The sequence below is a fragment of the Podarcis bocagei genome (assembly GCF_964188305.1).
Source record: "Podarcis bocagei genome assembly, chromosome: 2".
Classification (NCBI taxonomy): domain Eukaryota; kingdom Metazoa; phylum Chordata; class Lepidosauria; order Squamata; family Lacertidae; genus Podarcis; species Podarcis bocagei.
The window spans coordinates 20,681,049-20,753,137 of NC_138126.1; the positions used below are offsets into that span (position 1 = coordinate 20,681,049).

The following is a 72,089-nucleotide window of genomic DNA, read 5'->3' on the forward strand; positions in this document are numbered from 1 at the left end:
CGGTCCTATCATCTCTGATCCCCCGGGATGATGGGAATTGTAGTCCCAAACATCTGGAGGTCCGGAATTTGCCTATGGCTGTCCTAACTCGTGCATCCCAGGGGATCTTAGGTTAAGATTGCGTCTTATGACACACAAAGAGAAAAATCCGAGAACAAAGATTAATATTACTACTACTACTACTACTACTACTACTACTACTACTACTGTTTGTTTGTTTGTTTGTTTCCTACATTTCATCAGAACAATAACTAGTTGTAGGGAGTTCAGATTTCATTCTGCCTTGGTCATACCACCTCTGGAATACTGTGTCCAGTTCTGAGCACCACAATTTAAGAAGGATATTGAAAAGCTGTAACATGTGCAGAGGCGGGCAACTAGGATGATCAAGGGTGTGGAAGCTAAGCCGTATGAGGAACAGTTGAAGGAGCTGGGTATGTTTAGCCTGGAAAAGAGGAGGCTGAGAGGAGATAGGATAGCCACCTTCAAATATCTCAAGGGCTGTCCCATGAAAGAGGCAGCAAGCTTGTTTTCTCCTGCTCTGGAGGGTAAGACTCGAACCAATGGCTTCAAGTTACAAGAAAATAGATTCCAACTAAACATCAGGAAGAACTTTCTGACAGCGCTGTTAGGCTGCGGAACAGACTCCCACGAAAGGTGGTGGCCTCTCCTTCCTTGGAGGTTTTTAAGCAGGGGTTGGGTGGCCACCTGCCATGGATGCTTTAGCTGAGATTCCTGAATTGCAGGGGGTTGGACTAGATGACCCTCAGGGTCCCTTCCAACTTTACAATTCTGTGATTGTAGTGTGCCTTGCATCAGTCTTTCAGCCTCTTTGTTTCCATCATCCTTCCCACTGACCAATGAGCAGTTCCGATGTCACAATCTCTTCATTTGCATATGGGAGGGAGGGGCAGCTGGCAGATGAAGTGCTGCATATTATGACTCTTCAGGGGTAGCATTGCTACATCACAAGAGGGGGGATATTTCCCTCACCTACCCAGCCAATCAAATAGCTGGCCCTTCACTTGAATACAAGCCACCCAAGGTGAGGACAGTACAGAGGCCTTTCTCCCTAAGAACTGAGCGTGAGAACAGGAGAGTTGGAGGCAAATGGCTGCTGTCCAGGGCGAGAAGAAGGCGGCCCAGCCTCAGAAGAAGCAGAAGTTGGCGTCTAAGAAGATCCATCCCAAACAGAAGAAGCTGCAGCTCAAGCAAGAGAAGCAGAAGCAGAAGAAAGCGGGAGTGAGGCTGGCGCACAAAGGGAAGGGCCCAGGGCCTTCCTCTAAGATGGCCCGGCAGCTTCAGCAAAAAAAGGCACCTTTGGCAACGAAGGGCAATGGAAAAGCAGCCCCCTCCGACAGGAACGCTAGCAGCCATGTGCTCAACCAAGACAAGGGTGTCAAGCTGGGGAGAAACATCTGCGCCTTCAGCTGCAAGGACCTTCTGTACGAAGTGAACGAGCTCATGCGCAAGGAGCTGACGAGGCGCATGTTTGCCAACAAGCGCCGTGTCTCTCATTAACAAAACAGTGGCTCCCTTACTCCCCTGGCTGGCCCAAGACATCTCTGTAGGGGAGGAGGAGGAGGAAGAGAAGAGGCCAGCTTAAAAAGCAAAAGCAAAAAAAAGCAAAACAAAAACAAAAACAGCAGCTTTCATATGAAAAAAGGCCTGGCTTTCTCAACTAAGGTGGCACCAAAGAGCCCTAATTCTCTCTAAAGTAATGACTTTATGTTGCAGCTGTATTCCACATCGCCACGGTGACCTTCCCTACTGTATGAGAAGAACAAAATATTTGCTGAGAGTGAGTCTTGAGGAGGAAACACGGCTAACACAAAAGGCCTCTCCTTTCATTAAAAAGAAAGAGATCCCCTTGCTTCGAAGACCGTTGGATTTCCCACATTGCACGTGCAAGATTTTTTTTTCTTTCAGGGAAAGAAAAAGCAGCTAGCTAATAGCATAATAATAAAACGGGATTTTAAAATTATTTTTCTGTGCATCTATTATTTGCCCTGGGAGGAAAGCGGCTACACTGGGGGTGGGAAGCAACTGCTTCCCATCCCCAGTTTGGGGCAGGATTGTGTTCATGAGGACCACAACAAGAGGGCCAGTGCTGTGGTCCTCATCTGGACTGGGAAGCCCCTCTGGCTGTTGTTTAAAACATATACTAAGGGAAAATTTAATCAAGATGTTTTATAGATGGTACTTAACACCTGCCAAAATAGCTAAAATGTATAAAACAAAAGCAAACCTATGTTGGAGGTGCGGTAAAGCGGCAGGGACACTTATACATATCTGGTGGACCTGGAAGTTTGGAATAGAGTAGTTGCTTTGGAAGACGATAATCAGTCATCCGCACAACATGACCAGTCCAACCAAGTGGATGTTGAAGAATCATTGCTTTGACACTGGTGATCTTTGCTTCATCCAGTACACTGATATTAGTTTGCCTGTCTTCGCAAGTGATGTGTAAAAATTTTCAGAGACACCACTGAGGGAATCTTTCTAGGAGCTGGAGATGGCGTTTATAAGTGGTCCATGTTTCACAAGCATATAGTAAGGTTGGTAGTACAATAGCTTTGTAAACAAGCATTTTGGTTTCCCTGCGAATGTCCCAATCCTCAAACACTCTGCACTTCAATCAGGAGAAAGCCGCACTTGCAGAGCTCAGGTGATGCTGGATTTTGGCATCAATGTTGGCCTTTATGGAATAACTGCCTAGGTAGGAGAAGTGGTCAACATTTTCCAACGTTACACCATAGAGTTGGATTTGTGGTGCTGCAGAGGGGTTATTTTGTACTTGTTGATGCAGCACTTTGATTTTTTGGATGTTGAGTGATAGGCCAAGCTTTTCGTAAGCTGCTGCAAAGATATTTAGGATGGTTTGGAGGTCATCCTCTGAGCGTGCACACACTACGTTGTCATCAGCATTCTGAAGCTCTATGATGGAAATTACGGTAACCTTACTCTTTGCTTTCAGTCTGCTCAGATTAAAGAGCTTTCCATCTGTTCAATATATGATTTCTACTCTGGTCCCATTAAGTTACACATTAAGTTAAGTTACTCCGGTTACATTAAGATATTTGCACAGTAATAATTTTATTAGAGGTCTTAGTTACCTGCACAAACACAAATTCCACATCAGAGGTGTCACCAGAGGGGATGTAATTTCCTATTGCAAGCTGAATAGTGAGATTTATCATATGTGAAGATCATCATGCTCATCAGTCATGCCTGGGCCAAGGCACAGAACAGGAGTGAGAAACCTCTGACTCTCCAAGACCCCCAACTCCCATTGGCCCCAGCCAGCACAACCAATGGTCAGGCACCCACGGGCTCAAAAGCCCGTCATTGAAAAAGTCCACCAATTGGATTCCACCCTGTTTTTAAGTTTATCTCTACACCATTTATAGACTGCCCTATAATAAAAAAAAGGTCCCAAGAGCTTTCTATGGACTACAGGCAGAATTTCCCTACCTCCAAGTACTATCAAAACAAGGGAGAGGGGGCTGGAACACTGGACTCCTGAAATTAGTGGGATGAAGAGAGAAGCAGAGATGAAGGTTTAAGGGATAAAGACCAAGAGGGAAATGCCAACAGAGAGAGAGAGAGAGAGAGAGAGAGAGAGAGAGAGAGAGAGAGAGAGAGAGAGAGAGAAGGGGTTAATTTAGGACATGGGCTAGGCATTCCAAAACATTGGGGCAGATGAGCTGGTTGGTTTGGAATACTTGGGTTTGTACCTTAATAATTTCAGAATATGAAATTATATGTTGCCCAAAAGGGAGCCCTGCTGCTGAAAGATTATTAACTGTCTGATTGTGGAATTGTTCCAGACAAGGACACTCACGCTTAAGGTATTTTCTGTTAATGATTCATGGTCTAAGTTGTGTTTTATCAACCCAAAAATACTAGGAAAGGCTTTAGAACGTGGCTGGGTCATTTTTGTTGCACCTCCTTTGGCTCAACACAAGCCCACTGAATGCTTGATATTTCCTATGGAAGTGCAGGTAAACTGTAATTAGAATGTGGAGGTTTAATGTGAGTAATAATCTGCAAACAGACAAGATTGTCCTTCCCTTTTCTGTCAGTCAGGTAAGAAGGTTTGTGTGGACGGGAGGGGTTTCACAGTCTCAGTGTGGTTACAAGAGCTCAACTGAGGTCAGAGCTGCTGCAATAGGTGGAAGTAACTCACTTGGGGATGCTATGCGCAAAATTCCAAAGCAGTGTTATCTTAAAAAAAAAAAATGCACTGCTCCTGACACAGAAATATAGCAGGCGAAATTCTTTATTTATTTCATAAAATTTCTACATCGCTTGTTTGTAAAAATACAAAACAAAACAAAACCTCAAAGTGGCTTACAGAAAGATAACACAAGAAAACCAACCAACAAACGCAAAGTTAAAATACTAAAATGGGTTAAAATTCACATCAATCATCCCAGCAAACTTTACCTTTTTTTTTTAAAGACAGCAAGTCTATTTCGAACGAGGCTGAAGAATAAGTTCCTTTGATTTACTTGGAAGGAATATTTAAGTGATAAGGCGGACAGTGGTGGGAAGTAGGGGCAGGAGAGGTGGGGAAATATTGTTTAAAAGGTGTAGTCATAGGTATATCAGTATTCAAATCTGAATTGTCAAATTGTGTTATTAGTGTTATTATAGTTTTTGTTGTATGTGTCTTTTGCGGTTGTTGTTTGTATTGAAAAAATGATTAAATATATATTTTTTTAAAAAGTTCCTTTGGTTTATAATCCAAGACATTCGGCTAGAATCCTGCTCATAACTAGTAGATCCTATTGAGATACATTAACCAACTATTTTGGGCTAGAACTAGAAATCTCTGTAACAGAACGTTGTGGTCAGTCAGCAGCCCCCAAACTAGGCCTATCAAAACTCACTTGAGTCCCTGCAAAATTTCTCAAAATGGTTCACCTCAGGTGGAATTTCCATAATTGCTCAAAGGTTGTCTGAGGCAATAACATACCCCCCTAAGTGTCCCAATTTTCCAGGGACAGTCCCAGAATTACGAAATCCATCCAACCTTCTGATTTGATCCCTGAATGTCCTGATTTTCCCTGCCAGTGCCAAGGGAGGGAAGGATAATAATAATAATAATAATAATAATAATAATAATAATAATAATAATAATAATAATAATTTATTATTTGTACCCCGCCCATCTGGCTGGGTTTCCCCAGCCACTCTAGGTGGCTTCCAACAGAGATTAAAAATACATTAAAATACCAGTCATTAAAAACTTCCCTAAACAGGGCTGCCTTCAGATGTCTTCTAAATGTCAGGTAGATGTTTATCTCTTTGACATCTGATACGAGGGCGTTCCACAGGGCGGGCGCCACTACCGAGAAGGCCCTCTGCCTGGTTCCCTGTAACTTCGCTTCTCTCAGTGAGGGAACCGCTAGAAGGCCCTCGGCGTTGGACCTCAGTGTCCGGGTTAAATGATGGGGGTGGAGATGCTCCTTCGGGTATACTGGGCCGAGGCCATTTAGGGCTTTAATGGTCAGCACCAATACTTTGAATTGTGCTCGGAAATGGTGCTTGTCCCAAATGATGGCGGTGGCAGCAGTGCTGGCTCCAAGGGAACATCCCATTGCCTCTCCGTGGCCTCTCCATGTCTTCCACTGATGGTCTCCTCCCTTAGGCAGCTCATAGTGGCTGCTGGAGAGCAGGTGAGGAGGAGAAGAGCCTGAGACAGCTGACGTGCCAGCTCTGAGGGGCAGGCAGAGGGCAGGGCCATCCTGGGCAGAAGGAAAGGGAGAGCAGAGCAGCAGAGTCTTCTTTCTTTCTTTCTTTCTTTCTTTCTTTCTTTCTTTCTTTCTTTAAAAAAAAAACCACTTTGTGTGTCCACATCAAATCTTGCAGACTTCCTAAAATTTATTTATTGGTGTGTGTGTGTTTTCTTTTTGTAAAGCTATTGAAGAATAAAATAAAATCAGGATTAAGGAGGTAAGGAGGTTTTCTCGGGATGGTGAAGTGCGTGTCTCACTGGTGTAGTGCTGATGACAGTCACCCTTCTTCTTGGGGGGCACAAAAATGGAGGATCAAGGAGGCTCAGTTAGGGGGAAGTGAGAAATGTCTCCATTTTCACCTGGGGATATGTTGGAGGGTGAATCATCATCATCATCATCATCATCATAGCAACTCTAGTTGCAAGCTTTCAACAACAATAAAATAGCGAAAGGCTCAATCCAGTCAAGCATTGGTATAGTACCCACCCATGAAGATTTCCACAGAGATGAAGAAAAGCCTGTTTTTCTCTCCCCATATCACACAAATGCAGAGGCGGTCCTTCAGGAGAGGTCCTTGCAGGGAATGCAAAACCCATGCTCGCCTCCCATATCTCCAACCTGCCCTCCATCTCTGCGTCATGCCAGGTGGGGCACCTTCCATGCCAAGATGTGCCTACATTGGACTGGGTTTATAGTTTGCATTGATTTCTTAAAAAGCTGTACACTCAGTTGAGGCCTCGCTGGAGATGGAGTTCCCTGCCCAGGTTGTTCTCGTCATTCTCAGAGGAACAGGTAACAAGGTAGTGGCAAGTTATTATAAAGACAGTGACTATATACAGAAAAATAATAACAGGACACCTCAGGAACATGATTTGTCATCCACAGAAACACCCATGGCTGAGTTCAGCTGGGGCTCCCTTCCAGCACACCAATTAATCACATGGATACAAACATTAATTTTTTTGTCTTGGTATAATTAAAGGCATGGGGTTTATGCTGTTCAGAGATTGCATGATCCTAGGCAACATTTTTTTTTAATCTGTCCCATCCCCACTTCTCCACTGCCTTGAAGAAATTCTTATCTGACACAAACAAATAACTGGGTTTATGATCACGCTTCACACACCCTTTTATGTTTTTTTGTATTTTTAAAAATTTGTTACATTTGGTGACACAAAAGATACACACGCACATCTTATCTTCCTGAATGCAAAATATGACAACTGTCATGTTTTGGAACATTTCTGCCTATGTAGAGGTGTTGCCGAATTAGGGGAGAGCTCTCGCTGTTGCGATAGCATATATAAAGGAGTTAGCAAGAGTTATGGGAGAGAAGCCAGGAATACACTACAGCATCTAAGATTTAATTGTGCACACTGTTGTGCTCCCATGGAAGAGAAAAGGATGAATCCCAAGGACGTGAAGAGGATTCTCTTTACATCTGTGGTCCTGCTTCTGTGTACAGCAGCAGGTGAGCTTCTTCACGTGCCATTTGGTGCGGCCATTTTGAAATGGGATCTTGTCGGTATTTGAGGGACCATCTTGTTGTTTCATTCTGATTTAGTTTGACAAAGCAGGGTTCCATGGTTGTTGTTTTTTTAAAAAAAGGTCCACGAAGGGACTACACGTTCTGAAGGAAACTTGGGAGCTACGTTGATTGTCTGTTATTGCTAAATTGGCGGTGGGTAAGGGAGGCAGTGGCATTTGCAGGAGAGAAGCAAAGAAGAAACTCAAAGGGCTTGAAATGAGGTTTATTCCAGATTCTGAGACAAATCTTATTTCAAGCACCTTTGTTGCCTACAGAACAGTTCCCAAAACAACAGACAGTGGCCTTTTCAATAGATTACGTCTCCCAGCTCTCTCTGTGGCTCAGGGTTGCTGTGAGGAGACGAAGCTGCCATCTCTTGCCTCTTTGCACAACAGTAGATTTTACTTGGGTGTGGGCAAGTTAACCACCAATTTATGTCTACTCTGAATGAAGCATGTTAATAATTTGCCGTCACCACTTAAATTTCAAAATTCTAAATGAAAAATTGTGGGGACAACAACAAAAGATAGGAGTTTTGTCAAGTTTAAATGTGGCCATGTTTCCTCATCAGCATTGTTAGTGTAATGTTATTTATTGGACTGGGGAGATGCAAGATCAAATCACCCCTCATTCCAACCTATGTGATAGATTAAGCAAAGACAAGAGGTTGTATTCAGTGAAACGCTATGGAGAAAGTCTGTCAAGCACCACAGACGGTTCTCCCCTTCTCACCCCTGCCCACCCCTAAATCTGTTGCAGAGGTTTTGTCCAACACTCGAGCAGATTTACGGATTGATTGATTGATTGATTGATTGTGTGACTGCAGTACATTGTTCATTGTTTTCATTTTATGGATCAATGGTCTCGTTAGATAGTAAAAGGGAAGTTTTAACATTTAACGCTGTATTGTTTTTAATACTTTATTGGGAGCCACCCAGAGTGGCTCAGCCAGATGGGTGGGGTATAAATAATAAATTATTATTATTATTATTATTATTCATGTTAAATTGCCGTTTTAGGGGTTGTTTTTAAAAGTCTGGAATGGATTAATCCATTTTGCATTCCTTTCAATGGGAAAGCGCATCTTGGTTTTGGAACGCTTTGGTTTTGGAACAGACTTCCGGAACGGATTACGTTTGAGAACCAAGGTACCACTGTATCTGCAAACTAAAGTAAAAACATAAGCCCTCCCCAATGCAAATGCTTGACTTTTCTATCTCCTCTGCCTGCTGTCATTTGCTTCCAGATTCTCAAAACCATCACACAACCACACATTCCAACAACAGCACTTCTCCTGAAATTGTTGAGCTTCCAACATCCACAGCCGCTCCTGCAGCTTCCACGACTCTTCGGCCCATCCATAAAACTACACCCTACGCAACGAATGGCTTCCCCATCACCTCAGCAGATGTGCCGAATGTCACAGAAAGTGTCTCCAATACTACTCATGCACTCCTTACCTACCCCTCAGCCAATACCACCGGTAAGTCGCCAGACTGGAGAGAGTCAGAAACATTCTAAAATCACGCAGGGCTTTGACACGAGTGGTGCAAAGAACTCCCTCATTGCCCTTAAAGGGATTCTTTTTCTTTCAAATGGTTAATATGGTAGTCGTACCATGAAACTGAAATGTAGCTATCTAATTTGAATGGTCCGATGGATTTATCCTGCCCGCTCACCCCTGCCTGCACTCACTCGCTGGATCATCACCTTGTCATGGTGAGTGGGCTTGAACGTTCCTATGATCCTTGTGAGCAGAGCCGTCAGGGAGTCTCTGCCGCCGCCTCCATGATAATAGGCACAATTTCAAGGATGGAATCAGAGTGGAAATGACCTTCTAAAATTCTTCATGTGATTTGCAGGCAGAGAAATGGAGAGGGAGCACAATGTGTAATCTTGGTGTGGGTGGGGAGCCAAGGTCACTCATCTATTTTTGTCCATGAGGATGCTCTCAATATGGTCAAATTATTATGTTTCTGCTTACACACCTGCTGACCCTTTCTTTTGTCACAAGAGAAGCATCTGATTTCTGTGAAAGTTCTTTTAAACTGTTTTTAATATTTTGTTTTATCTGACGTAACCCGCCCTGGGATTTTAGGAAGGGATAGTAGTAGTAATAATAATAATAATAATAATAATAATAATGTCACACTCACACTTTAAGAGTACTGAGTGGTTCTGTGGAAGCGTAAGATAAACATAGTTCCCCCAATAAAATAAAATAAAATAAAATAAAATGAATCAATATTAATAAATAACTGCAGTTATACTTTTGCACTTGGCCATCCTGGTTTCCCATGGAAAGCAAGGATAGGATACAGATTTTAGAAACAAACGCACGAGCAAATGATTAAATCTGAGGTGGGGACACTTTCAGTGTCACTGAACATTGGTCTAGCCAGCTGGGGCTGATGGGAGATGGAGTCCGGCAACATAAAGGTAAAGGGAAAAGGGACCCCTGACTGTTAGGTCCAGTCGTGGATGAGTCTGGGGTGCTCATCTTGCTTTATTGGCCGAGGGAGCCGGCGTACAGCTTCCAGGTCATGTGGCCAGCATGACTAAGCCGCTTCTGGCGAACCAGAGCAGTGCACGGAAACGCTGTTTACCTTCCCGCGGGAGCGGTACCTATTTATCTACTTGCACTTTGACATGCTTTCGAACTGCTAGGTTGGCAGGAGCAGGGACCAAGCAATGGGAGCTCACCCCGTCACGGGGATTCGAACCGCCGACCTTCTGATCGGCAAGTCCTAGGCTCTGTGGTTTAACCCACAGTGCCACCCGCGTCCGGCAACATGGAGAAGGCCAAAGATTTCCCCATCCTTGGAATAAACGTCATGTTTCATTGCATCCCTTATTCTATTGGAGAGCCAGTGTGGTGTAGTGGTTAAGAGCGGTGGACTCGTAATCTGGTGAACCGGGTTCGCGTCTCCGCTCCTCCACATGCAGCTGCTGAGTGACCTTGGGCCAGTCACACTTCTTTGAAGTCTCTCAGCCCCACTCACCTCACAGAGTGTTTGTTGTGGGGGAGGAAGGGAAAGGAGAATGTGAGCAGCTTTGAGACTCCTTAAAGGGAGTGAAAGGCGGGATATCAAATCCAAACTCCTCCTCCTCCTCCTCCTCCTCCTCCTCTTCTTCTTCTCCACAGATACCACACCATCAGAGCCTGCATGTTTGCAGGGCTGGGCCATCTTCCTCATCTGTTTAGGCACCATAGTGACCGTGTTCCTGATGACTGGTATCCCACTGATGGTAAGTGATACTATGCACACACTACCAATCTCCCCCCCCCCCTTTTCTTTTTGTATAATAATTTTTATAAATTTTTAATTACAATAATCCATAAGAGCCACATTACCACAATACCAAATTACAATACAATTTTCAAAAGCCAATTATTCAAATACCAAATTAAACAATTTTGGGTGACTTCCCGTGTGCTGGACTCCAGGGTACAAAGTCCTTATTTCTTTCTGCTTCCATAATCTTGATTATTCCAGTTACAACAGTTCTGATCTTGATCCTTTATTTAACAGCCACTGGTTTCATGACTTTCATTCATAACTGCATATTTAATAAATTTTATTTCTGCAAGAGGAGTTTATGTCCTGTAAATTTCTGTGTGAGGTGTTTATTTCCCCTTTGTTTCTTCATTCTTCCTGTTATAATCCAACATATACAGCTCTCTGCTTCTACTTTTCACTGTCTCTCTTCTCTGCTCTCAAGGGCTCTGTTTTTCACCGTGTCACCTGCCATCTTGTTTGTCAGAGTCAAATGAAAGGTCTGGTGTCCCGCCATAGCCCCGGGCAGATCTCCAGCTTATCTTTCCTGTCCAACACTCATTGAAACACACTACCAATCCTGACTCACTGTTGCAGGTCAAGAGGAAGTGCTGCTAACACTGGGATAGGGAATCTGTGGCTTTCCAATGTTGTTGGGGTTCCAGCCCCCATCATCCCTAGCAAACATGGCCTCTGGCCAGGGATGATGGGAGTTGTGGTCCACAAACATTAAGAGGGGCACAGCCTCTCCACCCATGTGCTACCGTATCGGTGCTAATAGCTTCTCCCCATGATTTTGCTTTCCAGCTCTACTGCTTCTTTCAGGGCCGGCGCATGCAGCAGCCCCAGCAGTGTTCCCGATATAACCGCAAAATCTATGTGGTTCCTGAGGAACAAACGCACCAGGTAGAATGAGAAGAAACAAACAAAGACAATCGGAAACCCAGGACCAAGATTCGTGGATTCTGTCCCCAGTGCTGCCACTGATATCTCTGCATTCCCAGGAGGACATTGTTTCGAATGTGTTATTTGCAATATGGCTACAACAGAGATTGAGGCTCGCTGTTATTTTAGTACGAAACTCAGTGTACTTAAAATGAGAAAGAGAACAAGCAGATTTGGTGTGCTTGTGAGAAACTGGTGTAGCACATTTTGGAGCTGCTAGGCACCTTAAGTTTAAGTTGGGACCCACCTGTTCCTAGCGGACATTGATACCCTGCTATAGTCCAGGGGATTCTGTTCTTCTGATAACTTACAACTCTTCTACTCTCCTGCCAGCAAAAACGAGCATTCAGATTACTCTAAAGGACAACCCTTCTGCATTTCCTCTGGGATCTGATGGTAGATGCAGGTGTTACAACACTAGGAACAGGGAAGGGATTATTCATGTGCCCTCCCTGAAACCTTGCTATCCTTTGAAATGCACACTTCTCTGAATTTTGTAACACAGTTCTCCAACACACACACACACACACACACACACACACACACACACACACACAATGGTAAAATGCATATATCAGTGTGAATGCAGATGCATATGTTACTGAAAATAACTGGGGGAAATGCAACGTTTCAGGAGAAATTGCTTGCAAAAATGTGCAGAATCCGGCAGAACAAAAATGTTGCGTATTAAAAAGAATGTGCCCTACAATGTTGATTTATTTTTGTGAGGACTTTTAAAAATTCAAGCAATGCAGAAATGTAGTGAACTGAAGCTGGGGGTGGGGGTGGGGCTTAGGGAAACCAGATTGACCAATTGGTCTCACCTTAACAAAACTCATTGGTGGGGGGAAGGAAATGCAGGAATCAAGGGAACTGTAGTAGGGGCTCTAATTTATTTCTGTAAATACCCTTTGCCAGATTACGTCCACACCTCTGCCACATGTGAAATGTTGTACTTAAACTGTTGCATCCTCTCCAGCACAATGGTGGGGTTGTTTTTATTAATAAAGCTGTACGGTATCTAATGCTATTGGTGTAATAATTTAAATTCATTTTCTTGCATACAAGTTCTTACTGGATTTAGTGGGCTCTTTCAGCCTACAAATTATTCCAATCCACCTCTGCAATCTCTATCGCTAGATCAGATTCCCATTGTTGTTTCACAGAATTGCATCCTCCAGTTGTTACTTGTTAACTTCTTTGATGAAGAAAAAAAGAGGAACATTCGTTTGTATGTAAAATCACATTTTCAAAGAATGTTAAAGGTCTTGTGGCACATGCTTTAACTTCAGAATTTGATATTAAACACCATTTGATGAACATAAAACCATTTTACTGGGCCCTGAAAAGCAACTGATGCAATAAAAATTCTGTTGCCTTCAGCCATGAGCTTAGCAGATAGCCTTGGACTATCTCTCTTCCTCACAGGAACGCTGTATGGCTAAAATGAAACCTAGGTTCTTGTTTACTTGGCAGAAGCATGCACTGGGGGGGGGAGATGTTTTTTTTTTAAAAAAAAATCTTTATTACAAAATAATTAACATAGAACATAAACAAAATGAAAAACAACACAAACAGACCATAGACACTGACTAACAACACCTCATTTGACATTACATACCCTTTAACTCCTGCCAACCTAGCAGTTTGAAAGCACCTCAAAGTGCAAGTACCGGTAGATAAATAGGTACCGCTCCGGCGGGAAGGTAAGCGGCATTTCCGTGCGTTGCTCTGGTTCGCCAGAAGTGGCTTAGTCATGCTGGCCACATGACCTGGAAGCTGTACGCCGGCTCCCTTGGCCAATAAAGCGAGATGAGCACCGCAACCCCAGAGTCGGCCACAACTGGACCTAATGGTCAGGGGTCCCTTTACCTTTACCCTTTAACTTCCGATTCACCTCGTTGTGCTTTTTACACCTGACTAGTCTATAAGCAATTTCAGTTAATTATTGGGGGGGGGTTACTTTATAGTTTCCTTGAATTTCAAGATTCAGTCTGAATCTGTCAGAAGATTTGTGTTATTACAGTACTTTTTAAGATAGTCTTTGAACATTATCCAATTGTGGGAAAATGATTGCTTGTACATGAGAGCATGAGCAAAGTTCTTATTGTTGCAGGGTGATCTCATAGCTAGAAGCATCTTTGGAGCATGAACAGCGCGTGAACAGCTCGTGCTGTCCTACATGATTGGTCAACTAACATAGCCTGATCGCTCGCATGGTCTAGTGCGAATGTTCTTATCTGCTGGCTAGAACAAATTGCTTGGCTTGTATTTTGTATTTTTCTGATTTCACACAATAAAAGCTGTGCTGCATTAGCCCTAGGAGCAGCCATATTAGCCCTAGGAGCAGCCATATTTCGGAACCCCTCATGGTGTGAGACTGATTTTTCCCTGGATGCCGAGCTGTAACTCGACATTTGGTGCCCCGTGTGACTGCCTTCGGACTTCACGTTGTTTTTCATTGTTCAGCACTCACCAACACGTCGTTCCTCCACGTAGTGGATCCCTGGTGAGTGCTCCCGTGTGACTGCCTTCGGACTTCACGTTGTTTTTCATTATTCAGCACTCACCAAAACGTCGTTCATCCACGTAGTGGATCCCTGGTGAGTGCTCCCGTGTGATTTCTTTCGGACTTCATGCTGTTTTACAACGTTCAGCTCTCACCTCGCCCCGCAAGGGCTGCAGACGCGTCGTTCATCCACGTAGTGGATCCCTGGTGAGAGCTCCCGTGTGAATGTGATTCTGGACTACGTTACGGACTTATCAGCACTTATCTCCGCCCGGACAGGGCAAAAAGGCGCCTCCCTCATCCTCCTAAGGATCCCTCGGTAAGTGCTCCCTGCTCTTTTTGCAACTCTTGCAATCATGGGAAAGTCTCTCTCTGCACCACAGAAAAATTTTTTTAAAGACCTTAAATTCCTTTTGGCCAGTAACAACCTTGCTGTTCGGAAAGCTGACCTTAAGTCCCTTATAAAAGCCTTGGACACTCACTGTCCCTGGTTCCCCCAGGACAGAAATTGGGGGTTAGACGATTGGAAAAAAATTGGACACTTCTTTCAAAATCATCCACAGATTGATGTCAAAGTTTTGCATGCCTGGTGTAACGTCTACAAAGCTATGTCGTGTTTAACTCCTTCAAACATTCTTCTGGCTGCTGCAACAGCTTCTTCGCCCGCCCTCCCGGTACCTGCTTTGCCTGCCTCAAACCTACCTCCTAAACCGCCGGACATTTTCCCTTCGGCTCCTCCTGTCGTCCCTCCCCTGCATTCTCCGCATTCTTCGCTTCCTGCACCTCCCGTTATTACTCCTCTCCAAGAATCTTCGCATTCAGCACCTCCCGCTCTTCCACCTCCTGCACCCAAGGCCTCTGGCACCGCTTCTACTACTCCTCTCCAAGAACCTCCTCCGCCCAAGGCACCTGGCACCGCTTCTACCATTCCTCTCCAAGAAGAGACTCTTTGTACCACTGCTCCGTTGCTGCCTTTTGATGCTGATACTCCAAATCTCTTTCCTGTGATTGCTCCTGCACCCCCAGCCCCCGTCATGCTGACCCAAACCGATGTTCTCGATGGGCTGACGGGAGGAGGCAATTTTCTTCCTATTGCCCAACAGTTGGCCCTTGATCCTATGTATTGGGCAGCCACCACAGCCTCAGCCCAAGAGGCTCTGGCCTCTGTCACTGATGACAAGAATGAGCGCAATGGCCGATGGGGGAGCATCAGACAGGACCTTGCAGAGCCCTATGGACAATTTGTTGATCGCTTGTATAATACCTTCAAGCGGCAAGTTCAGGACCTGGCAGCACAAGACCTGACTGTACGCCAGCTTGCATTCACTAATGTAAATGAGAACCATAAGCAAGCACTGTGCCCTTTGATGACAACAGCAAATATAGCCATTGCTGATATGCTTACAGCCTGCCAGTCAGTGGGCACTGAGATGCACAAAGCTCATCTGCTAGCCACGGCCTTGTCCTCCGCCGTGTCCCAAAATCCTGCAAAGGCTACAACCTGTTGGATTGACAGTGGCTAAAGAAAAAATCCAGTGGACTTTACCTATTACATACCTGGGACACAAGCTGACAGCATCTGCAGCCATTCCAGTTACGCCTCAACTACAGTTCCCTGATCATCTTAAACTGGTGGATTTACAACAAATTCTTGGACAGTTGAATTGGATAAAGAGTTATTTGGACCTGCCCACCTCCACCTTGTCTCCACTATTTTCTGCCCTTAAAGGACATAAGGATCCAGCAGACAAGATCACAGTCACCTCTGCAATGGAAGAGGCTCTTCCACAGCTGTTCCAGTGTTTCCTGGCACGTTGAAAGGCCATCTTCAACCCTATCGCGTTGGCCCCCCTTCCCCCTGGGAAGCCACCGTTTCTACCACTTATCGTTACAGTTTTGCCGCCTCTTGTTTGGGAAGTGAGCCTGGCTTTGAAGGATGCCCTCGCTGGACTGGCATCGCTTGGGTTTTGCCTCCTAATAGCAACCATCCCATCTGTGTCATCACGCTTCATTGGGCTTGGACTTTTGACTCAGCAGTACAAGGAGCAATACATCAGACTTATTTACAGCAAATGGGCTCCTGTATCTGCAGAAATGGTTGTGTGACTTCTTCTGGATTGTGGTTTTTACATGCCAATAATCGAGCCACAAAATATCACACAGTTTGCTCGGAAGTGGCCATTGGAATAATTTACCATTCTCATCCTTATTGGCATCACTTGGATTTTACCCCCCATATTTTTTTTTTCTCCTCCCTCAGGAGTCCTGCCTTATGATGTGTTCCCCTGAGCATGTACAGAGGGCTGTCTTGGAACTATTGTGGACTCTTGGCAAGGGAGGGGTGAGGGGATTTCAGTGTGTTCCAGTTGTTTCATTCTTGTGCTTTGGCATGGTTCCCGGACAGAAAGCAAGTTGCAATATGGTTCTTTAACATGGCCTGCGAATACAATGGGCTCTGTTCTCGACCTTGTTGCAATCTTTTAGTTACAGCAAGCGAAATATGCTTGGCTAGTGCCTTTTAGCTGCTGAGAAAAATGATTTTAAAAAGCTTCTCAAAGCTTTGAACCTTTTTTTTGGTGATGGTATTCTAGCATTCCAGTAAATGCTTCATATAAGATTAGCAATAATATGAAGGATAATCGTATAAGTTCACCCCCTGTTTTTTTGTTTTGTTTTTTATCGCTTGCAGAAATAGTGTCTTATTGTTTTCATTTTAATCATAATAGCAAAAAAAATTTTTAGGTCATTATCCATATTGTAATTGGACATATGAGTACATTAATGGATCTTCTTGTTTTTTTAATGTTACAACCATGAGTGATAGGCCAAAGGTCTTAATTAATAATGTCACAACCTACACGACTTATGAACAACAAGCTGCGTGTAGAGACTTTTATGTTTGGTTCGACTGGATGAGAAAGAGCAGCAGAACTACATGTTTGCTTCAATCTGATTTATGGTTATTTTGTGGCACACATGCCTACAAAGAAATCCCCTCTGCCTTTTCTGGTACCTGCACGTTAGGTATAGTAGTACCCTTGGTGTATAAAATAGATAAGCTCCCAGCGGTCCGTTTGCGTAACAGAAGGGAAGTACAATCACCTATTTCTCAATATACAGGGACAGCTATTTCTAGGTCTCTTCTGCCTTCTTTAGGTGCAGCCATGAATTACCGTGATTTACATAAATTGGCAAACTGGACAGAAAATTTGTTCAATTCCACCATCTTGGCTTTAAAAATGATTAACAAAGAAATGTCAGAAATAAGAAATGTAGTTCTTCAACATCGTTATGCTTTAGATGTGATCCTTGCTTCTAAAGGTGGAATTTATGCCTTAATTCATTCTCATTGCTGTATGTATATAACCGATCAATCGACCAATATCTCTGCTACTATTGATTATATGGAACAAATGATAGCTCATAATCCTTTGAATCCACCTGAAGGTTTTGATCCATGGGAGTGGTTGTCTTCTTGGTTGCCTAATGGATTATGGTTAAGAAAAATATTATTGATTGTAATTGCATGTATTGTTGGCTTCATTATGGTGTGTTGTTGCATTCAATGCATACCCTCTTTGATTTCCCAATGCACTGCATGGTGGTACCGACCACGGCCCACCACAGGGGTTACAAGAGGAATTTATGTTGCAAAGTGTAGACGCTTAGGCAATGAAGTGTATGATTTGGACTAATGGTCCCTCTTTTCCTCTAATAATATAAACAAGAAAAGGGGACATGTGGGAAAATGATTGCTTGTACATGAGAGCATGAGCAAAGTTCTTATTGTTGCAGGGTGATCTCATAGCTAGAAGCATCTTTGGAGCATGAACAGCGCGTGAACAGCTCGTGCTGTCCTACATGATTGGTCAACTAACATAGCCTGATCGCTCGCATGGTCTAGTGCGAATGTTCTTATCTGCTGGCTAGAACAAATTGCTTGGCTTGTATTTTGTATTTTTCTGATTTCACACAATAAAAGCTGTGCTGCATTAGCCCTAGGAGCAGCCATATTAGCCCTAGGAGCAGCCATATTTCGGAACCCCTCATGGTGTGAGACTGATTTTTCCCTGGATGCCGAGCTGCAACTCGACATCCAATCTTTACTAAATTTCTGGTTAGAGTTTCCTCTTATTCTCCCAGTCATCATTGCAAGTTCTGAATATTCTATCATCTTTGCTTGCCAATCAGTTTTTATGGGGATTACATCACCTTTCCGGTTTTTTGCTATTAAAATCCTCGCCACTGTGGTTGCGTACATAGAGAGGGTTCTGTGGTTTTTTATGTATCAATGGACATAATGCCTAACGAAAAGGCTTCAGGTGTGTGGTTTTTTTTAAACGAGAATTTAAAGATCTTTTTGAGTTCATTGTATATTATGTCCCAAAATTCTCTTATCCTCACATGTGCATAAAGGCACCAACCCCTTTTTTGCATCTCCAGCAAACATGGGAGCTTTTCTTGTACGTCTTGGCCAGTTTGGGGGAAGTTGTCGCAAATGTGTCAGCAACTCTGTACTGTGCTGACTTTCAACAAGCTTGTGAGTCCCTTTGACCCTCAGTTCAACTGTTCCATTTTGGAAAACCAGACGTTATTCACCATTTCAATTGCACCATCAATCTGCAGCATTATTACTTTGTCTGTTTGTTTACCGGGTTACTTCCCCACCTTTCCCCCTAAGGTCCCAAGGCGAGTTACAGCAAAATGCTCATAGCCTTTATTATGTTTATCTTCACAAGAATCCTGTGAGGTAAGTCACTACTATATTCCTCGCAATACTTAGAGGCCAGCATCATGTGAGTAGAGAGGTCTGATCTCCTGCAATGTCACTGTGCAGCTTGGAGTTCTAGTCCACCCAACTGCCATTGCCTTAGTCATTGGTTCGCTTCAACGCTCCTCCACATGCAGCTGCTGGGTGACCTTGGGCCAGTCACACTTCTTTGAAGTCTCTCAGCCCCACTCACCTCACAGAGTGTTTGTTGTGGGGGAGGAAGGGAAAGGAGAATGTTAGCAGCTTTGAGACTCCTTAAGGGGAGTGAAAGGCAGGATATCAAGTCTAAACTCTTCTCCTTCTCCTTCTCCTTCTCCTTCTCCTTCTCTTTCTCCTTCTCCTTCTCCTTCTCCTTCTCCTTCTCCTTCTCCTTCTCCTCCTCCTCCTTCTTCTATGCTCTGTTGTCACAGAGAGGTAGAGCAGCCTAGGGTTGGGAGGCTGCTTGCTAGAGGAATGTATGGTTGAGAAGACAGACAGACAGGCATCAAAAAGGAGATCATAGTGCTGCATGTAGGCTTTCCACTCTCTTTTAAAGAGCAAAACGCTTGGCTGCTTCTACTTCCTCCCCCTCCAGGCAACTGGTTTCTGAGATGTGGGCGGAGGCGGCATCCCTTCAGGAACTGAGCTATGAGGTTCTTGTTTGCCAGAAGCAGTAGGTAAAGGAGGGAGACAAGTTAGAAAGGAAAGGAAAGAAGGGGGAATCTTCAGGTACGTTAGAAGCCTTTAGCCCAATGGAGGAAAGAAAAGGATGGAAGACAAAACAGAGAAAGAAAGCACCTGATCATCTTCCTTGTAAGGAAGTGAGCTGTCTTCTTTCCCTGGTCAACAGAAGCTTCCCAGTAGGAAGGTCCCTGTTGCTTACTGGGAGATAGAGCAGCAGGAGGCATCAATGGCTATCAACCTGGATGGCTTTAAAAGAGGATTAGACAAATTCATGGAGGAAAGGACTTGCCATGATGGCTCTGCTCTGCCTCCACAACTGGAGGCAGCAATATGTCTGAAGACCCCTTGCCAGAAACCAAATTAGGGGAGAATGCTATTGTGCTCAAATCCTGCATATGGTTGGCCACTGTGAGAACAGGATGCTGGACTGGATGATGATAATAATAATAATAATAATAATAATAATAATAATAATAATAATAATAGCATCCTACACAATATTAAAATACAATAAAGCATTGGCCTGATCCTGCAGGCTCCTCTTATGATCTTAGTTTCTTAAGGTGGCCAGAGTGGCGCAAAGGCACTGGCAGAATTGCTGGATTGCACCACCAATTTGTTTGCCCTGTATCGACCTTCCCGACATCTTGCCTCTCCAGTGCTCCGGCCCAGTAAGCAACAGCAACCCGCCTGTCAGGAACGTAGCGTACCTGCTCCACCCCACCTGGAGAGCTGCTTCTGCTGGCCACCGTTCTGCCCACCCACCACTGCTTGTAAATTAGTTCTTTCTTTTTTTTAAAATGATATTTATTAAAAGTTAAACAATTACAGAAAAAAGAAAAAAGAAAACAACACAAAATTTAACAAGCCATACATTACAATACATAAAAAGGAAACCATAAAAAACAATACAACAATATAACAAAAAAGAACAATAACACTAAAAATCCAATATTCCATATCTTTATCTTTCATTTACTTGTTTCATCGACCTCCTCACACCTCCCTTTTTGTATTCTAATTCAATTAATTGTTTCAGCAAATTCTTTCCATCTTTCTCAATTTTTGTTCTATAATTTATCTTAACAGTCTAACCTATTTATTAACTCAGCAAATCCTTTCCATCTTTAACTGTATTCTGTCATTAAATTACCTTAATTTATTTTAACCTTATCTTACCATAAAAAACCTTAAAACTTAAAACTTAATACTTATTTATACATAACTCCTTATATCATTTCTACTAAAGCCAAGTAGTTTCATTCCAACATTTTTCCTAACACTCATTAATTTTACACTAATTCTCAAAATGAATTTTTTAAAAAACTTTCTTCCAATCTTCATCCAACGTCTCTTCTTCCTGGTCTCGGGTTATGTCAGTCCTTTCTATCCATTCCATCTAGTCCATCAACCTGGTGATCTTCTGTCCGAGGCTCTTAAGTCTTTTCCATGTCCCTTCTGCAGATCTTCTTCTTGTTTATACCTGCACTTTACTTTGTCTTTTGCTGGTCATATTTTTAATTTCCTTCCTTTCTCATTGAGGAGTAGGTCTCGGGGAGACTCCAACCCAACCATGTCTCCATCCCCCCTCGGCAGGTCAGCCCATTCTCCACAGTCAGCACTGTAATCCAAAAAGTATTTGTAGGCATGTTTCAAAGTCCCTCCAAAGTTAAGAACCCCCACAACTCCAGACTCCCCCTGGCCCAAAACCATATCCCAAAAGCCGAGACATCCCTGCATAGGGGGGTCCATCCAACTTCCCATCTCCAAACCAAACAGTACTCCATCTCTCCAAATCTGACTTTCTCCAGATTCAGTCGTCAAAGACAGCAGCTTATGTTCCGACAAGGCCTCGGGTCTCTCCATTTGTGTTACTTGAGGTTCAACAACAGCCTCCTCCATTATCTTCTGCACTTGCCCTGTCAAAGCAGATTCCTGGGTTGGTTCCTGAGTGGTTTCTATATGAGTATTCACTGTTTGTCCAAAATTACTGACTGCAACAGTCATCAAATCCATCTTCTCATGCAGCTGCTCCAACAAAGCACTTGTCTTGCATAAAGCAAGCACCAAAACTTCTTCTAAGCACATTCTTATCCAAGGTCAAAGTCTGGTCTCACGATCCTTAATCTCCACAGCTGTGGAATTCCCCAGATCGACTCCAGCAACAGTTTAACAAGCTCCCTCTAGAGGAGACAATTTCTATTTGTATCCATCTTTTGAAAGCAGGTCCAGCAAGAAGAAAAAAATTACTTTCGTTTTTCAAATATTTTGTTTCTTTTAAATGCAAAAGGCAACATTGGAATCAATATGTTTCTCTTTTTTAACTATCTGTCAAAAGACGTTTCATTCACAGTCGATAAACTTCCCCAAAACGTCTGTCTCTGACACCCCGTTCCCAGGTTCGAGACGGTGGAAATTTATCTTTCTTTACTCTCTCTCCTGCAGGTTTAAACAATCTAAGATTCCCCCCCCCTTCTCCTGCTTCCAAGAGGGGTTTTGGTAATTTTAACTGAAGGAAATTTAGTCCTTTATATACGACTTTTCAGACTTTAGCTTGCAAAATTTTTGCTTCAGTCTATTTACAAAAGCGGAAGGCGGACTTCCTGTTTAGAACCTTCCCGCTTCGGTACCAAATTAAAATGTTTCGTAGTCCAATTTTCCGTTCTACTCACGGGTAGTTGTTTAGAGTCCAATTGTCCACAGGAAAAAGTCAGCGCTCTCCGGCAACGGCTGTGCGGCTTCACTCCGTAAAAGTAGCAGTCGATTCAAAACACTGTGCCACTCACCCCACTTCGCTTCGGATCCCCTAAAAAGGGTTTCCCCGCGAGTAGGGGAGGCGCTCTTGGTGTCAGCTGAATCCCACGTTCCCAGGCTTCCTCTGCCTGGGATTTTTGAAGGGTCTCCTAGCAATCCTAGGAGCCTTTACAACTGCAGTCTCATGAACCTTTGCACCAACCTTTGAGGCCTGTGTAGTTTGAGAAACGTGGTTTGGAGGGGGTGATTGTGGTGAAGTTTGGTGGATTTTTGGCAAAGTTAGATGGTGTTCCCCACTATACATGATTTCACCTATATGCATGGTACCCAGGAATGTAACCCCCATGTAAGTGGGGAGGCACCTGCTGTTGTTTCTAAATTTCCAACTATGCACAGACCTAATAAACAGCCCTAAAGTACTCCTGGTTTTGTACCTGTTGTTGTTGTTTAGTCGTTTAGTCGTGTCCAACTCTTCGTGACCCCATGGACCAGAGCACGCCAGGCACTCCTGTCTTCCACTGCCTCCCGCAGTTTGGTCAAACTCATGCTGGTAGCTTCGAGAGCACTGTCCAACCATCTTGTCCTCTGTCGTCCCCTTCTCCTTGTGCCCTCAATCTTTCCCAACATCAGGGTCTTTCCCAGGGAGTCTTCTCTTCTCATGAGGTGGCCAAAGTATTGGAGCCTCAGCTTCATGATCTGTCCTTCCAGTGAGCACTCAGGGCTGATTTCCTTAAGAATGGAGAGGTTTGATCTTCTTGCAGTCCATGGGACTCTTGAGAGTCTCCTCCAGCACCATAATTCAAAAGCATCAATTCTTCGGCGATCAGCCTTCTTTATGGTCCAGCTTTCACTTCCATACATCACTACTGGGAAAACCATAGCTTTTACTATACGGACCTTTGTTGGCAAGGTAATGTCTCTACTTTTAAAGATGCTATCTAGGTTTGTCATTGCTTTTCTCCCAAGAAGCAGGCATCTTTTAATTTCGTGGCTGCTGTCACCATCTGCAGTGATCATGGAGCCCAAGAAAATAAAATCTTTCACTGCCTCCATTTCTTCCCCTTCTATTTGCCAGGACGTGATGGGGCCAGTGGCCATGATCTTCTTTTTTTGATGTTGAGTTTCAGACCATATTTTGCACTCTCCTCTTTCACCCTCAATAAAAGGTTCTTTAAATCCTCCTCACTTTCTGCCATCAAGGTTGTGTCATCTGCATATCTGAGGTTGTTGATATTTCTTCCGGCAATCTTAATTCCCGTTAGTTACTGTACCTGTTAGTTACTGAATTAAAGCAGATTCATAAAAGAATCATCACTGTGTAGCAGATAAGACCCATACTGTACTCAAAAGAAATGAAAAAGAGAAGGGAAAGGGTACCTTAATTTTGGGAAGACCATGGTTATCTATACAGTTCCCAAATCATAACTTTTTTGAAGTCTCGTTGGGATTCCTGCTCCGTGATTGCAGTCATGGGATTGTTGTCTATCACATGACGGTGTATGTTTTGACTCCACAGAGTGGGAAGTGACGGAGACAGGACGTTTGTGTTACTGTGTTCCATGAAGTGGGACTATTGTCCTTTGTTCTCTCTCTTTACTGTCTGATACTAGAGATAGAGGGAGCCATGTTGCAGTGCTCTGTGTGTGTTTATATGAAAATAAAGTAGATTAGCCAAAATGCTGAGTTGCTGAGGTCTGTTATGCAAGCTGCGAAGACTGCGGATCCCTAAGTGTGCCGATGTCTGTTGGCATCGGTCGCTGTGATGTTGGGGCAGAAGAAAGCTTTTGAAGCTCCCGAACGATCGGCCAGGAGGGAGGGAACATGCCAGTTGGGCATGTGTCTCTGCCAGGGTCCTACTTGAGAGTAGGACGAGCTCCTGACAGCTTACAGGAGGGTGATAATGAAATTTTGCTGGGATCTAGTGCATCGTTTCCCAAAGAGTGGAGGGACCTCACAACCAACAATATCTTTTAAGATATGCCAATGGCGTTTCACTAGTCTCTCAATGTCTCTCATTATGTGATTAAATTCTAAGGAAGAATGAATTCTCTTAGGGTTGTCATGAATGTCAGTTCGGGTTTTTAAAAGTGTGGCCCTATCCTTAGTTTTAGTTCTCTGTGTTATCAAGCGTTTATATTTACCGTATTTTTCGCACCATAGGGCGCACCGGACCACAGGGCGCACCTAGTTTTTAGGGGGGGAAATAAAGGAGGGAAATTATTTCCTCCCCCAGCCCCAAAGAGCAAAGAAGCCAAGACAGCCAGCAGGATCCATCCCGCTGGCTGTCTTGGCTACCTCTTTAGCCACGCACAACCTCTCCAGCCGGGAGAGGCTGCGTGTGGCTTCATTTTTAGCCACAGGGCTGGGGGGGGGAGCCCGAGCTTCCCTCGACCCCAGCCCCCAGAACAGGTCCGGGAGCAGAGGCAAGGTTGCGCAGCTGGGGGAGCGCTCCGAAGGTTTGCGGATAGCTGCCTGAAGCCCGGGGAGCGCAGTGGCAGTTGGTGCTGCGCTCCCCGGGCTTCAGGCTGCAATCCGCAAGCCTTCAGAGCTCGGCGGGAACTCCCGCCAGGCTCCAAAGGCTTGCGGATTGCTGCCTGAAGCCTGGAGAGCGAGAGGGGTCGGTGCGCACCGACCCCTCTCGCTTTCCAGGCTTCAGCGATAGCCTGCATTCGCTCCATAGGATGCACATACATTTCCCCTTCATTTTTGGAGGGGGGAAAGTGCGTCCTATAGAGCGAAAAATACAGTATGTTATATAGAACTATTAACAGATGAGGAAGCCCTTCGGGGCGAAACAAGGAAATATCCAGAAACCTTGTTCTGCCCAACCCACTGCCAGCTGAGCCAGCCTTCCTGTGTCTTCTACCTATGCTAGCTAACCTCATCAGCTGTATTCTCCGTGACATTCCAGCGACCTTTCCTTAATCACATTCAAAGACTGTGTAATATATGAACTCAAACAATAATGTATTAAGAAAGGAAGAAATATATCTCCACTGGATTTAATTAAATAGGTTACATACCTTGCTTAAGGATTGTATATGGTGTACATCTTGGACTTGATTAGGAAGTAGCCAGTAAAGAAATTTGTTACAAACATTACCATTCAACCTGTTACGTTCTTTAGTTAAGGATCGAGTCTAAAATAGGAGCTCGTTCACTCTCTAGCTTAGGGCTGCCATATTTCAAAAAGCAAAAACCCAGACAGAAAATTTGTTGAGCTTTTTTGGGGCAAAGTAGTTGTGCCAAAGGAAAATCACCCCAAACAACACTGCCAACACGGGTTGTCATACGTCCGGATTTCCCCAGACGTTTCAATGATTTTTGCCCGGATGCTGCTTCCACGATATCCGATTGCTGGCTATGCCTGGGAAATTCTGTACGTATGGCAACCCTACTGTAGCTTTCTGCATCTGGCCCTTCCTTTTGCTATCACTTGCTATCACCAAGGGACTTCCTCTGTGGCTGCTGGCATGCAACAAATGCCTCATTCTAGGAGTGAGAGGGGCTGGCGAGCTGTCAGCAGAGAAGAAGAAGAAGAAGAAGAAGAAGAAGAAGAAGAAGAAGAAGAAGAGGAGGAGGAGGAGGAGGAGGAGTAGTTTGGATTTGATATCCCGCTTTATCACTACCCTGAAGAGTCTCAAAGCGGCTAACAACCTTTTTTCCCTTCCTCCTCCACAACAAACACTCTGTGAGGTGAGCGGGGCTGAGAGACTTCAGAGAAGTGTGACTGGCCCAAGGTCACCCAGCAGCTGCATGTGGAGGAGCAGGGAAGCAAACCTGGTTCACCAGATTACGAGACTACTGCTCTTAACCGCTACACCACACTGGCTCTCAGAGTGGCTCTGTGGGAGAACTGCAGGGTCTACCTCCCCTCTGTCATCGCTGTCGGCACCTGCATCCAAACTGGAGAAACCTCATCACCTTGCCCTGTGCCTAGGGGCCAACTGCCTGCTTCCATCTCTTCGCTATCCCTCAAGCTCCCTGCTTCTAGCACATTTCAGCTCGTCCCATCCTCTGAGGTGTGGCCGGTGTCCCACCACCAATCTCTAGGCTTGAAGTCCTCTTCCTCATCCAACTAACCCCTCTCAGTTGAGCAGGGAGAGCCAGTGACAGGAAGCAGTTCAGACTCCGAAGGTGAAGCGGAGGAGAGGGGGGTCAAGAGGCTGCTGCTGTGGATTCCAAAGACCTCTCCCTCCCCTGCCCCCTGGTCCTAAAGAGTGTGTAAGGGCAGAACAGAGGTCAAAGGTGAGCAAACACAATTCTGAGACTGCTTGGGAAACATCTGGGAGAGGAAGATCTTTAGAAAGGATGGAAGGCTCTACAGCAGCAAGACCCACGGGGAAGTGTTGCTGTGCTGTGTGCCATTTCCTTGAAGAAATGTATCTGTCTGCAACCCTGATAGCTGGGCTGTGCCTTTAATGTTGCATTGTGTGTTGACTTTTTAACTACAGTGGTGCCCCACAAGACGAATGCCCCGCAAGACGGAAAACCCGCTAGACGAAAGGGTTTTCCATTTTGGAGGTGCTTCGCAAAACGAATTTCCTATGGGCTTGCTTCGCAAGACGAAAATGTCTTGCGAGTTCCTGCGGGGGGTTTTTCCCTCCCCCCCTTTCCCCAAGCCGCTAAGCCGCTTATCAGCTGATCCTAAGCCGCTAAGCCGCTTAACAGCTGATCTGCTAAGCCGCTAAGCCGCTTATCAGCTCATCCGCTAAGCTGCTAAACCGCTTATCAGCTGATCCGCTAAGCCGCTAATAGCGCTAATCTGCTAAGCCGCTAATGGGCTTGCTTCGCAAGACGAAGAGACTCGCGGAATGGATTCTTTTCGTCTTGCGAGGCACCACTGTATTATTTAATGCTGATTGTATTGTGTGGTTTGTGGTCAGCCACCTTGGCACCTGCAGGAAGAAGAGCAGGTGAATGTTGAAGATGTGAATGTTGACACTCAGCAAAATGTGATTGCCAACTTTGTCACTGAAATTAGAATCCCTGCGACAGGGTGAGCTCCCGTTGCTCAGTCCCAGCTCCTGCCAACCTATCAGTTAGAAAGCACATCAAAGTGCAAGTAGATAAATAGGTACCACTCCGGCGGGAAGGTAAATGGTGTTTCCGTGTGCTGCTCTGGTTTCGCCAGAAGCAGCTTAGTCCTGCTGGCCACATGACCCGGAAGCTGTCTGTGGACAAACACCGGCTCCCTTGGCCACTAAAGCGAGATGAGCACCGCAACCCCAGAGTCATCCATGACTGGACTTAATGGTCAGGGGGTCCTTTTACCTTTAACTTTAGATTCCAATATATATAGTTAGCAGAGTAAAAGCTTAAATACGTTGCAGGATTCCCCAAAAGTAGACCAGAGGCAATTTCATCCAGCAGTGCTTTACTGCTGCTGAAGGCATGTGAGCCTAATGGTCACAAATCCAATACATTCAGGATTGGCACTGTCTATAAGAAGTCCTGTAAACTTACAATAACATATAATAAGACTAAACCTTAACACTGTATAAAGAACACCACACTAGAAGGAAGAGAGACAGAAAGAGAAAGTGAAATCCAGGCTCCTTCTGGCCCTGCTTTTATACTTAGCATGACCTTGAGAGAAGAGATAACAAAACCAGTTTAAGCCAGCTGTACTCAGCTTCTCTGAAGGTATAACCCAAACATCATGAAGCTTCTTTCACACAGAGAAGCTTCCAGAAGCTTCCAGAACCCTCTTGAATTATTTAGAATAGGAGAGATCTCTACACATCAGGTCAATGCTTTCTGCACTAAGAAATGCAAACTAACAAATATTTACTGGAAATAGAGAACACACACATACACAGACAAGTTCCAATAGTCCAGATGTTGGCATTCACCACCTTTCTGCCATTCATGTCTCACGCATATACATTCTTATATTGAATGTAAACTAATGAAACATTAAACAAGACATAGAATGAGCAAGTAACACCAAACAAGAATTTTGTTAGACCGGAGCAGTTTGAAATCCAGCATACTTTTCCCTCATCGCCTCCGGAAACAATAGATCATGACTGCAGAATAAAGTCCTGAATGTCACCACTTAATAGGGACATTTTGTTCCAGTGACGAAAGTCCAGATTGGAATCTTTCAAATCTCTTTCTTAGGCACCAGTTTATGCTGTGTGTCTCATCACATATCCAACCTGTTCCTATTTAATTACATTCCCAAATCCACCTTTGGTAGCCTTTCCTTAGAATGAAGTCAGCAGGCCATCTGTGCTAAATACTAATGCTAATATAATCCCTTGCCTAATTTGCCACCCCCTAACATAAAGTTCTGTGGACAGCTTACAGTAAATAAATGACAAAACAATTTAAATACCGATATTAAGAGGTAAAACTACAAAACAGAGAAAACTGGTTTGGAACAGACTTCTGGAACCGATTAAGTTTGAGAAGCAAGGTACCACTGTATTTTTATTTTCAATTTGGTGAAATCCATGTGTTTTTGTTATTCCAGGATGATTTCTCACAATGAACACTTCTGCATGGAACCATTTCAAAGCACTCCTAGGAGGGGAAGTGGGGATCGCTGCCCCGCATTCACACTTTAATTTTGAGTAATCCATTAGCCTAAGGGTAAAGCAGTTGTTGAGGGACACAGGTGGTGCTGTGGGTTAAACCACAGAGCCTAGGACTTGCCGATCAGAAGGTTGGCGGTTCGAATCCCCGCGACGGGGTGAGCTCCCATTGCTCGGTCCCTGCTCCTGCCAACCTAGCAGTTCGAAAGCACATCAAAGTGCAAGTAGATAAATAGGTACTGCTCCGGCGGGAAGGTAAATGGCGTTTCCGTGCGCTGCTCTGGTTCGCCAGAAGCGGCTTAGTCATGCTGGCCACATGACCCGGAAGCTGTACGCGGGCTCCCTTGGCCAATAAAGCGAGATGAGCGCCGCAACCCCAGAGTCGGCCACGGCTGGACCTAATGGTCACGGATCCCTTTACTTTTATAAAGCAGTTGTTGAGCTCTAGGCCAGTGTTTCCCAACCGGTGTTCCGCGGCACACTAGTGTGCCGTGAGACACCGGCTGGTGTGCCGTGGGAGGGAGGCGGGCGAGAGGCGGCGGCGAGAGGCGGCAGGGAGGATCCGCGTCGAGCCGGGGCGGCTCCGCGGTGGTCGTGCCGAGCGGCGGGGCAGCGCGCGCAAAAGGGAGGAGCGCGAGACAGCGGAGGAGGAGGAGGCCGGCATGTCCGGGCAGCAGCAGCAACAGCAGCAGCAGCAACTCCCGGCGACGGCTCCTCCTCCGCCCGCTATCGCAGCCGCCGCCGCCTCAGCTGCCGCCGCCGCCTCAGCTGCCCTCGCTCTGCTGCCTCCTCCCACCCCGGCAAGGGGGAGGGAAAAAACTTTCATTTTTGTGCGTCCCTCCCGGCGTGACGCTGCGCGCTGACGTCACGGGGGCGGGGCTTTAATGGTGGTGTGCCGCGAGATTTTTTTCCGGTAAGCAGGTGTGCCGTTGCCCAAAAACGTTTGGGAAACACTGCTCTAGGCCTCATTGGGCTGTGAACTAGCTCTCTCCTACTGGTACAAGCTATGGGTTGTGTCCATAAGAACGAAAAAGAGCATGCTGGATCAGGCCAATGGCCAATCCTAGATGGGATTCATCATCCTGTTCTCACAGTGACCAACCAGATGCCTGTCGGAGTCTCGAAAGCAGGACCTGAATGCAACAGTGCTCTCCGCACTTGTGATTCCAGCAACTGGCATTCAAAAGCAAATGCAACACAGTACAGGCAGAGTTAGAATCACAGAACTGTATAGTTAGAAGGGACCCCAGTAGTCATCTAGCCCAACCCCCTGCAATGTGGGAATCTTTTGTCCAATATGGGGCTCAAACCCACAACCCCGAGCTTTAAGAGAGTCTCATGCTCTACCAACTGAGCTGCATGAAATCCTGCTAGCCTAGCACAATGGGACTCTGTGTTCTCTAAGAACAAAATCCCAAATTTTCACAGGGTTGGGTTTTTTTACCGGTGTTCTTCCCAATGTTCCAGCACATCACTTCCCAAAATTCCCGCAGAGTGATTTTTCTTGATCCCTAATATCTAGGTGGATGAGTGCGTCAGTTTCCTGTTACATCCGCCTTTTTCGAATGAGTGGACAGTAGGGTTTTGGTTTTTTCCTTACGAAAACACATGGAAAAGGATCCTGTTGTGCAAAATGTATGTCAGCAAACCAATCTTGTGATGACAGCCTGAACTGGTTAGCTGGATGTGAGGAGTCACTTTGTTCAGAAGTATTTAAGCAGCAGAAACCTGCAGGAACCCAGAAGACCTGAAACTACCACCATCACATCTGAGAGCCAGCTGCCCGTCTCCTTTCTTCTTGCCAGCCATGGGCCTGTCCAGGATGTCATTTGTGCCTCTTTTGAGAAATGTGCTCATATGTTTTGCTCTGTGCTTTCAAGGAACAGGTAAGACTTTTTCTTTCCGTTGCTGTGGTTAATCCATGTTAGTTACATTTGTTCCAGAGGTAGTTTGCTGGGTAAAGGTAAAGGTAAGGGGACCCCTGACCGTTAGGTCCAGTCGTGGCTGACTCTGGGGTTGCAGCGCTCATCTCGCTTTATTGGCAAAGGGAGCAGGCGTACAGCTTCCGGGTCATGTGGCCAGCATGACTAAGCCGCTTCTGGTGAACCAGAGCAGCACACGGAAACGCCGTTTACCTTCCCACCAGAGCGGTACCTATTTATCTACTTGCACTTTGATGTGCTTTCGAACTGCTAGGTTGGCAGGAGCGGGGACCGAGCAACGGGAGCTCACCCCGTCACAGGGATTTGAACCGCTGACCTTCTGATCGGCAAGCCCTAGGCTCTGTGGTTTAGACCACAGTGCCACCCGCATCCCAGGTAGTTTGCTGGGTATATAGGACAAAATAACAAAGCCTCATATTGGTAAATGATCAAAAAGGGCTGGTTCAATTCAGTATTATTATTTTTTGTCCTCCGTGCTACCTGTTCTGACCTACCTGAAGCCTGCAGATTCGTGGGCAAATGTGACACATAAACAATGCTATTGTCTTATTGTTTATTATTACATTTCCATCCTACCTTTGCTCCAAGGAACTCAGGGAGATGTGCATGGTTTCCCCATCTTCCCCTCTAGCCTCACATGGCCCAGTGACAAGGAGCCAGCTCCTAGGTGCCGAGGTCCCTTCGCCCCCCACAAAAAATATTTGAAGGGCTGGCCACTCCCAAAGTTGATGGGTGTTGCCATTCAAATAGCATGCATCTGCCACATCATGCGAATGATTGTGCAGGGTGGGGCTCACCTGCCCCCCCCCATTATTTTATTCAAGTTGGCACCCCTACCCTGTGATAAGGATAAGAAACTGCAGGCAGTTTGAGAAAGCTATGAGGTGCACCCAAAATCTAGCTTCCTTGAAGGCAGAACTACATGTTGCTTTCTAGACATCAACCAGGTGTTTCCAAACTTGAATTTGCTGCTATTTGTAGGGGAGAAATTTGCTGCTATTTCTAGGGGTGGCATAGAGTTGCTTAGTTCTAGCTGTGCCTGCTGTTTCTATCCTGAAGGCCATTCTTCTCCCCTCTCCATGGGGAGTAGAGGGTGCCCCATTTTAGATTATTTTGGGGACAGGATGCTTAAAGATAGAGATTGTGTTCACCTATACAGAGCAAAGGAAATCCAACAAACCAAATGACAGGGGTCATTCATATGGCCAGTCCAGGAAGCATCGCCCACATTCTCAATTCAGAGATATTTGCCCACTGTAACATCATTGTATAGCTAACTCTGATTGGCTAATAATAATAATAATAATTTATTATTTCTACCCCGCCCATCTGGCTGGGTTCCCCAGCCACTCTGGGCAGCTTCCAACAAAAGATTAAAAATCCATTAAAACATCAGTCATTAAAAACTTCCCTAAACAAGGCTGCCTTCAGATGTCTTCTAAATGTAAGAGAGTTGTTTATTTCTTTGACATCTGATGGGAGGGTGTTCCACAGGGTGGGCGCCACTACCGAGAAGTCCCTCTGCCTGGTTCCCTGTAACTTCACTTCTCACAGTGAGGGAACTGCCAGAAGGCCCTCGGCGCTGGACCTCAGTGTCCAGGTTGGATGATGGAGGTGGAGACGCTCCTTCGGGCATACTGGGCTGAGGCCATTTAGGACTTTAAAGGTCAGCACCAACACTTTGAATTGTGCTCGGAAACGTACTGGGAGCCAATGTGGGTCTTTCAAGACCAGTGTTATGTGGTCTCGGCAGCTGCTCCCAGTCACCAGTCTAGCTGCCGCATTCTGGATTAGTTGTAGCTTCATAGCTGAGACATTGTCATATTCACTATGTGACCCTTGACTGGTTCTGAGCATTCATAGAATCATAGAATCATAGAGTTGGAAGAGGCCACAAGGGCCATCGAGTCCAACCCCCTGCCAAGCAGGAAACACCATCAGAGCACTCCTGACATATGGTTGTCAAGCCTCTGCTTAAAGACCTCCAAAGCAGGAGACTCCACCACACTCCTTGGCAGCAAATTCCACTGTCAAACAGCTCTTACTGTCAGGAAGTTCTTCCTAATGTTTAGGTGGAATCTTCTTTCTTGTAGTTTGGATCCATTGCTCCGTGTCCGCATCTCTGGAGCAGCAGAAAACAACCTTTCTCCCTCCTCTATGTGACATCCTTTTATATATTTGAACATGGCTATCATATCACCCCTTAACCTCCTCTTCTCCAGGCTAAACATGCCCAGCTCCCTTAGCCGTTCCTCATAAGGCATCGTTTCCAGGCCTTTGACCATTTTGGTTGCCCTCCTCTGGACACGTTCCAGTTTGTCAGTGTCCTTCTTGAATTGTGGTGCCCAGAGAAGGAAGGCTTTTTCCAAGAAGGAGGAAAAAGCCTTCGCCAGAAGGTGGATAACATACAAAATGTGAGAGAATCGTGAACAAACAGCAATGACAAGAGATGAAAACGTCTGACCATTAAGAGAGTTTTGGGGAAATTGGCTTCCCAAATCCTGGGTTTTTGGCTCAAAAACCAATCCTACAAACATCCCTACTATTCATGGAACCAGGGGCAGCCTACATTTTAACAGAGGCTGAAGCATCCCATCGAGGGTCCTTCATACTAGCTTGTGAAACGCTGCCTCTGAGATCCTTATATAGCCATCCAAAGCATGGTGTTAAAATTTCTGCCAAAAGATTTAGCAATAGTTAATCTCTGGATGACAGGAGCTGGGTGTTCATGACAAGAGGCGGTTCTGCCTGTGATTTGTTATGGTTGCTTCTTGCTCTGTGCTTTTTGGCTGTTGTTTTTTGTTGTTCCTCATGAACCACCCTAGAGCAGAAAGGCAGTGCAGAAAAGTGTTAACTAACTGAACAAACCAACTACCCAACTTCATGCTTAGTCAGTCATACACTGTAAACGAGCCCAACTAGTATTTTGGCTTGCTGGCCAGTGTTCAGTTCAGTCCTAATGCCAGTCAGCGGGTGATGATTTAAAATTTGCTGATGCCCAGGAATCAAAAAGTATAAGGAAGATGGGCACAAGGGGTTGGCTCTGTTAAACTACTTGGGCAGGGGACCACCTGAATACCAAATTAATCTCTTAAAATGAAGTGTGGGGCATTTATGTTTACAAAATCAGATTGGTTCAGGAAAGTATTTTGCGAAAATAGCTTGGCTTATTTCCATTGCCAATTGAAATAAATTCTCCTGTTGGCCAATCAGGTTGTGGATTCACTTCCAGCTGGAGCTAGATTGGGTGGCTCCTGCAGACCAAACATACTGCTGTATTGTTCTAGGACCAATCAGACTGCTGCATTTTGGATCCTATTGTTCTAGGACCAATCAGACTGCTGCATTTTGGATCCTATTGTTCTAGGACCAATCAGACTGCTGCATTTTGGATCCTATTGTTCTGGGACCAATCAGACTGCTGCATTTTGGATCCTATTGTTCTAGGACCAATCAGACTGCTGCATTTTGGATCCTATTCAAGTCAGTACATAAAACCAATCCAAATCAATTTGGGATGGAGCTTGTTCCTTACTCTCTTGGACCTTGAAACCCAATCACAGTTCAGTTATCTTGCAACCTTTATTCTTAAGATTTTGATAAAACTGAATGACAAAGACCCAAAGCCATTGAGCAGCTTGATTATCTCGGATCTAAGCTTCTGCTGTAGAAGTAACTAGAAACCTACTTCAGCTGTTGCAGACTCTGAAGTCTGACAGCCTAATACTCATCATTTTTACTGAAAATGTTCCAACCCCATCCTTCAGGACAGGAATGGAGAACTTGTGGTGCCCCGGATGCTGCTGGACTACAACTCCCATCATCCCAGACTGTTTGGCCGTGTTGGGGGTTGATGGGAACTGGAGTCCATCAACACATGGAAGCCCTCAGATCCCCTGTCCTTGCTTTCAGATAATCTGCTTGCTGGTTCAACAGGCTCAACCTGGGATGGCCTACCTCCAGAATGCCACTCTAGGTTTTTATAGCTTGAGGAGAAGGTAACTTCTGCGACATGAGATTTCCTGAGAAGCAGAACATGAGACAGAACATGTGTTCTTGTCCGTGAGGTAGAGAGGCCGACCTGTGGCAAAGCAGAGATGTCTCTGGTACAGTTCTGAATGAAGGCCCAATCATTTCTCTGTAAAGAATTGGGATTTATGTGTGTTTGTGACTTGAACTAGGCGAGAGGGTACTTGACCTGGTTCACCAACATTTTTTGTTCTCTTTTCTCAACAGCTGCCCAGCTGTTAGGAGGAGGAGGTGACTCCCTCAGCATAGGAGGGGAAAACGGAGCCCCGGGTGGCTCTCTCAACTTAGGGGACGGATCCGCTGGTGGCTCCCTCAACTTAGGAGGAGGAGGGGACGGAGGCCTTGGTGGCCTCCTCTCAGGAAATGGAGGCCTTGGTGGTCTCCTCTCAGGAGGGGGAGGGGGAACAACCCCACCCCCTACGACGACGACGACGGCGTCAACAACCACAACAACGGGTAAGATTCTATCTCTTTCTGAAAACATACGAAACAGCTGAGCCATGAGATGCCAGCTTTGTTTGTTTGTTTGTTTGTTTTGTTCTGGAGTAAAGGCATTGCAGTATTTACCACCCTCTGTAGCACTGCCCTCCGGTGGCCATTTTTTGCCTCAGAAACTTTATGCTGCGTAATGATGTAGTGTTGTTTTGAGGGTGGTTTGTGAGGGGTGGGGAGTGGGGATGGCAGCCACCAATGGCTCATAGCTTCCATTTTTCTCTGTCACTGCTTTCCTCTGTGTTTTTTCTTTCTTTCTTTGCCACTGCTATGAAATACAGCGGGAGATATTTTCTGCCACAGCCCCACCTTTTGCCTCCCCACCCTACCACCCCACATTTAAGCAAAAGCTGTGCCTTTTCTCTTATACCGTGGTACCTCGGGTTACATACGCTTCAGGTTATGTACGCTTCAGGTTATGTATGCTTCAGGTTACATACTCCGCTAACCCAGAAATAGTGCTTCAGGTTGAGAACTTTGTTTCAGGATGAGAACAGAAATCGTGCTCTGGCGGTGTGGCAGCAGCAGGAGGCCCCATTAGCTAAAATGGTGCTTCAGGTTAAGAACAGTTTCCGGTTAAGTACGGACCTCCAGAATGAATTAAGTACTTAACCCGAGGTACCACTGTAATACAACCTGGAGATGGGTCAGTTGTAGAGAGCTGGTCACACTGGTAACGTTTCACCACGTAAAGTCGTTTTATGTTGTCCTCTTGTGAGATGAAATGGCATTCCACAGCATTCATGTCTGTCCCTGCTTTTGCTTTCTGCCAACAAAAGCCACCACCACCACCACGACTCCGACCACCACCACCACGACTCCGACCACCACCACCACAACTCCGACCACCACCACCACAACTCCGACCACCACCACTACTGGTAAGATTGATTCTAATGTAACTCATAGACAGCCATCCTGGTAGAGTGATTATAAAGTTACTTTTATTTTATTTTTTTATTTATTACACCGCCCTTCATCGAGAGACCCCAAGGCAGTTCACAGAATAAATGCAACGTAAACCACAAGTAAATAATTAAACCGAGACAGCAAAACAATAAGCCCCCTCCCCACCACAGATACAATTAGAAGGCTGTGGGATATTAACCAGCCTGCTTGAAGAGGAATTCGAACTGTGGCCTCCTAAAAGACTATATATATACGTGCGCACACAAATTGTACACCACCCTTCATCTGAAGATCTCAGGGGTGTTAAAAATATAACGTAAAAACACAAAAGATACAATAAAAGCAAGAGCAAAACAAACACACCAGGGCTGGATTTAGGTTTGATGAGGCCCTAAGCTACTGAAGATAATGGGGCCCTTTATATGCCCAGCTGTCCTTTGTCAACAATGAATTGTCGCTGTTTTTGGTGTTGAATCTATGCTATATGGTCATTTATGGACCTAACAGGCATCTAAAGCCATTTGCCCATGTTGCCATGCAACCAGTCCATGCAGAATGTAGGCACCCTATATATAGAAATGAGCAAACCAGTGATATTTTAGGGAGCAGGCTAGCAGGCGAGGTCCATTACTAGCATCATAGGAGCCTACACAACACAAAACAATGTTGCTGTATGTAGGTTTTATTTTATTTGTTTTTTATCTTATATTTTGGAAATGTACATCCGAGTTTTTCCCCCTTTAATTTTTTTGGGGGGGGTCCCCAAAAGAGTGGGGCCCTAAGCTATAGCTTGTTTAGCTTATATGTACCGTAAATCCGGCACTGCCCCCAACACATTTAAAGGGACATTGGATGTCAATCAGCTGAAGGCCTAGTTGAAGAGGAACATTTTGTCTGGCGCCTAAAGATATATAATGAAGGCGCCAGGCGAACCTCCCTGGGGAGAGCATTGCACAAATGGGGAGCCACTGCAGAGAAGGCCCTGTTCTCGTGCTGCCACCCTCCAGACCTCTCGTGGAGGAGCCAGATGAAGGGCCTCAGATGATGAACCAAGAGTCCGGGTTGGTTTATATGGGGAGTGGTAGTCCTTGAGGTAAGAAGCGGTCCCTGAAATTGGACTACAACCCAGAGTAGGGTCAGCATACTCTGAATAGCAAGCTAGTCACTTTGACAACATTTCACCAAGTAAAGTCCTTTTTCATTCTCCGCTTGCAAGCAGTATCAATCAATCAATATCCTTTATTCGACCGATAGTCAGAAATAAAACACAATAATTATAAACAGCTTGCAAGCTGAAATGACATTCTGCAGCATTCATGCATGTCCCCGCCCCTTGTTTTCTGCCAACAGAAACCACCACCACAACTCCGACCACCACCAGCACCACCACCAGCACCACCCATGGTAAGAATGATTCCAATGTAACTCAGAGAGAGCCAGCCTTGGAGAGTGATTAGTGAGTGGGATGGTGGCTGCAGAGATTCAGCTTCAAATCCCCACTTGGCCATGAAGGCCCACTGGGCTTCAGCTTGGGCTGGCCAGCCTACCACGCAGGGTTGGGATACGATGAAGGGCAGAAAACGATGCATGCTACTTTGAGATCTTTGGCAGTTGAAATATACTCGGAGTCGAGAGTGGATTTCATGCTCTTTATTCAGCTCATAGCGGTGAGGAGGAATGAATGTTCCCCCCAAAGTATCTGCTTTATATACATTATTTACACAATGGGCTGCACGTGATTGGCTAATTCCGGGATTCTCCTGTAGGCCAATCAGGTTGTGGATTCACTTCCATCTGGAGCTGGATTGGGTGGCTCCTGCAGACCAATCATATTGCTGCATTGTTCTAGGACCAATCAGACTGCTGCATTGTTCTAGGACCAATCAGACTGCTGCATTCTGAATCCTATTGTTCTACGACCAATCAGACTGCTGCATTTTGTATCCTATTCAACTCAGTACATAACAGCAGTGGAATCTTTCATCAGCAGTGCTGGGGAGAGGCAATGATTGCTAATTCCACCTTCATCCCCCCCCACCCCCATAGCTCTACACCACCTCTCAGGCTTTCTTAAAGGGTCCCTCAAACCCTCTAGAGCAGATTTTAGGGATGCGGTCATTGAATAGTCGTTTAGAATCTAAAGTTTGCTTAGCCTTAGTAGCAACCCTTCCCTTGCCCGGTGATCGGACGCTGAGAAATGGGTTATGCTGCAAATCAGTAGGCTGGAGAATAATAAGGGTGTTGGCTTCGATTTGTTCTCCTTCTAGCTTTCCTTTGTCCTACAGAACCTACAACCGCTTCAGATCATGTATCGCTTGCACCCTGGGCCCTTTCCCTGATTGTTCTGGGCTGTATTGGTGCAGGCATGGCGATTGTTGGAACAGGTTTAACAGTAAGTATGTGAATGGGGGGGTTTTAAGGTTGTCACTGCACTGATCACCATGGGGGGGGGAGTGGATTAGGGGATGAGAAGGAGGAGAAGGAGACAAATCTGCTCCTGGGGGTGAGAAAATGAGACTATGGGAACTTTCCTTTCAGAGGTCCTGTGCTCATTTATCTGATCCTAGGTGTATGTGTGAGTCAGCTTGAGGGAGGTATGTGAGATGCATCACAATGGAAAACATACATGGACATTCCCACAATTCCCATGTTTCTGTCTCTTGCAAGGAGCATTTCCTGAATTCATTTCTTTGAAGGATTTTTTAAAATCCCTGTTCTTCAACCCCAAATGTCCCTCTGAGTGGCTCACAATGATCCAATGAGAGCCCCTGCCCTCAGGCTCGCAAATCTAAAATATATGACCTAAAAGGAAAAGGAGCTGGGAGGAAGGAGGAAGGAAGCAAAGTTGGGTACTTATTCTTAATGACAAGGTCCTTTTGTTGGCCAACAGTTCACTGAAAGGGGGAGCTGAAAGTTTCATGTTTCTCAGCTGGGGAAAGGATTGTAAACAGTGGTGTCAAAAAGAAACAGAAGGGAAAGCCGTTCAGTTTTCCCTTGGAGAAATTATGACGAACCCTTCCCCGAATTCCAGTTGAGTGCTGTCCCAACCAAGTTTCAATCTAGAAATCATTCTGAAAGTACAGAACAGCAGAATAGTGGGTGGAATTCAGCTGTAACAGGCCCTGTTGCTATCCCCTAAGCAGGCATAGAGAGCAGGAAAAAAATCAACACAATTGTGTATTCCTCCTCCCTGTCTCCAGGGGGAGCCATTTCCAAAAAATTATAGTAAGACAAAAGGGAGGTGAGCAGAGGGATTGGGATGACATTAGATTTAGTTTGCATTTGAAGGTGAATCTTTCTGATCCACACTTCCTGAAATAAGTCATGAACTGAAACCCAACCCTCCTTCAAAATCCGCACTTCTATGAATGCTGCAATGTGGTTCTTCAGTAATGTAATGAATATAAAAATGCATATACTAGGGTAAAATGAGCATTAGAATGCACACATTCGTGAAAATAGCATACAAAAATGCATTATATTAAGGAAAATGTGCATAGGAGGCAAAATTGTATGCAAAAAATGCAGGTGAAATTTCATGAGGGTTTTTTTTAAAAAAAATCACAAACTGACATGGACATATGGAGAAATGAATGAAAGAGGTGGGAAAACAAGAAACTGAAACTGACAGATTTGGCTGTCGCTAGGTGAACATAACTTAATGTACTAACTCCTTTTTCATTTTTCTAAGGTCTGCTACTGTCTGAAAATGAGAAGATCTCAACAACAGAACACATGTGGGTCAGGAGGAAGCTATGTTCCACATGCTATGCCGTGCGGGAAATTTTGAGAAGCCATGCAATGGAGGTGGTATAATCAGATGGGAATGTGCCAAGTAACCGACCTGCTCAGTTGCTGCTGCTTGAATTAACATATACTCAGGACATTCTGCTTCCTACACTTCGCAGGGCTCAGATTATTAATATTTTGGAATAAGGACCATGCATTTCCTGACAACCAGGCCAGGACATCTTAACCCTTGCTGGACATCTGCTGTGGTTCTTTCTCCAGAGTCTGGTGTGCAGACTGCCTCTTAAGGTTCTATTCTTAGCTAATATCCATTCATATAACTTGACGTGGTGTGGAGAACCTTTGTGCCTCTGGATGCTGTGGAACTACAACTCCCATCAGCCCCAGCAAGCATGGCCAATGTCCACGGATGATGGAAATTGTAGCTCAGAAACATCTGAAGGGACCACACCTTCTCTAACCCTTACTATTGCCTTACTACTGTATACCACTGGCCCTTGCCCAGGCAAGGGAACAAACCTTTAATAAATATGCAGCCAAGAGAATAGCAAGCGTCCTGTAGGGACCCGGTTTACTAAAACTACAGTACAATAAGACAGACTTGCCAATGTGGTTTCACATCTCTCCCTGATAGCTTGCTCGGAGTCCAGAATGATTGCTTGATGTTTCTTTAGTGGGAACTGATGACAAGAGATTTTCACCTGATAGCTGGGAATCTCTCTCCAGCCATTGGAATGTAATACTCAACAGATTGTGGGATGGTGACTCCTTCCAGCAGGTGTGCGAAGAACACAATCTGAATGTAGCATGCAATTTGGATTTAGAAAGAACCAGAGAGAAAGAGAAAGAGAATTTTGGAGCTGCAAGTTGGCTGAAGGTGAATCACCTTGGGTGCAGGGAGTCTTTCCAGGATTCTGATGCAAGCTAGTGGATTTGCTGCACGCTATACTAGTGCTTATTTGCTTCTGCTGTGCTATTATTTGTATATTTGTAAATAAACAGATATTACAAAAGCATCATAATATTTCAGTGCTCTTTCATCCAAAGGAAAATAAATTCTGTTGTACGACCTCCGGAGTCCTCATTATTTGTTGGAAGCACAGAGCCCTTAACAATATGAAATGCAAGAAAAATTTTTTTTGCAGGAAACATTTATCAATGTATGGTAAACAATATCTGATGGTAAAAAGTTCGCACAAGTAGGATGAAACAGATATATACAGGATACCCTTAGAGAAGAGGAATCAATATACCATTGAATAAAGCAAATGGAAGATCTGCAAAGTCAGGCACAAGACATACAGTATATATAGAGAGAGAGAGTGAGAGGAAGACCAAAAAATGTGCTGAAACACATAAGGCAGATGGCGCCACCTAGCCACCAAACTCAGATCAGAACCAAAGGAACTTCCAGATTCCTGTGTATCTGAAGAAGTGTGCATGCACACGAAAGCTCATACCAAGAACTAACTTAGTTGGTCTTTAAGGTGCTACTGGAAGGAATTTTTTCATTTTGACTATGGCAGACCAACACGGCTACCTATCTGTTCCAGATTCCTGTCTCTCCTCCTCTGTTGCTTTATAGCTCTGTTGTGGTCACAAGCCAAGCTGGTATGCAGCAGCTATAGTTAGGCACTGGAAGGAATATTAAATAATAATAAAAAAATACAGTGCGATATCTCCTACTCTTCTGAACTAGTCATCTCTTTAAGCTCTTTGGTATGATATTCATTCCCTCTCTCCTGGCTATGATATGTCTGCCATTGTTTGATCTTGGCATGGCTACCTTATTACTAATTGCCCTTGAGGAAGCACACCAAAACCTGTATTCATCAAGAAAGGCCACAGAGCGAAACCAAATCTGATCGGTATTTGGACAAAATCCTGAGGTTGAAAGTGCATCGTGGAATGTTGGTGTGTGTTCATGCTTCAAATTCCATCCCCAAATCCTCAAGACGGGTTACTCAAATGTATAAGGAAACCTGGCAAAACTTATATTGACTGAGTCTTGAAAAACAATAGTACACAAATGGATTTGTAACCATTTAAAACAGACATTGTAACATTTAAAAAGACATTGGATGTCAAAGGCCTGACTGAACAGGAACATTTAAAGAGTTTGTGCATATTATGATTACATATATATATATATATATATATATTTGCTTTCGTAGATTTTCACGGGTACAGGAATGCAGGTTTTGGTGTCTTCGGGTGTCTTCCCGTGTAAGAGTTGGGGTGTCTAGGCGACGTTTCGACGAGGTCTCACTCGTCATCTTCAGGCTGGTGCTTTCGGCTTCTTGTTACTGGAACAGAGCAGGATCTCAGTGTTTGAGTTCCTATAAATACTGTTGAGGGGGTGTGGTGTATAGCCTCCAACGTTCTGGGCAGAGAGGAAGTTCCCAGGTTAGTGTGTCTTTTCTTCTTTTGTTCATTAATTACTTGAGGGATATCTTGAGTGATTTCTTGAGTGATATTCTGAGTACCACTTAGGAGGGTCATTAGGTGTGGATTAGTTGCTAAAGCTTTCGTGTCTTGACCTCTTGACCTTGTGAAGAGTTTTTTTTTTTTCTGAGAAGATGGCTGTACTGCACTTAGTTGTGCTCTGGCTTGGCTTCGTGTATAGGGGCGAGCTGTGGTTTTGTGCCCTGTGCCAGCCAGATCTGTGTAGGGATTGCAGGGGGGTGCAGCATCCGGAGGTGCCACTATGGTTTGGCTACTGGATGGTGTCTGTAATTTATCTGTGGAGAGGGTCTGGGTTTGGGTCTGGTGTGGTTGATTGGAGATGGCGTTCTGTGTGCCTCTGGTTCTGGTGTCGTTTTTTGTGGGGAGGGCTATTTTCCAGATGTCTGGCAGGCGGGACGTATCGTCACGCTTGTTCATGTTGTGAGGGTGTTTCTCTATCTCGATGGCTTCCATGATTATTCTCTTGTGGTGGTGTTCCATGTTAAAGAGCAATTTGGAATCTGAAAAATTAATTTCGTGTCCTGTTTCTTTCATGTGTTGGTAAAGAGAGGAAGTTTTTTCTTCTTTTTTGACGGCATTCTTGTGTTCTGCGATACGTGCAAAGCACCAGCCTGAAGATGACGAGTGAGACCTCGTCGAAACGTCGCCTAGACACCCCAACTCTTACACGGGAAGACACCCGAAGACACCAAAACCTGCATATATATATATATATATATATATATATATGCTTTCGTAGATTTTCACGGGTACAGGAATGCAGGTTTTGGTGTCTTCGGGTGTCTTCCCGTGTAAGAGTTGGGGTGTCTAGGCGACGTTTCGACGAGGTCTCACTCGTCATCTTCAGGCTGGTGCTTTCGGCTTCTTGTTACTGGAACAGAGCAGGATCTCAGTGTTTGAGTTCCTATAAATACTGTTGAGGGGGTGTGGTGTATAGCCTCCAACGTTCTGGGCAGAGAGGAAATTCCCAGGTTAGTGTGCCTTTTCTTCTTTTGTTCATTAATTACTTGAGGGATATCTTGAGTGATTTCTTGAGTGATATTCTGAGTACCACTTAGGAGGGTCATTAGGTGTGGATTAGTAGCTAAAGCTTTCGTGTCTTGACCTCTTGAGCTTGTGAAGAGTTTTTCTGAGAAGATGGCTGTACTGCAAATAGTTGTGCTCTGGCTTGGCTTCGTGTATAGGGGCGAGCTGTGGTTTTGTGCCCTGTGCCAGCCAGATCTGTGTAGGGATTGCAGGGGGGTGCAGCATCCGGAGGTGCCACTATGGTTTTGCTACTGGATGGTGTCTGTAATTTATCTGTGGAGAGGGTCTGGGTTTGGGTCTGGTGTGGTTGATTGGAGATGGCGTTCTGTGTGCCTCTGGTTCTGGTGTCGGTTTTTGTGGGGAGGGCTAATTTCCAGATGTCTGGCAGGCGGGACGTGTCGTCACGCTTGTTCATGTTGTGAGGGTGTTTCTCTATCTCGATGGCTTCCATGATTATTCTCTTGTGGTGATGTTCCATGTTAAAGAGCAATTTGGAATCTGCAAAATTAATTTCGTGTCCTGTTTCTTTCTTGTGTTGGTAAAGAGAGGAAGTTTTTTCTTCTTTTTTGACGGCATTCTTGTGTTCGTATCGCAGAATACCTATTTATCTACTTGCACTTTGACGTGCTTTCGAACTGCTAGGTTGGCAGGATCAGGGACCGAAAAACAGGAGCTCACCCCGTTGTGGGGATTCGAACCACCGACCTTCTGATCAGCAAGCCCTAGACTCTGTGGTTTAGACTACAGCACCACCCACGTCCCAAAAGACTATCCTGCAAATCACATTTTTAGTTTGACTGATAGTTTCTACAAAAGTTTCCATAAACACAGTTTATACACATGTATAAATAACATAAGAAGAGTCCTGCAGGATCAGGCCAACGGTCCATCGAACTCCAGTATCTTGTTCCCACTGGCCAAACAGATGCCTATGGGAAGTTGGCAAGCAGGATCTGAGCATAAGAGCACTCTCCCCTGATGTTTCGGGATGGGATTAAAGCACATGGCAATTCCGATTGCAACATTATAGCCTCGCGCAACAAACACACTTATCCAAAGGACCAGACTTTTTGCAAATAAAGAACTGGGTGGGAAGATGCAATGGGAAACGCAAGATGCGTCATCTAACCTCTCCACCAATCAGAAGGGAAGTTCCTTAGATAGTCGACGCCGACTAATCTCCCTGTGAACAAATCAGGATGGATTTGCTCAATAAGCAGGCCATCTGGAAGCAGCCTACAAGCAGTGCCGGCCCTATCATTAGGCAGAGGGAGTGGCTGGCTTTCATTGGGATGACAGGGCACAAGGAGGAAAGGTCCACAAGGGAGGAGAGGTGTTCCTTCCCTGTCCATAATTTCAAAGAAAAAGCGGCTTCCTGTGAGGCTCACCAGCCAGCATTATCCTCAATCCTATAATTAGGAAACGGGTGATTTTGTTGGAAATGACTAGTTTCTGGCACTGACCTAGAAACATGCTAAACTGCCTGATCCCTAACCAGGAGTGGTTTGCAGGGTGGAGCAGGATGTGATGGCATTTCTTAGCTGGCTTCTCAATGCAGAGGCAGCAGGGAGGTCAGCAAGTGCCGTCCTCACTCTGTCCCAGCAGGCCGCTACTGCTAGTCAGAGCACTGGCCCATCTACCTTGGTTCTGTCTACACTGACTGGCAGCAGCTCTCCAAAGTTTCAGGCAGGGAGGCTTTTCCCAACCCTTCCTGGACAAACCAGGGATTGAACCTGGGATATATTCCTAACCTGAAAGAGCCAGAGATGCTCTGCTCAGTGGGGCTCATTGCCAGGCCAGTGCTTTTTCGTTTGCAGCCTTAATAATCTGAAGGGTCATATTTGTTTATTTACAAGACAGCTCTACAGCTTCCTGTACCGGTTTTCAAGACAACCGACAATCTAATAAGCAAGAAAAATTGTGTGTGTGTGTGTGTACACACACCCTGTATTTTTTGCTCCATAAGAAGCACATGACCATAAGACGCACCTAGTTTTTAGAGGAGGAAAACAAGAAAAAAATATTCTGAATGAAACAGTGGATGTATGATTGTTGTGGTTCATGCTGTGGCCACAGACATGATATGTGATTTGACGGTGAGTTGGGGTAGCCCAATGCAAAAATCCTGAGAATCCATGTGGATCCGTGCTTTGTAACCACGTTTCTGCACTATTGCGGCCCCACAAAACAGTGGATGCATGATTTTTTGGGTGCAGGCTGTAGCCATGGACATGCTATGTGATCTGACAGTGAATTTGGGGTGACCCAATGCAAAAATCCTGAGGAATCTATGTGCTTTTACCTCCCCCCTCCCAGGCAGCCTCCTTTATCGCTAGCGTCCATTATCTCCCTCCTGATTGCTTGCCGATCAGCTGCTCAGTGGCTTCGTTTCAACACCCCCTTCCCTCTTTCTTTGAAAAAAGCACGGTCTCCTTTTTGCCCCTGGGCAATTCGACTGCAGGGACCACGCATTTGCTCCATAAGATGCACAGACATTTCCCTTACTTTTTACAAGGGAAAAAAGTGTCTCTTATGGAGCGAAAAATACGGTATATCCTTAAGAAATAAAATAGAAACAAACTTTGCAGGTAAAACAAAACAAAACACTCGTCAAGTTGCAACATTAGATTAAAAACACGAGTCTATAATTCTGTGAACAGCTACATGTGAGGAATCTCCTCCGAACATAGTAAGGACTTTACTTCTGAAGCTACATTCACAAAATGCTTTTAAAGCTACAATTCCCAGAGTTCCCTGTGAAGATGGATTGATTGTTAAACCATCCTAGTAACTGTAGCTCTGTGAGGGGTCTCCTAACAATTCTCAGCACCCAGGGAAAAAACCCCTACAGCCCCCAGAATTTCTTGGGGCGGGAACCATGACTGTTTAAAGAGGTATCACAGTACTTTAAATGTATGGTGTGAATGTGGCCTGATTAAGCGCATGTAGAATTGCATTATAAAAGGCATAAGGGTCTTTTTAGCAATGAACAATGGAGCCACTCATCGTATTGTATCTATTGGACCTGATTTTGGCTGAAGCAGCAACCTTGAAAACGCAAGACTATTTGTTCATCCAGATGGGTTGCCATACGTCTGGATTTCCCTGGACGTATCCGGAATTCTCCAGTGTCCGGGCGGAAATCAGGAAAATCTGAATGTATGGCAGCCCATGTCAGCATTTTTTGTGTGTGATTTTGCCCCAAAAGTTCAACAAAACTAAAAAAAAAGCTCAGCTGTTTGAAATATGGCAACCCTACAAAACAGCCCAGTCTTATCTAATCCAAATGGCATCTTGCCTGATACCAGATTTTTCTGGATGTGGGATGGAGTGAACTGGGGAGGTTCTCCATACAAGGTGTGTGCTCTGCCACTCAATTATGGTCCCTCCCCTAAAACACCAGGTGATGCCTCAAGAGCTAGAAGATGAGTGGTCAGAGTGCTTCATTGTTTTGGATTTAGCCCTTCCAATGAACAGCAGAGTTCCTCTTCTACAGCCAACTACAGCTTCAGTGGTTCATTGGATCTGGGCAGTGCCTCCCTCTCCCTTGCACCATGGCCCTGATCCAAATCTCCTTATACACCCCATTGGCTGCTTTGTCCCTGTTCACATGGCAAGCATAACCACGGTTTACTGTTACAAAGACGAGCTGGCGTAAGCCTCAGGCTCACACCCTGGCTTCACCATAATTAAGAAGTAATCCGAAGCTTCCACTTCCATTTTAGGTTAACCCACAGTTTAGCAGGGCATCTGAACCATAAACCTAAAACTGTTATGATTAGTAAAAGTAGGATATTCTCATCCACTACGGTTACTGCTCACCACAGTTAAGACTAACCACAGTTTGCCCTGGTTAAGACATCATAACAGGCTGCAGTTAGGAATCCCTTCTCTTTGAATGTTTCAGAACATGGAATCTCACCCGCTAGCTACTTAAGCTTTTGGAAATTGGCCTTCTTTTATTTATAATATTTTTTATTAAATTTTTCCTTTTACAAATTCTCCATCTCAAACAATATTCACTAATTTCAGCTTTTTGGACTTCCCCCAGCTTCTCCACCAATCATCCATATTTTCTATTTTTGTGCATTCTCTAAATTTAATATTGCCATTTAATGTTATCCTTTCAGTTCTATTTCTTTTTTACAATACATCTTTAACTTTCACAAAGCCTCTTTAAATCCCACTAGCGTTGTCTGTTCGTCACGTATGCTTTTCAGATAATCTGTAAACTTTCCCCAGTCCTCGGTGAACTTGTGATCCCGTTGATATCTAATCTTCCCAGTCAATTTGTCCAGTTCTGCATAGTCCATAAGTTTCATTCTCCACTCTTCAAGGGTCGGTAACTCCTCTTGTTTCCATTGGAAATTGGCCTTCTTAAAGTCCAGAGTGTGTGTCCAACTACATTCAGCTTTCCCTTGTATCATGAAACCCCGGAGAACATGATCACTTCTTCCCAAGTCTCAAAGCACTTCTACTTCACCAATCAGTTCCTCCATATTGGTGAGCACCAGGTCCAAAATAGATGATCCCCTTGTTGGTTCTTCCACCTTCTGTTAAATGAAATTGTCAGCGAGGCAATGGATGAATTTGTTGGACCTTACATTCTTCATAGAGTTTGAGGTCCAACAGATATCGGGGACGTTGAAGTCTCCCAGGACTACTATATCTCTCCTTTTTGAATGTTTGGCAATCTGTTCTAGTAAAGTACCATCCAAGTCTTCGTTAGAAACAATAATGTCCGATATGGCCTCTCTCTCTCGCATTAAATTGGAGTCACTGTCAAAAACATATCACTGGGGTGTGTGCTTTTAACCGCAACAGTCAGAGCAAGTAAAGTGCTCGTTTCAAAACACAGGAAGGTTAAAAGTGACATCCGCCTTACACCCAGCCGTGATTTCAGATTTCCTAAAATGTCACCTGCTTAAAGTAGCCCAAACCAGCAAAATCACCGTTGTCCCAAGCTCTGTCTGGCCACTTAAGTTACAAAAATAATCTGGGCAATTAACTAATTATGTGCCTCAAAATTATATGATACACGCTCGCTCTGTTTGAATTCTCCAAGGCTGTAAGCTGTCATCTCCCTCCACAATAGGAATGAGATGGGAGTGTATTTCAATTGCCAGGATCCTCCCCTCCTTCCTCCTTTGAATGCATAATAGGTCTGCTGCAGATTTTCAGGGGGGAAATGAGGCTGAAGACGGAACTGGTGAGAACCATCCCTGATTTCACTGGGGAGACCATTCCATGAGCCGAGTTCCACTCAATATACCGGTAACTTAGAACCCAGCCCCTGCTCTGCATATTAGCATGGTCAGAGCTATAAACTTGCATTGTGCTGGTGCTGACCTTTAAAGCCCTAAACGGCCTTGGTCCAGTATACCTGAAGGAGCGTCTCTACCCCCATTGTTCTGCCCAGACACTGAGGTCCAGTGCCGAGGGCCTTCTGGTGGTTCCCTTGCTGTGAGAAGCCAAGTTACAGGGAACCAGGCAGAGGGCCTTCTCGGTAGTGGCACCTGCCCTGTGGAACGCCTTCCCACCAGATGTCAAAGAGAAGAACAACTACCAGACTTTTAGAAGACATCTGAAGGCAGCCCTCTTTAGGGAAGCTTTTAATGTTTAACAGACTACTGTATTTTAATACTTTGTTGGAAGCCGCCCAGAGTGGCTGGGGAAACCCAGCCAGATGGGCGGGGTATAAATAACAAATTGTTGTTGTTGTTGTTAATATTGAGGTAAAGGAGGAGGAGGAATCATGCCTCTGATCCACTGCTGTTGTGCGCTGCAATGCTCAAGTGAGCTGCAGTGGCGTAGCGTGGGTTGTCAGCACCCGGGGCAAGGCAAGTAATTTGCGCCCCCTAACCCGTGGATTTGCGCCCCCCTAACCCTAACCCCCAGATGTTGCGCCCGGTGCGGCCGGCCCCCCCTGCACCCCCCACGCTACGCCACTGGTGAGCTGCACTGTTGTAAGGGACTGGGCAGAGGAGGAATGGTGGAGACCACCTCCCCAGCCTGACCCTTCCATAGAAGAAGAAGACAGTTCAGAATTACAACAGGGATTGGAGGGAGATCACAGCTCAGAGGCAGATGAGGGGGAAAGCTGGGAAATAATGGGAGAAGAGAAGGAGGCAGAGCTGAAGCAGCTGGCTGACATGCTATCACTAGAAAGCATTTCAGACCCACCATCTCCCAGAAGCCAGCGAGGCTTGAAAGTAGGAGAGCAAAGAACTCGGAGACAGAAGGCCCTAAGCAGCAACCATAAAGGGTGTGTGTGTGCTGTTGACGAATGAGGAAGTGGGAGAGAAGGGGTGTGTGGAGATTTACTCAGGACAACGCCATTATTCCAACAGCCTGCGTTCCCAAGCCTTTCACTGTAAAGATTGAATAAAAAGCAGATGGTAAGGACTTTTCCTTGTCTTATCCTTTCCTGGCAACCTGCCGGGGGGGGGGGGGTTGGTTCCTCTGCCGCCTGACAACTGGTTACAAATATGCACATGGCTCCCCCCCCCCGAAGAATCTGCAATTCCCAGAGTTCTTTGGGAAGGGGGATTGGTTGTTAAACCACTCTGGGAACTGTAGGTTCCCATAACAACTCTCATCATCTTTAACAAACTACAGTTCCCAGGATTCTTTGGGTGGGTGGGGGGAGCCATGACTGTTCATAGTGGCATGATCCTGCTTTAAATGCATACTACAGATAGCTCCATGGGGCAGTATCATTCATCACCTCAGGGCAGCAGGCTAGCTAAGGGAGTGCAGAGAAGCCTGCCTGGTACACAGTGCTGCACTCCAGCAGAGAGCAATGGCTGGAGTGTGTGGGCTCTGAAGAAACAGCTGGGATGGTGGCGGCTGTCCCCCCAGCACCTGCATTATGTAGCAGGGCCTCTCGTCCTGCCACTTTGACAGACACCAAAGAGCTCCCTGAAATACAGGTATGTTGCTTTTCCTCCCAAACGCAAAGTGCTAGGTGCTATGACATATAGGTGAATCGCATGGGCAGGTGGTGTCAGGGACTCCCCCCCCCCAAGTGCAGGGGATGAGTTAGACTCAGAGACTGAACTAGGGATCGACTCTGCAGATGAGAACTGCCTGTCAGAATCCAGAGAGGGCAGTTCGACCCCCCTTTTTGGAGAAGACTCTATTAGCTCTCAAGGAGAGGAAGAGTCGGAAGGCAGCCAGAGTGTTGCTAGGCAATCAGCAGAGAAGCAGAGGTTTGAGTCTGGGTTGAGTGATGAGGAGAAGGGAGGTCAGCCTCTCAGTCCCCGATTCAGACGATTGGATAAAATCAGAAAGCAACGGAAGGGCAAGAGAGGGAAGGCGGGAGCCTGGCGTCCTTTCTGTTGTGGGAGGGGCGAAATTTCAGACTGACCAACAAACGTAAATGTGAGCAAGCGAGAAGCAGGGCTCTGGATGTATCTTTTTGTAAATAAACATACATAAAACTGCCAAAGAATCAATTACTTCTTAATAGGGCTTGCTTGTCTGCCAGAGATCATTACAGGCGGATCGGAGGCAGAGGCAGTGGGCAGCCTGCACTGCAAAGTGGGGTAGCGCTTTCTGTTTAGCCTCTAGCAGCAAAATGGGATGCAAAGGCCCTGTCCGTGCTGTCTGGGACTGATGGGACTTGGAGTCCAACAACATCTGAAAGATCAGAGGTTTTCTATCCCTCTGTGTAAGACAGTACTAAGACAATACCAAGAGTCTGACTTGTAAAATGTAGCTTCCTGTGTTTCTTTCCTCCTCCAAGCATTTAATTTAACCCAAAAGGTATTTTTGTATTTTCCCTCTTTTCTGCCACTTTATATAATTGTTAATAAAAATCCCTGTGCCCTAATTAAATATTTGGTGGGTTCAGTGACACACAGTTATTCTTTTAACATGGCACTCACATCCCTGTGTGTGATTCTTGCACCCTGTTTGAGGTGGCAAGGCATACTCCTTTTGCAGATTTTATTTTGAAAAGAGCTTAATGGGATTAAGGAACAAGTCTGACTGCTAATGATCCTCACACGGGGCAATGCAATAGCGAAGAGTCCCTCCTAATGAAATTGTCAAAACTGAGGCTGGTCTCTAACAGGCACGAACATCCGCCATGCCCATGTGATCACTTGCAAGAGGGTGCTTGCCCTAGCTAGCAATCTGTGACTCTCCGGTATAGAGCAAAAGGGTCAGGTAAATGAGGAATAGACTTACGTTGACTCTGCATGAAATTCATTAGCCAAAATCTTGTGCCTAAATACAGTGGTACCTCAGGTTAAGAACTTAATTCGTTCTGGAGGTCCCGCTGCCACCACGCTGCTGCAGCATGATTTCTGTTCTCATCCTGAAGCAAAGTTCTTAACCTGAGGTACTATTTCTGGGTTAGCAGAGTCTGTAACCTGAAGCGTCTGTAACCTGAGGTACCACTGTAGGATCAAACTCAACAAGGGCATGGTAGGGTTGAAGTAGGGTTGCCATATTTCAAAAAGTAAAAATCCGGCCCAAGTTGGCCAAAGTTATTGAGCTTCGGGACTTAGTGGAGTGAGGAAGATGCAGAGGGATGGTTGATACAAATGGGAAACAGAGTTGAGCCAACACGGTGGCCTGGCTGGTCCAATTTGTGGAAGGCCAAACTAGATGTTGCACAGAAAGTGTATGAATGCATATTCAGCATTTAATCTGCAATGAATTTCAGGGGGAGCAATCCGCGGGAGCAATTTGAATCAGGGCCACGGTGAAATCCAAATTCTCCTTTCACTTCCAGAGACCTTATTAGCTGTGGAAGCGGGGGGGGGGGTTATCCCACAGATAGGAAAGCGGGAACATGTCACTTTTGGGCTCCCCACCCCCGGTTCTTCAAGGGGTGAGTGATCTGTTGGAGCTGCACACTGGGCTGGTGTGTACTGTCTCTTTCGTCTCTCTTTCTGTCAGCACATATCATGCCACCTGCCAGCTGCATGAAATTAGGCTGAGGCCACATGAAATTAGAATTTAGGCCACATGTGGCCTCAGGTTGCCAGCCATCATTCCTGGCGCCAGATGATGGGTGAGCCACGGTAGCCTTCAGGGCCACACACTCCCCTCCCATCTCCCCCTCTCGCATAGCCGAGAAGAGTTCAGAAGCTTTCACTTCTGCTTTTAGTTAACCATCGTTTTGCACTACCATCTGGACCAGGAATTGTAGTTAACAGTAACCATGGTTAAGCAAGCCACGGTTTGAAATCAGCTTGTTTGAAACTAACCGTAGTTATGTTATTTGTAATACATTGCTCCAGACAACACAACAAACTGTGGTTAGCAAAAGCAAAATCCGTTGAACACAGAGGAAGGGGGAGTGTGCAAGCCCGGACTCGCTGCAACTAATTCTTGCTTGTTCATGTTTCACTAAACCATGGTTTGGTTTTGCTTTGGTATTGCAAACAACAACCTCCTGTTAATGCGCACGTACAGCTTGCTTGCAGAGGATGCTCCCTTAATGGTTTTTGATTCCTTGTAGCTACTAGCTCTTCAGATTTTTGTGACTCACCCCACCTGCTTGGGTGGGGGCTGTTAAACAGATACTACAAAACCATATACATCTTAGCAGTCTTTCCTCATGAGCAGACGCTCCTATCAAAGGTTGGGAAACATGAAACAATGTATTGGAAATGAGTAAGACAGCAGTCATCCACAACATGAATAAAAAGAAAAAAATTCCTTCCAGTAGCACCTTAAAGACCAACTAAGTTAGTTCTTGGTATGAGCTTTCGTGTGCATGCACACTTCTTCAGATACTTATTGGAAGTGCTACTGGAAGGAATTTTTTTATTTTGACTATGGCAGACCAACACGGCTACCTATCTGTAACTGGAACCATGAATAAAAAGGCTTTTCTAGGCAAGCAATAAACACTATCTTTTATTTATTTTATTTAGATAGTTATAGACCGCAAATAAAACATTGCAAGCCACTATACAACCCCTGTACACATTTTCTTTCTTTGGCGATCGCTCGTAGCCGAGTAAGATTGTCTTCCATAAACACAATATTATTATTATTTATTATTTAATTTTATTTATACCCCGCCCTCCCCGGCCAAGAGCAGGCTCAGGGCAGCTAACACCAGGTATAAAAATAATTGATTAAAATACAACTTAAAAACAAGATTAAAATACTACTTAAAATGCAGCCTCATTTCAGTGGAATCCCAGATCAAAAACTGTTGGGGGGGGGGAAACGTCAAATCTTTGCCAAGGCCAACTATCCAGACTGGTCCTACGTGGGCCAGAAAAGCTAGGGAAGTCCCCAAATAGGGGTTCCATCACAGAAGAAAAGGGAAAGAGGGGAGGGGATCAGGATGGTTCCAAGCCAAAGGCCAGGCAGAACAACTCTGTCTTACAGGCCCTGCAGAAAGAAATCAGATCCTGCAGGGCCCTGGTCTCATGAGACAGAGCGTTCCACCAGGCTGGAGCCAGTGTTGAAAAGGCCCTGGCCCTGGTTTACACAGTTAAAACAACAAAATGGCCAAACACATCAATAAAAGCTAGTTGGCAAAGTATCTCAGGTTCAAAAGCTCTATGTGAACAACACATGTTCTTTTAAAAGTCTGAGATCAGGGATGATTCTGGCCAAACCTCTGTTGGCAAGGAGTTCCATAAGGCAGAGTCTGTCATACTAATAGCTTGATCTCTTGAGCAGATGTTGAAGAATTCCAATGGGTAAGGAAGTAGAAATTGCCAATATTTGCTTATACGTCCAATGTCTGGAACAGAAATCAATCCATCAAATATGAGCAATATTTGCTGTTGTTGCTTCGAAGGTGTGTAATTGATTTATGTTTCACATACACACCATTTGCTTTGTGTTTCCTTTGCATTGAAATCAATGGAATTGAATAACTTGACGCTGATGTAATTATTTGTGCAAATCACATGAGTTACATGGGCTAAGTAATTTCGCCACAGTGGGCACAGAGATGAATGAGGCGGATTTTGGCAGAAGGCGAACCGCAGCAGAGCAGAAACATTGATGCATGTGAGGACCACAGGGCTGAATGGGAAATCTCTGCATCTCTAGTTCCCGGCAAAGGCCAGTCAAACTTCAGGGCTGTGTGGGTACACCAAAAGTGCTCCATCGGAAGATCTCAGCAACTGAGGTGGAGCATAAGGAATCTGACATCCCTCAAGGGACTTTGAACATGTTTCAGGCTTTGTGAACTAATGCAAGAACATTGAACCCGGCCCAGCATGAAAGCAAAGAGGACAGATTGGATTTATGTAACATCAGCGCCACCACAGAAGCGATGGAACTAATACCACAAACAGCTGCAGAAGACAGTAAAACAGGTTAAGCAAAGAGAACAATATCTAAATCAAACCAAACACAGCTACCATATTATGGAACGCACCTTTTGTTGGTGTCATGCAATGGATAGAAAAGGAAACAAAGGGAGGGAATAAAGGGCTTTATCTAAATGTACCAGAGACACAGGCAAGCGCTAAAGTGATTGTCAGTGGGATTTAATGACGAGGAAGTGCCTGGCCTTTAATTCAGCCTCAGCTTGAAATGAACTTTGGTTGAACGGCTATTCTTTGAGTATACAATAGTCCATGGATTGTTTGGAGGGCAAAATGCGGTCCATAGAAAGTCCCTGGAGAACAGGAGAAGTTGAAAAGGGGATGTTTCAAGTCACTGTCTGGAATATGAATAAACCATACATTCGGTTGCGTAGATCAGAATTCAATTGCCAAACCCATGTGCCTCCCCATCAGTTGGTATTGGGCAGCATACTGTTCCTGAACATGGAGGTTCCATTATTTTCTTATGGGCTTATAGCCATTATAAGAAAATAGCCTCCCCTCAATGAATATGTATAACTCTTTTCAAGCCACCTAAGACGCGGGTGGCACTGTGGGTTAAACCACAGAGCCTAGGACTTGCCGATCAGAAGGTCGGCGGTTCGAATCCCCGTGACAGGGTGAGCTCCCGTTGCTCGGTCCCTGCTCCTGCCCACCTAGCAGTTCGAAAGCATGTCAAAGTGAAAGTAGATAAATAGGTACCGCTCCGGCAGGAAGGTAAACGGCATTTCCATGTGCTTCTCTGGTTCGCCAGAAGCAGCTTAGTCATGCTGGCAACATGACCCGGAAGCTGTACGCCGGCTCCCTCGGCCAATAAAGCAAGATGAGTGCCGCAACCCCAGAGTCGGCCACGACTGGACCTAATGGTCAGGGCTCCTTTAAGTGCCAAAGTAGATGATAAATTAGCTAGTGATCTGAGCCCTTATTTTATACAAATTGCCACCACAGCGGAAAAAGAGATTAGGATGAGCTCCATGGGATATAGTGGGCTTTAACCCTTTGCCTCCCCCCACTGTGGTTCTGATTCACTTTGTTTCCCACCCTCTCCAATACTTGCAATATACATGGGCGGGGGGACACCCCTTTGAATCAAATGGGATTCCCTCCCCCTCCTGGCATGTAAAATGCAGGTATGCGAAAGGGGATCTGGTTGAGGACCACAGTGAATAAGTGGCAAAGGGTTAAATCCCACTAACTCCTCTCCCATGCTATTGTGCTGATACAGAACACACCCACCATTGTAACAAGTTGTGTAAACAAAAATAACAACAAATGGGGAACAAATAGGGAGCGAATGTATTGTCATGTGAGTTCAGGTGCCAGACCCCACTAACCCCAGCAAGTGTTAAAATATAAGCCAGGCTTAGCTTCCTAATGAGGTGATCACCTGGGCGATGGGCCATTAAGAAAAGGAAAGGAAAGGGGAAAGGGGAAAGGGGAAAGGGGAAGGGGGAAAAGGGAAAAAGGAAAGGAAAGAGGAAAGGAAAGGGGGACCTGTCTAATATGACAACTCAGAGATAGTTAGAAGGACAAAGCCTGAGTTTAGAGTTGAAAGGGGGCAGAGATGTGAACTAGAAGTAATCTGGAAAGAGGGTCAGATGTTTGATTTCTCTCTGGATTCAAGGCTACAGCTATGTGAGAAGACCCTTTGGGGGTGCTGATGCTGCAAACCCCTCCGTTTGTATGCTCGGGTTGTATACCTGTGTAAATATGCCATATATCATAAAGACACCACATTCTCCAAAAGGGCACACGAACCCTGGGTCAGCGCCTGAAACCCTTGGAAACTTGCACCCCTCAGAGAATGGGGCAGTGTGCAGCAGTGTCACCTAGTTTTACTGTAAAGGTTATCTATGTTTGTAAGAATTCTTGCGGAGGGAGGTTTTTTTTAACCGGGAGAAGCCAAACATGACAGTGTTTGAGGAATCACAATTTACGAAGGTAATGGGTTGACTGTCAATGAAATGGGTATAGCTGAAATGCGTGGGTCCAGGATTCGTGTGGGAGGGCAAGGAGGCAACGCTTACCTGACCTCCTTTCACCAGCATCACAACAGCTGACAGGCAGAAGAAGAGCCAATGTTCAGGGATGTTGGGAGTTGCTATCCAGCAACGCCTAGAGAACTTCAGGTTCCTAACCTCTGCTTTAGCCTACTTCAGTCTTTTAATGAACAATCTATAATTGTCTAAAACAAACAAATGAAGAAAATTGGTCTTCAGTCAGCAGCTTTCTTAAGCACCTTAATTTCAGTTTGGGCCTACTGTTAGTTGTCTTCCAGAAATTGGTTTCAGTTTACATTTCTAGCCAGTGCGCTGGGAGTGTTGGGCAGAGAGAATAATTTATTTGGGTGAGTGTGTCACTGGAATCTACCATTTTATGATTAAGTAAAACTTGTTTTGGGTACCCGTTATTTTTTTAAACAAGTAATGAGTTGGGACAGCAATATTTTGCTTGTTTAGAATCTGTCACCAGATTCTGGTTACTCCCCTCTAGAGTCTTTATAGCTCCCAGGGCTGCTTTCAGAGATGTGCGCCAAGGCCCCAGGCTCCACAGTAAACACACGGCCATGAATATTTAGGTTTATGGGATAAATTAGACCACAGCTTTATTGGTTACAGATGTGAGCGGTTTGACCTAGGCACTGGGTGAAACCAGGCTATATCCTGACTCCTGCCCATCTGCAGTAGTAGTAGTAGTAATAATTTATTATTTATACCCCACCCATCTGGCTGGGTTTCCCCAGCCACTCTGGGTGGCTTCTAGCAAAACATTAAAATACAATAATTCATCAAATATTAAAAGCTTCCCTAAACAGGGCTGCCCTATAACATATGTCAAATAGGGGCGCCCTGCAGGGTCCCCGTTGGGTTTGTGGCATGGCCCTAGCCCATGTCCAAGCTTCGGACAGGAGCCACACACCCTGATCCCTTTTACAGGATACAGTGGTGCCTCGCAAGACGAAAAGAATCCGTTCTGTGATTCTCTTCGTCTAGCGGTTTTTTTCGTCTTGCGAAGCCAGCCCATTGACGGACTAGCGGATTAGCGCTTTTAGTGGCTTTTAGTGGCTTTTAGTGGCTTTTAGCGGCTTTTAGCGGCTTTTAGCGGCTTTTAGCGGCTTTTAGCGGCTTATCTGCTGATCGGATCAGCTGATCAGCGGCTCAGCGGCTTAGAAAAAGGGGGGAAGGGGAAAAAAACCAGCAGGAACTCACAAGACATTGTCATCTTGCGAAGCAAGCCCATAGGAAATTCGTTTTGCGAAGCACCTCCAAAACGGAAAACTCTTTCGTCTAGCGAGTTTTCCGTCTTGCGAGGCACTCGTCTTGCGGGGCACCACTGTACTCTTATTGAGGAGGGGTAGGCAGAGGCTACAACCTCCCCTCCATTAAACGCTTTCCCAATGCCCAAGCTTACAAAGTTGTGATGATTGCTACAAGGTAGGCAAAAATCAAATGGCTGGTGCCAATCTGTCAAGTGGAAAAATTCCTACCCGGCCCCACCAATATAGCAGCCAATATGGCGGTCCATAGCAAAGTTGCTGTTATAGCAACGCATAAAAGCAGGGCAGGTGGGCTGGGAGATCCAGCAAGGAGGCGAATGGAGGAAGCCCTCCAGCCGTGCAGTGGTTAAAACAGCCTGCAACCAAGCCCCCAGCTGATTGGACAACCGGGCATGTGACACAGCTGGGAGTCAGTGCAATGAGGGCAGCATCCGTCTCCCCCCCCCCCCCAGCTGGATCACTGAGAAGTCCCAGATGCCCAGCCGCAACACCGCCCACCGGGGAAGGTGAGCAAACCTGTTGGACAAGATCTCAGTAGGAAGGACCTCCTTTCTCTCTACTTCTATCAGGACTCATTGACAATGTTTGCATGTCATGCTAAGCTCAACCATGGTTCAGTAAGAATGTGCTGGTTCTCAAGGAGGCGATTACAGCCACTTCCCCCCTCCCTGGGCTTTTTAGCTCTGTGTGCGATGGCAGCTAAACCAAGGTTTGGCTTAGCATGTTATTCAAAGTTGGGATCACGATTAAAGTCTTTGCTCCTTAACCGAGGTCCAGCTGATAGTTAGAGGCCCTGGTGAAAGAGGAGGGACATTAACCACAACCCATGGTTCGGATAGCATACTGAGCCAAACCATGGCCTAACTGCTGACCTGTACTGATTGAAAACTCCTGGAAAGGAGAAGCAAAGCAAGTGTGAGCTGGTACAATAGTGCAGACTTCACAAGCTATACTCTGGGTTAATGTATGTGAATCTGGTCATAAATTCCCTCAGGACAAAGAAGTCCACTTTGTAATTGTCCTGGGTACAGTACAAAGGACTACTCACACACCGGTTTCACAACTCTTATTCTTAGCAAGAGTACAGAACTGTTACTAGTCATAAAATCTAAGAGTAAAATAGAACATCGAACTAACCCTTCATAAAACATTGGAGTCAAGTTACAAGAAAGGAGATTCCAACTGAACATTAGGAAGAACTTTCTGACAGTAAGAGCTGTTCAGCAATGGAACGTGACGGACTCTCCTTCCTTGGAGGCTTCAGAGCAGAGGTCTGTCATGGATGCTTGAGCTGAGATTTTCACTGGAGACTAGTGGCCTTTTTCTGCGATACAAGGTATGTAAAGGCTGAGCAGCGTCAACACAGAGTCTGCACTGGGAAATCTTGTGTGTGCCCCCCTCTCTGGAGCCATCTGTGGAAAGATAACAAGGAAGGTGCTAGGTGGATCACTCTTAGGAGGGTGTTCTACTGTTGGGGTGTAACCCCCCCCCAAGGCCCTCTCCCTAGTTGTGTCAGGCTTCGGGGAATCAGCTCCCCCCCCAGCAGTAAATAAGAAGATCAAATGAAAGAAACGTCTTACCAGTTAGGTTCTTTAATAATCACAACGAGAGACAAAAGAACTTGTCTTTGCAGAATGGCGGTGCTCCCAATTAAGAGTCACTCCTCCCTCACTCCCTATTAATCTACATCACTCCCACATCTTGTAATCTGAGCTTGTACCCTCTGCACTTTCTGTTCTAACAGTTTCTGAGCTCTCCGTGTCTTTGGGGAAGGGGGGTGAGAGCCATCCAGAGACTGTGAATCTGTTCACCCTCTCTCTTCCAGTGTTTCTTCTCCTAGCTGTTCCCCATCCAGTATTTCCCAGCTTCTGCCTTCTGAACTATGCCCCTCTGCAAACCACTGTTCCAAATCTATACTGTCCTGCTCCTTAGAAGATTCAGGATGAGGGGGAGGCTCCCACCATTCTTCCTCAATGCAGTCCTCCTCCTCAAGGTCCCTGACAAGTTGCCATCCACGGGACCCTCACGTGAGGACAACAAGAACGTTATAATGATCTCAAATATCACACAGGCTCATATAATGTATATAGGACATGTAACCTTCACCATTCCTCCATCCTCTTTCCATTGGTGCACCCCTCCACCCAATCACTGCTTTAATACCTTGCACCTGCCACATCCAGTCCTCCATCCCTCTGACTTCTGCTACAAACCACCCTCTGTTACCACCTTTCAAAGCCTACTTACGTAGACAACGTTCAATATTGGCAAGAGCTCTTGCCCCATCATTTAGGACTCATGTCACTAAATCAACTTCCCCTCAATTGATTGCCAAGGACAACATGTCTAAAAATAATCAGATACAGGGCCTGTGATGAGGCAGATAAACAATCCAAGGTATATTAATCGTTCTTTCCCAGCCCAGTCTTTTGTGTACACTTCATTAGGCCCGAAAATACATGACATGAGCTCAGCAGGCCACACCTTCTGATCAAAAGGCGATGTTACAGCTTTGGAGCAACACCTGTAAGCCCCAAATGAGCCATACTTCAAGTGCTTCAGAAGCTATATAAGGCAGAGGAGTGTTCTCAGAGCACTTGGCATCCAGCTGCAACAAGCACAATGAACGGAATACAAAAAGCATCCAGGGTTGCATTGTGGATTATATTTGCTCTGAGCATGCATGTGGCGGAAGGAGGTAAGGCGTTTTGTTCCCCACCACCACCATGATTCTGGGCTAAGGGTGCAAGGGACTGTGAATTTCAGTTCTGATTTTTCAAACATTATGTTTGGTTCTCCATATTTCTGCAGCAATTTGCAATATATTTTTTAAAAACCATTTGAAAATTCATCAGCATTCTAGTGTGCCTTTCTAGTACGCAGTTTTTGGCTAATGCACACATTTCTGCTAGCAATTTCCCCTAATATAATGCATTTGTGTGTCTGATTCATTTTTACACACTTTCCCCATAATATTTTCACTTTTGTAAGCACAGGTTAGATGGAGAGCTGCATTGCAAAATTCAGATAAGTGTGAATTTCGAAGGATGACCTTATTACGGTTCTCATATCATTTCGGGAAATGCAGACTTGATAGCTACAGTGGTACCTCGCAAGACGAATGCCTCGCAAGACGAAAAACGCGCAAGACAAAAGAGTTTTCAGTTTTTTGAGTCATTCCGCAAGACGAATTTCCCTTTGGGCTTGCTTCGCAAGACGAAATGTCTTGCGAGTTCTTGCGAGTTTGTTTCCTTTTTCTTAAAGCCACTAAGCCGTTAATAGCCGCTAAGCCGCTAAGCCGCTAATAGCCGCTAATAGCCGTGCTTCGCAAGACGAAAAAACCGCAAGATGAAGAGACTCGCGGAACGGATTAATTTCGTCTTGCGAGGCACCACTGTATGGCAATCTGAATCAAATTTCTCCCGCTGCCCTATCTGGAACCTATCATTTCTGTGTTGCATTCTTGGTTTTGAAAGTGATCTCTGTTGTCTACTAATTTCCTAAATAAAATAGCTGACTAGACTTTGAGTCTCTGAGTCTCCCTTCTGACCTGTTGATAAACCTCTTCCCCTGACAGCCCCCGGACAGAGAGGGACCCAGGAGAGGGGATCAGTGATTCATGGGGTTGGACGCTGTTTGCAAGGCAGGAGCCAGGGAAAGAGGGAGAGACAGGGCAATCCGAGATGAAGGAAGGTGTGCCAGATGTGGCAGAAGAAGAAGAGGCTTTTCAGCTGACAGATGGGGCAGTAGACTTCCCACCTTCCCCTGCCCCACTGACTCCTAAAACCAAGAGAAGCATCAAGTGGGGAAAATAATGGTGGTATCCATGCAGGAGAAGTCTCAGCTTATGGGCGCACAACCCATCATAAAAGGGTATATAAGACAGCAGTGGGACGCTGGTGGCGCTGTGGGTTAAACCACAGAGCCCAGGACTTGCCGATCAGAAGGTCGACGGTTCGAATCCCCGCGACGGAGTGAGCTCCCGTTGCTCGGTCCCTGCTCCTGCCAACCCAGCAGCTCGAAAGCACACCAGTGCGAGTAGATAAATAGGTACTGCTCCGGCGGGAAGGTAAACGGCGTTTCCATGCGCCGCTCTGGTTCGCCAGAAGAGGCTTAGTCATGCTGGCCACATAACCCAGAAGCTGTACGCAGGCTCCCTCGGCCAGTAAAGCGAGATGAGCGCCGCAACCCCAGAGTCAGTCACGACTGGACGTAATGGTCAGGGGTCCCTTTACCTTTCCCTTTTAAGCCAGCAGTGGGGCAGAGTCTCCCTGTTGCTGTAACTGCTCTGTAGGGCCCAGAACCTTGAGGCTAGAAATGTGTGTACACAGTGGAAGCTGCTATAAGAGCTTTTCTTGTCGGTAAAGAGGTAGCTATCGAACATGTGGCGTTCGTGGCTAAGGAGGGCCAGGGCAGAAGATAGCAACTGTGGCTAGTTGGTGTCGATAGCTTTTTAATTTCTTAAATTTATCTAACCCTTTTTAAAAAGTTGTTGGCCCTCACAGCATCGTGTGGGAGGGACTTCCATGGTTTAACTGGGTGTTGTGTGAAGAAGTCCTTTCTTTTGTCTGCCCTCAATCTTCCAACAAGCAGCTTCATTGGATGGAAGCTGTTGGGCGACCCTTAAACTATTTGCACTGCTGGCCTGCTGGGAAAGAGAAGCTGGATTGGTCATGGGTTCTCTATGGCAGTGTTTCCCAACCTTTTTTGGGCAAAGGCACACTTGTTTGAGGAAAAAAATCTTGCGGCACACCACCATTACAGCCCCGTGACGTCAGCGCGCAGCGTCACGCCAGGAGGGACGCACGAAAGTGAAAGTTTTCAATTTTTCCCCTCCCCCTTGCCGGGGAACCTCCAAGCTTTGGGGGTGGGGGGGGGGAGGAGGCAGCAAAGCGAGGGACTGAGGGACGGCGGCAGCTGAGGCGGCGGTGGCTGTTGTGGTGGTGGCGGCGATAGCGGGCGGAGGAGGGGGCGGCGGCGGGGCCGAGGTGGCCGGCGGCGGCGGGTGGAGCAGGAGGGCGGCCGAGGCCGGTGAGGGAGTAGGGTTGCCCGGGGCTTGAGGAGCCGTCGCCGGGAGTTGCTGCTGCTGTTGTTGCTGCTGCTGCCCGGACATGCCGGCCTCCTCCTCGTCCGCTGTCTCGCGCTCCTCCCTTTTGCACGCTGTCAGAGTTGCTTCCAGATCCTAGCTCACAGAGGATCACGCTAGCCAGCGATCATTAAGTAAAAGTCTTTATTGAGTTACAGTTTCCATTCTCAAGCTACTGCGTGCAACTCTACGTCTAGTGGCTAGATCGGCGAAGCTCCGTCTGAGTCTCCGCCCTTTGTGCACCAACTTAATATCCTAGCCCTGCTCCACCTTTTCCGCCTGACTGTTCTCCTCTGGGTCCCTCTGCCCCCCGGGGTCTCTTCCTTCCTGGATTCTTCTGACGCCGACCCCCCGGACCCTCCTGTCTCCTTGCGCCGGGCTTTAGGACCTGGCTCTCTTTCAGGGCTGCCTACTGCGTCACTTTCCTGTGCATTTGAACTTGGCGCGCGCGCCCAACCTTCCACTTTCCGTCTGACCGTTTCTTCGCTCCCCGATGGAGGTGTGGCCACTCCTGACTCATGCCCTCCCCCCTGTTGTGAGCTGCCAGCGCTTAATCCCTGGCTCCCTTCCTCTTCCCTGCTCTCTGGCGGTGACGCTGGTCCCGATTTCCAACTGCTCTCCTCTGAGTCCCCTCTGGCTCTATCTTGCTGGGGTGTCCCCCTAGGCTCCCCCCTTGCCCTGGCCACTGGTGCTCCTTTCTGTGAATCTTCCGATTCACTGGAAAGACTCGGAGATCTCGGGTCGTCGTCATCACTCATCTTTTCTTCTGCCTCCTCCCCCTCGCTCTCTGTTTCCTCCCTTGCCCTTGCCTCTGCTCCTGAACCCCTGACACACGCGCTGCCCCGCCGCCGCCCCATTGGCTGGGTCCTGTCAGCTGATCCTGTGTTATTTCCTGTGTGTGTGTGTGTGAGGGGAGAATGGAGAGAAAAACCTCGGCACCACCACCGCGGAGCCGCCCCCGGCTCGACGCGGATCCTCGCCGCCGCCGCCTCTCACCGCCCGACTCGCCCGCCTCCCTCCCACGGCACACCAGCCAACTTCTCACGGCACACTAGTGTGCCGCGGAACACCGGTTGGGAAACACTGCTCTATGGCTCTCTACCATGTATGGTGGACTTTTCTCGAAGCTTTTAAGATTCTAATGTGAGCATTCCTCTGGCCTATAAAAAAGTCGATGGCTATAAACCTCTGGTGAGCCCATGGTTTGACTTGTCAATCATGTAAAAAATATAGAATAATAGAATTGGAGAGTTGGAGAGTTGAAAGGGACCCCCCCCCACCCACACACAAGGGTCAACTGGTCCAACCTCCTGCAATGCAAGGATCGTAGCTAAAGAATCTCTGACAGATGGACACCCCATCTCTGTTTAAAAATATCCATTGAAAAGAAGTCCACCAGCTTACAAGGTGGAATGTTCCACAGTTGAATAGCTTTCACCATCAGAAAAATCCTCCTAATGTTTATTCGGAATCACCTTTCTTGTAACTTGAAGCCATTGGTTTGAGTCCTACCTTCCAGAGCAGGAGAGAACAAGCTTGCTCCATCCTACATCATGTGACAGCCCTTAAGATATTGGAAGACAGCTATCCTATCTCCTCTCAGTCTCCTCTTTTCCAGGCTAAACATACCCAGCTCCTTCAAGCGTTCCCCGTAAGGCTTAGTTTCCAGACCCTTGATCATCTTGGTTGCCCTCCTCTGCACACGTTCCCACTTGTCAACATCCTTCTTAAATTGTGGTGCCCGGAATTGGACACAGTATTCCAGCTGTGGTCTGACCAAGGCAGAATAGAGTGGTACTATGACTTCCCTTGATCTGGACACCAGACTTCTGTTGATGCAGCCTAGAATCGCATAAGCTTTTTTTTGCTGTTGCATCAAACTGTTGACTCAGACTTCTCTTATATGTCATACATTATATATTTGTCTCTATATAATTATCTATTATTTCTATTTTATTTAGCTGCTTTTGATTGCATAGGCTTCCTTTTTCATCTCTCATTCAAAGTTATTTACTCTGAGGTGTGTTCGTCCTTTAACCTTTATTTCTTTTTCATCCTTTCATCTCTTTCTTATGTGTATTGGCCTTCTCAATCTGCTTTCTCCCGGCCCTACACACCCTTTTTTATCCCCAGTAGTGTCTCAGAGGTAGAGCTGAGGACTGGGAAGAACTTTGATTCAGCCCACCTTTAACAGCAAACTCACCTAATCTGCATTTCCCGAAACAATATGCAAACCGAAGCACAGCCATTCTTCAAAATTCCCACTGCTTCAAATTTTGCAATGCAGTTCTCCAGAGATATCCTGCGCACAAAAATGCACATGTTGTTGTTGTTTAGTTGTTTAGTCATGTCCGACTCTTCGTGACCCCATGGACCAGAGCACGCCAGGCACTTCTGTCTTCCATTGCCTCCCACACTTTGGTCAAACTCATGCTGGTAGCTTCGAGAACACTATCCAACCATCTCGTCCTCTGTTGTCCCCTTCTCCTTGTGCCCTCCATCTTTCGCAACATCAGGGTCTTTTCCAGGGAGTCTTCTCTTCTCATAAGGTGGCCAAAGTACTGGAGCCTCAGCTTCACGATCTGTCCTTCCAGTGAGCACTCAGGGCTGATTTCCTTAAGAATGGATAGGTTTGATCTTCTTGCAGTCCATGGGACTCTCAAGAGTCTCCTCCAGCACCATAATTCAAAAGCATCAATTCTTTGGCGATCAGCCTTCTTTATGGTCCAGCTCTCACTTCCATACATCACTACTGGGAAAACCATAGCTTTCACTATACGGACCTTTGTTGGCAAGGTGATGTCTCTGCTTTTTAAGATGCTGTCTTGGTTTGTAATTGCTAAAAATGCACATATACCAGGTAAAGTGTGCATATAAATGTAGGCATCAACTCAAAGAATATACAGGGTGTTGTGCAGTCTTCTTTCCCCATTCCCCAGGGAGATTTTGCTGAGAAATAGCCTCAGGAGTCATGGGAATTTCCTCTAGAAGCTGCATACAACACACTCGACAATGATGCATTGATGCCAAGTTCCCCTCTTGTGTTAATAACTTGTGGTGGTAATTGCTGGACAGAGTCAGCTAAAGGACAGCAGCTACTGCTTCCTTTAGGTTGCGGCAAGTGATGGGAGGAGATTAGAAGGAAGGGAATCCTGAGGCTGACCAGCAGCCCCTTGACTTTGTGCCCCCACTACTTTTGCAGAAACGAAAAGGGAAGGGTTTGGAACAGGAGGTGCAGAGCTACTTTTGGTTCACTTAAGATCCTTGACTGGGGAAAGTGCTTCCAGTGCCATAGAAAGTGCCCTTCTGAAGGATAAGGTGACTGGGCAAGATATGAATTCAGAATTTACACAAGATGTCAGAAGGGAGATATTGAAACAGGTCCCGATAACATCCCTTATCTTTATCAAAAAAAGGGGATTATGTGACTACTATGGACTGGAAAGTATAAACTAGGCAATAGATCAAACCCCAGAAATTATAATACTATTTGTTTAAAATGATTATAAACATCATTCATCTTCACAGGAATAAATATAGGCAATATCTTTAATGGGCTATCACCAGCAGTAGAACTGACTAGTAGAAATTTTAAGCCAACAACCCCCAAATCTGAATCCACTACGATACCAGAAACTACCAAGCCTGAAACCTCTCCAATTTCAGTTACTACAACAACTTCAGATACTAGTAGCCCTACAACAAACATGAACTCCACAACTTCCACAACTGAATCAACTACAATGCCAGAAACTACCAAGCCCGAAACCTCTCCAACTACAGTTACACCAACAACTTTAGATACAAGGAGCCCTACAACAAAGATGGACTCCACAACTTCCACAACTGAATCAACTACAATGCCAGAAACTACCAAGCCCGAAACCTCTCCAACTACAGTTACACCAACAACTTTAGATACAAGGAGCCCTACAACAAAGATGGACTCCACAACTCCCACAACTGAATCAACTACAATGCCAGAAACTACCAAGCCCGAAACCTCTCCAACTACAGTTACTACAACAACTTTAGATAATAGTAGCGCTACAACAACGATGGACTCCACAACTCACACAACTGAATCAACTACAATGCCAGAAACTACCAAGCCCGAAACCTCTCCAACTACACTTGCACCAACAACTTTAGATACAAGTAGCCCTACAACAAAGATGGACTCCACAACTCCCACAACAGAATCAACTACAATGCCAGAAACTACCAAGCCCGAAACCTCTCCAACTACAGTTACTACAACAACTTTAGATAATAGTAGCGCTACAACAACGATGGACTCCACAACTCCCACAACTGAATCAACTACAATGCCAGAAACTACCAAACTCAAAACCTCTCCAACTACACTTGCACTAACAACTTTAGATACAAGTAGCCCTACAACAAAGATGGACTCCACAACTGAATCAACTACAATGCCAGAAACTACCAAGCTCAAAACCTCTCCAACTACACTTGCACCAATAACTTTAGATACAAGTAGCCCTACAACAAAGATGGACTCCACAACTCCCACAACTGAATCAACTACAATGCCAGAAACTACCAAGCCTGAAACCTCTCCAACTACACTTGCACTCACAACTTTAGATACCAGTAGCCCTACAACAAAGATGGACTCCACAACTCCCACAACTGAATCAACAACAATGCCAGAAACTACCAAGCCCAAAGCCTCTCCAACTACAGTTACTACAACAACTTTAGATACTAGTAGTCCTACAACAAAGATGGACTCCACAACTCCCACAACAGAATCAACTACAATGCCAGAAACTACCAAGCCCGAAACCTCTCCAACTACAGTTCCTACAACAAATTTAGATACTAGTAGCCCAACAACAAAGATGGACTCTACAACTCCCACAACTGAATCAACTACAATGCCAGAAACTACCAAGCCCGAAACCTCTCCAACTACAGGTACACCAACAACTTTAGATACAAGTAGCCCTACAACAAAGATGGACTCCACAACTCCCACAACTGAATCAACAACAATGCCAGAAACTACCAAGCCCAAAGCCTCTCCAACTACAGGTACACCAACAACTTTAGATACAAGTAGCCCTACAAAAAAGATGGACTCCACAACTCCCACAACAGAATCAACTACAATGCCAGAAACTACCAAGCCCGAAACCTCTCCAACTACAGTTCCTACAACAAATTTAGATACTAGTAGCCCAACAACAAAGATGGACTCTACAACTCCCACAACTGATTCAACTACAATGCCAGAAACTACCAAGCCCGAAACCTCTCCAACTACACTTGCACCAACAACTTTAGATACTAGTAGCGCTACAACAACGATGGACTCCACAACTCCCACAACTGAATCAACTACAATGCCAGAAACTACCAAACTCAAAACCTCTCCAACTACACTTGCACTAACAACTTTAGATACAAGTAGCCCTACCACAACGATGGACTCCACAACTCCCACAACTGAATCAACTACAATGCCAGAAACTACCAAGCCCAAAGCCTCTCCAACTACAGTTACTACAACAACTTTAGATACTAGTAGTCCTACAACAAAGATGGACTCCACAACTCCCACAACAGAATCAACTACAATGCCAGAAACTACCAAGCCCGAAACCTCTCCAACTACAGTTACTACAACAAATTTAGATACTAGTAGCCCAACAACAAAGATGGACTCTACAACTCCCACAACTGAATCAACTACAATGCCAGAAACTACCAAGCCCGAACCCTCTCCAACTACAGTTACTACAACAACTTTAGATAATAATAGCGCTACAACAACGATGGACTCCACAACTCCCACAACTGAATCAACTACAATGCCAGAAACTACCAAGCCTGAAACCTCTCCAACTACACTTGCACCAACAACTTTAGATACTAGTAGCGCTACAACAACGATGGACTCCACAACTCCCACAACTGAATCAACTACAATGCCAGAAACTACCAAACTCAAAACCTCTCCAACTACACTTGCACTAACAACTTTAGATACAAGTAGCCCTACAACAAAGATGGACTCCACAACTGAATCAACTACAATGCCAGAAACTACCAAGCTCAAAACCTCTCCAACTACACTTGCACCAATAACTTTAGATACAAGTAGCCCTACAACAAAGATGGACTCCACAACTCCCACAACTGAATCAACAACAATGCCAGAAACTACCAAGCCCAAAGCCTCTCCAACTACAGGTACACCAACAACTTTAGATACAAGTAGCCCTACAACAAAGATGGACTCCACAACTCCCACAACAGAATCAACTACAATGCCAGAAACTACCAAGCCCGAAACCTCTCCAACTACAGTTCCTACAACAAATTTAGATACTAGTAGCCCAACAACAAAGATGGACTCTACAACTCCCACAACTGAATTAACTACAATGCCAGAAACTACCAAGCCCGAAACCTCTCCAACTACACTTGCACCAACAACTTTAGATACTAGTAGCGCTACAACAACGATGGACTCCACAACTCCCACAACTGAATCAACTACAATGCCAGAAACTACCAAACTCAAATCCTCTCCAACTACACTTGCACTAACAACTTTAGATACAAGTAGCCCTACCACAACGATGGACTCCACAACTCCCACAACAGAATCAACTACAATGCCAGAAACTACCAAGCCCGAAACCTCTCCAACTACAGTTCCTACAACAAATTTAGATACTAGTAGCCCAACAACAAAGATGGACTCTACAACTCCCACAACTGAATTAACTACAATGCCAGAACCTACCAAGCCCGAAACCTCTCCAACTACAGTTACTACAACAAATTTAGATACTAGTAGCCCAACAACAAAGATGGACTCTACAACTCCCACAACTGAATCAACTACAATGCCAGAAACTACCAAGCCCGAACCCTCTCCAACTACAGTTACTACAACAACTTTAGATAATAGTAGCGCTACAACAACGATGGACTCCACAACTCCCACAACTGAATCAACTACAATGCCAGAAACTACCAAGCCCGAACCCTCTCCAACTACAGTTACTACAACAACTTTAGATAATAGTAGCGCTACAACAACGATGGACTCCACAACTCACACAACTGAATCAACTACAATGCCAGAAACTACCAAGCTTGAAACCTCTCCAACTACACTTGCACCAACAACTTTAGATACAAGTAGCCCTACAACAAAGATGGACTCCACAACTCCCACAACTGAATCAACTACAATGCCAGAAACTACCAAGCCCGAACCCTCTCCAACTACAGTTACTACAACAACTTTAGATACTAGTAGCGCTACAACAACGATGGACTCCACAACTCCCACAACTGAATCAACTACAATGCCAGAAACTACCAAACTCAAAACCTCTCCAACTACACTTGCACTAACAACTTTAGATACAAGTAGCCCTACAACAAAGATGGACTCCACAACTGAATCAACTACAATGCCAGAAACTACCAAGCTCAAAACCTCTCCAACTACACTTGCACTAATAACTTTAGATACAAGTAGCCCTACAACAAAGATGGACTCCACAACTCCCACAACTGAATCAACTACAATGCCAGAAACTACCAAGCCTGAAACCTCTCCAACTACACTTGCACTCACAACTTTAGATACCAGTAGCCCTACAACAAAGATGGACTCCACAAGTCCCACAACTGAATCAACTACAATGCCAGAAACTACCAAGCCCGAAACCTCTCCAACTACAGTTACTACAACAACTTTAGATACTAGTAGCGCTACCACAACGATGGACTCCACAACTCCCACAACTGAATCAACTACAATGCCAGAAACTACCAAGCCTGAAACCTCTCCAACTACAGTTATATCAACGACTTTAGATACTAGTAGCCCTACAACAAAAATGGACTCCACGTCTCCAACTACACTGAATCATCTAACAACTGAATCAACTACAATGCCAGAAACTACCAAGCCTGAAACCTCTCCAACTACACTTGCACTCACAACTTTAGATACCAGTAGCCCTACAACAAAGATGGACTCCACAACTCCCACAACTGAATCAACTACAATGCCAGAAACTACCAAGCCTGAAACCTCTCCAACTACAGCTATATCAACAACTTTAGATACTAGTAGCCCTACAACAAAAATGGACTCCACGTCTCCAACTACACTGAATCATCCAACAACTGAATCATCTACAATTCTAGAAACTACCAAGCTCGAAACCTCTCCAACTACACATGCACCAACGACTTTAGATACCAGTAACCCTACAACAATGATGGACTCCACAACTCCCACAACTGAATCAACTACAATGCCAGAAACTACCAAGCCCGAAACCTCTCCAACTACAGTTCCTACAACAAATTTAGATACTAGTAGCCCAACAACAAAGATGGACTCTACAACTCCCACAACTGAATCAACTACAATGCCAGAAACTACCAAGCCCGAAACCTCTCCAACTACACTTGCACCAACAACTTTAGATACTAGTAGCGCTACAACAACGATGGACTCCACAACTCCCACAACTGAATCAACTACAATTCTAGAAACTACCAAGCTCGAAACCTCTCCAACTACACTTGCACCAACGACTTTAGATACCAGTAACCCTACAACAATGATGGACTCCACAACTCCCACAACTGAATCAACTACAATGCCAGAAACTACCAAGCCCGAAACCTCTCCAACTACAGTTCCTACAACAAATTTAGATACTAGTAGCCCAACAACAAAGATGGACTCCACAGCTCCCACAACTGAATCAACTACAATGCCAGAAACTACCAAGCCCGAAACCTCTCCAGCTACACTTACACCAACTACTTTAGATACAAGTACCCCTACAACAAAGGAGGAATACACAGCTCCCAAATCTGTATCCACTACAATGCCAGAAGCCACCACTGCTGAAACCACACCAACTACAGTCATTCTGATAACTGAAGTCAACAGTAGTGCTGCAACCAATTTGGCTTCATCAACTCTAAAATTTGAATCCACTACAATCCCTGAAACCACCACTTTTAGAACCTCCCCAACTACAGTCTTA

General features: G+C 45.4%; 3 protein-coding genes across 5 annotated transcripts in view; all 3 read left to right on the forward strand.

Annotated features, from left to right (window-relative positions):
- The first annotated feature begins 7,099 nt into the window (after positions 1 to 7,099).
- On the forward strand, positions 7,100 to 12,022 carry LOC308579926 (uncharacterized protein). The gene is made up of 4 exons (XM_081180986.1): positions 7,100 to 7,215; positions 8,519 to 8,755; positions 10,418 to 10,521; positions 11,358 to 12,022. Exons 1-4 carry the CDS (start codon positions 7,134 to 7,136, stop codon positions 11,463 to 11,465), a joined length of 531 nt encoding a protein of 176 aa, XP_081037112.1. The 5' UTR covers positions 7,100 to 7,133; the 3' UTR covers positions 11,466 to 12,022.
- A 7,343-nt stretch (positions 12,023 to 19,365) lies between these two features.
- LOC308579784 (uncharacterized protein) lies at positions 19,366 to 40,824 on the forward strand (the record flags this gene model as incomplete). The annotated part of the gene is made up of 7 exons (XM_081180717.1): positions 19,366 to 19,427; positions 34,162 to 34,244; positions 34,914 to 35,162; positions 35,978 to 36,079; positions 37,458 to 37,511; positions 38,375 to 38,499; positions 39,799 to 40,824. The coding sequence occupies 7 exons, from the start codon at positions 19,366 to 19,368 to the stop codon at positions 39,895 to 39,897; spliced, it is 774 nt and encodes a 257-aa protein (XP_081036843.1). The 3' UTR covers positions 39,898 to 40,824.
- Positions 40,825 to 71,923: 31,099 nt separating this feature from the next.
- Positions 71,924 to 72,089, forward strand: part of LOC308580764 (uncharacterized protein) — a 10,143-nt gene continuing 9,977 nt past the window's right edge. For all 3 annotated transcript variants that reach the window (XR_014004845.1, XM_081182911.1, XM_081182912.1), the window contains exon 1: positions 71,924 to 72,089. This exon is cut by the window's right edge and continues 877 nt beyond it. Coding sequence is in view for 2 of the 3 variants with exons in the window: in XM_081182911.1 (XP_081039037.1) it covers positions 71,928 to 72,089 (162 nt within the window). In the remaining variant the exon portion in view is untranslated.

Coding starts and splice junctions, on each gene's coding strand:
- LOC308579926 (XM_081180986.1), top strand. CDS start 7,134: ATGGAAGAGAAAAGGATGAATCCCAAGGACGTGAAGAGGATTCTCTTT. Junction 8,756..10,417: donor CCCCTCAGCCAATACCACCG/GTAAGTCGCCAG, acceptor TCTTCTCCACAG/ATACCACACCATCAGAGCCT. Junction 10,522..11,357: donor TGACTGGTATCCCACTGATG/GTAAGTGATACT, acceptor TTTGCTTTCCAG/CTCTACTGCTTCTTTCAGGG.